Here is a 72,089-nt window from a genome sequence, read left to right on the forward strand (position 1 = left end):
ATGTTACCATGACTAGAACCAAGACCATTAATCCAAACGTCACACATGCTATTAGGCCCCATTCAACCATTTGCACCCAGACACATTAATTTGGTCAAGTTGTTTAATATGTAATTATTAATTTATTTTTATATGTAGTTAACAATTTTAAGTAAACTTTTAACTAACATTTCTTCTGCTATGTTAAAGTATTTTTTTTTCATTTCTCATAGTTACATAAGGGGCTAATTCAAACCACTCAAAGCTTTGGTTTAAGAAATATGTTTGCATTTCGATTATAATATTGTTGCAATTTATATCGTTCTATAAGTTTCTTGTTGATTCAAACGGTGTAATAAGTTATGACTTAATTAAAACACTTCTGAAACTTGATTAATATTCTATGAAATTGCTCCTAATTTAAACTAAAAAGTTAATCACCACATCATGAACATTTATAATTTAAGGGTGATAATGGTTTGGTTCAATTCGGTTATGCACTTAAACATAACATATATCCGAAATTTCAGATTTTAATTTTTTATAACTTGGTTATGCTTCGGTTAATTCAGTTATTGAAAAAAATAGTCTAAAAAATACTCTGGTTAATTAAGTGTTTTGAAGTGATCCAATTAACTGTGTATTTGGTAAAATTAAAACTTAGCAATCATTTTAATTCACAAAAGAGATTAAGTTGCCACTTATATATTACTTATTATTATAACTGTTTTATAAACTGGTTCGTACCGGCCGGTTGATCCGGTAATACCGGGTTTCGCATATTAGACCAGTATTTTGTGTCCGGTATTTTTGAACGGTTTGCTAGAACATCAAACTGGCGGTTTTTTCCGAAATATCGGTTTTAGGTCCAAGAGATTTTTGATATTTTGTGGCCCATGTTTTCTAAAAATTACTTTTAACCTGGCGATTAACATTGAAATGAGTAAACTTTTGGCTTTTTTTTTTTTTGAAAATCAAGTGTTTTGTATTAATTTTTATTATGAATTAACTTCTAGATTACCTTTTTAATAGAATCATATACTTTTGGTATATTTTTGAGTGAAAGTTATATTTATATGAAATTACAAGGTAAACTATTTAATCCGGTTAAACCTTTTGGTACAAACCGGTTCAACCGGTTGTACCATTTTTTTAGCCTAATCCGGTATGAGTAAAATACCGGTTTTTAAAACGTTGATTATTATAATTCGTTGCCATCAGGTTATATCGGGTAATTATTTCTGACTAAATGAAAAATCATGATAAACATTTAATACAAGTTATTAAGAGATGTGAGGCACACATTAGTTCAATATTATTATGATTTTGGTACTAACGAACCACTAAGGTTGTTAGGGGCGAAAAACTTAGACCATGGGTGTTCCAAAGAGGCACAACTCTAGTGAGTTAAGAGGCTGGCACTGAGCCAACGGGCAACACCCCTAGCCGTGGTCACGTTGACCTAACATGGATTTCTAAAGGTAATTTCTCAAAAACACATCAAATTGTTATGAATGGTTAACAGTTGCATGGAAAATTATCGTCAAAAGTAGATCAGCAGCGAATTATTATTAAGTAGTAGAAATTGATTTACTAATATTCTGTCGATAGCAACTTAAACTATAGTAGCAACTTAGTTCAATGGCAACAACTTTGTTTATTGGTAAGAAATGAAATTAGGTAACAACTAAGTTGTGGTAGCTTCTGGTTCTATTTCGGTAGGAACTTAGAACTTCGATCGCAACATGGCTACCATCAATGAATTTTCTAATGGTTCTTTCCTACTGATGTAATTATAGCGGTTACACCTCAGCCGATATACAATTTTCATGAAAAGGTCACGAAGATTCATCCAAACCATTGTAATGGTTTGCCCTCTATATAAATGAATCATCTGATTCGATATCAAGACATCAAATTCACACTTTGAATTCATAAAAGAACTTATCATATGTTTTGCAGAAACATTTATGTCTTGTCTGGTTACTAATTTCGTATATTCAGTAAAGAACTTCCTCCTCCTCCTCATCCTCCTCCTCCTCCGTATCGGAGTTCCAATCGAAGCAATCTGAGATTGTTGTTGCTTGCTATTCTGATTGAAGAAACCCTAGATTGCTATTCTGATTGTTGATGCTCACTATTATGATTGAAACCCTAGATCGCTAATTGAATTAGTGCGGATACAACTCGCGCACGTCTTGTATGATTAGAGATTATTGTATTGGATTAACACTGTGTTCCCGAGTTTCATTTAAAGGAGGAAAAGGAAGGAAAATAAGGGATGGAAAATATTTGTTGTGTTCCCGAGTTTCATTTAAGGAAGGAAATGGAAAGAAAATATAAAAAGGGTGTTCCCGAGTTTCATTAAAGGAAAGAAAATGAGGGGAAGGAAGAGAAAATAAGGAGTAAAATAAGAAAAATTGTGTCTTTCCAAATTGGAAAGATTAGGAAGGAAAGAAAATTAAAGAGTTAGTTGACGCCAAAAGAAAAGATAAGAAGAGAAAATTTTCTTTTCCTTCCCTTTCTTTTCATAAATGAACTCGAGAACACAGTGTAAAGGTAAGTCGAAAAGTTTTAAAACTTTCAACTTTTGCCATCGAATTTATTTGTTTTTCAAACTTTAGCCACCAAGGTTTTGCGCCTTTACATTTTTGGCATAAGGCTTTTAACATTTCAACCTTGCCAAGAAAACTTTTCTTTTTTAACTGTACCATAATTAACCAAACAACACGACCGAGTTAGTGCTGCGTCCCACCGCAACATGCTAGTTAAAGCGGCTACAAATAGAGGGTTTTGATCCTTTCGGCTTTTCAGGGAGGTAATCAATGTAGGCGTTAAAGTTCCTTTGCAAATCGAGTTAGAGAAACGGGATCTCTAACTTCTTATAACCTAAGTATGAGCTTCTCTGGTTTTTTTTTTATTTGATTTTTTAATTATAGTTCTAAAATAATCGTGTAGCGCTAGCCTTAATAATGGTTGTTGGTACCTCAAGATCTAACATTAAAATGACAACCACTTGAGGTCCACGCTTAAGCCTAGCATTTACTTTTAGAATTTCAAACTTTTCACTTTTATTCTTAGATATCAATTTGGTAAAATATTTATATACTTTTTGGTATAAATTAAAATAGTAACATTTCAAAATTTAATAACATGTTTTATTATATTCTCATATTTTGTAAGGCATCATCTCATTCCGTTCACATGAATTCCATAAAGGAGATATTTTATATCCATTTGGAATACATATTAATACAAAAAAAAACATGTAATTGAAACTCTTGAGTATGCCTTTTACATATCAAATTGAATTGTCTTTTCATTATAAATACATAAAGTTAAGGGTTATTAATAATAATCCGTATATAATATTACATATCAAAAGTTGAGGTTTACAAATCGATAATAGTAATAAACTAGGTTAAATCCCGTGTTACATGCGAACGGAAAATATATAAAACTTCATATATATGTGTGTGTGTGTGTGTGTCGGTGTGTGCGTGTGCGCGTGTGTGTTATATACATTTTAATTAATTGTAAACGTCAGATAACATGGCATGATCATTATTATTATAAGGTATTACATTGTTATTTTAATTAAAGGAACCCAACTTACAAAAATCAAATAGAAAAAAATAACAATTTAAAAACATAACTATAAGTTACCCATATATTTCTAACTTATACCAATAAACAAAAAAAATACTAATTAAAACTTTATCATCTACTGAATTCATATGTTGTAAACTATGAAACGTAAACATGTAGATGTTGTAACATAAGTTGTGTGTTACAAAACTATTTTTATTATAAAACATTTAAGTACACAACATATAAAATGCTAAAAATATGAATATAACAATGAGATATGATTATAATTTTTATTAAACCGCACGTTTAATAAAGTAAGAATATAATTCAAACCTCGTGACTTAAACTATCATTTCAATCCAAACATCCATGCATCTAGTCCAAACGTTTATAAATAATTTTCCAAAACCTAAAAAAATAAAATAACAAAGTCTCAAAATTTTAAAAAATAACAATGAAAACAATTAATTGTCTTTATCAACCAATAAATGATCATTATAACAATTTATTTTGAAAATTTCTTCAACTTAGAAGTTAATGTTTAAAATTAATTTTTCAAATTAACATGTGGAAATTATTTAAAAGGAAAATTGATGAGTTGGAAGCCTATATAGACATGCTAGTTGAATGCCATGTTAAAACCTTGTATTGCTTTAATAGTATAGTAAGATTAGCTTTATATACGTTACAGTAACACATTAACTTTTGAAGTGTTTAATTAATTATAAAAATCAATAATCGCTAGTTTTTAAGTTCTCTAATTACTAATGTTAAAAGTGATTTAAATTTTACAATATGACTATTAAATTTAAAATAAAAACAAAAATGGTCAACTGACTCAACTTGACTTGACCCACTTTAACAGGAGCCCATAGACAACATTAAAAATCCCAAGTTGACTGTTGACCCACTTTTCTTTTCTTTTTCTTTTGAGTTTTGTTCACAAACTCACTCTAAACAATACAGTATGGTTAAATAAATATAGTCTCCGCTAAACAAGTAATAACTATATAATCTCACTTTTATCAGCCTTTAAATTCTAAAAATTAACTCTTTTTCTGCTAAAAAGTAATTATTTATTTAAGTTCTAAAAAATAACTAAATGTTCTGAAAGTTATTTACTATTTATTAAATTCAGCTAACAGATTGACATGTTTGAACTAAAACCGTGCATATGAGATTTCCCTTAAACATTGACTTATCATGCAATATCACTTACAAAAAAATGTATGTTGGCATACCTAGACTTACAAGCCATCTTCGTTGAACTTAAGCACTTTCCTGCCTTGAGCATGCTCAGGAAGATCCCTCCTATGATTAGCCCCACGAGCCGATGGAGTTTGTTGTGGTTGTGTTGTGTGTTACACGGTGTGTGACTACCATCATCAAGTTGAATATTAATCTAGATTGGCATGTCATTATCTAATGGGTCGGCACCTCTTGCAAAGCTACTACTATATATTGTCGACATACCCCTAGTCCAACAACGAACGAGGGAGTCATCTTGATCACCAGTGCCACCCATGCTACTATCATTCTCCTCGTGTCACCATGTCTAAATATAATTAAAGAGTCAAATATATCATAATCAAACCAACGCCTAATTATATTTATAACCAAAACCCATAGATACTCAATTAAATTTGAATCTCATAAACTTCCTTTCCAAGTTAAACAACTTTTAACAAACGTGTTACTTCACATTTTAAAATTAATAGATTTTTTAATCACCTTATATATACTATTCACTTAAAATGACGGGTAACACAACAAGACATAATATAAATATATAGATCGTGTTCGGATTGAAAAATACAGCCGGGTTAATCAACAATCTATCAACCTGATATTAATTACATGCTAAAATTTACAATCATATTGTTATTGCTTAATCTCAAACTCATGATATATTATTAATTTAATAAGACCATGAAGGACTAATAAATCATGTAACATCTTTTTATTGCTTGCATAGGTGTTCATGAAGAAACCAAAAGGGATATACCAAAAAAGCTATAAAACTTTTTATAGAATTTAATAAAATATATGCTTCCACCCTCTCCATCACCTTCTTATTCTATTAGCCTTCTCTTATCCCATCCACCATTAAAGGATCCAAAAAACCTTCAACAAGCATCTCTCTCTCTCTCTAAAAAACATCAAAGGTTTTCCTTTAATGGCACTTCTCACTTTACCATTTTCTTCAGAGACACAAAAGGTACAACCCACAAAACGCAGAAAACAACACCAACCAAAACCAAAACCTAAACCTAAACCTAAAACCAAACAACTAAACCAACCATCACCACCACCATCTTCTTCATGGGATCAGTTCAAGAACTTGTTGACTTGCAAACAAATGGATGCTGTCGGGCCCAATGATGAGGCTAAAAACCCTAATGGGTATTCCAAACTGAAATCTTGTAGCTCTATATGCAGTTTCAGGGATGTTGTGCATGGGAATACAAGGGTGGTTCATAGGGCTGATAACTCGCCGGAAAGTAGCACTGTCGGCGTCAATTCCGACCTTATTCGCCGGAAAAAGCAGGTGACTGACGGCGGGTCATCTTCTTCTTCCAAGAGTTTAGCAGGTTCGGTGAGAACCAATGGTCATGGAAGTCATACGTCGTCTTCAAGAGGCATGCAGTTTAGAAAGCTTTCTGGATGCTATGAGTGTCATTCCATTGTTGATCCTTCAAGGTTAATCTCAATCTTATATAATTTTGTTTTACTATATTTATTAAGTCTTGGTGTTTAGTAGAAATTTTTGATTTTTCAACTTTCATGTATTTGGTTAGATTTTTGTTTTTGAATAGCGTTACTGAAATATTCGAACCCAGTCATATTTGTGAGGGCAAACACCATACCATTAAATTCAGAATTTTGTTTTTGAATATTTTTACATGAAAATTTGAACTCAAACACCTTAATTACCGTTAGAACAATAGGTTAGAGGTATTTGTATTAATTATGTTCTATTTTTGTGTGTTTATTCGAATTAAGTTACGAATCAACCCGTATTTGAATTCACTTAAAAAAATTTCAATTCGAGAAAACCAATTTGAATAAACTGAATAATAAATTCAAACACTGATTCGATAAACGCTTATTCTAATTTTAATGATACGCAGGTATACAATACCAAGAAGCACCGTTTGCGTGTGTTCAAAATGTGGAGAGGTCTTCCCCAAAATGGAGAGCTTGGAACACCATCAAGCTGTGAGACATGCCGGTAATTAATCTTTTTGTTTTTCATAAAAATAAATTTATATTACCTTTCTATTTAAAAGTTTAAAGTTAATCATTTAATACTATATATAGTTTTAAAAAATAAACTATTTCTATGCATAGACATAATTTGTAGTCTTACCATTAAGTGTCTTTTTCTTGTCATAGCTCAATAAATGTTACTATTTATGTTCATCTGGCATCTACTCATGTTCCTCCTTAAAAACACATGTTACTATTTATGTCATTGGCATCTACCACCTCATAAACACGAAAACTACTTTTTTTTCCTAGCATTGCATTGTCAATATCGCATTAACCTACTCGGCTACTCATGTTCCTCATTAAATAATTTTAATATATTAATATATAACAAAAATTAAATTACCCTTCGACGTACCATCAAATTGGTTCACAAGATAAAGTAAAAAATAAATGATTCGAATTCAATTTCTGACATAAAGAGGTCCGAAAAACCCTTACATATTACTAGACCAATTTGATCGAATAAATATTTGAATTGATAACTACGTAAACATGATTTATCTGTCACATGATGAATCTGATATAATGTAACATGGGCTAGTTAGGGTCAGTGAGAGTTGACTGTTGAGATTTTAAAAATCATATATGAGAAAAGATAAATAATTTTTGAATTATTATTTTGAAAAATACGTGCAAGTAAAATTTGTATTTAAAACCTTCACCTTTTATTAATGTAAACGTACGTGTAAGTAATTGTTAAGAGAAAACCAATAAATAGAATAATTCATCCACCGACACTATTACTTAAATATTATAGCCTGTTAATTGCACTTAGTACGAAGGGCAATTTCGTAACTTCCTTTCATAAACTTTTACTACAGTGTCGGAGCTGGGTCCGGATGATTCGGGTCGAAACATAGTCGAGATAATATTCAAATCCAGCTGGCTCAAACGTGACCATCCGATCTTCACAATCGAACGGATATTAAAAGTCCACAACTCACGTCGAACCATCCAGCGTTTCGAGGACTGCCGTGACGCCGTCAAGACACGCGCCACTGCCACTGCTTCCCGGTGCGCAGCCGACGGTAATGAGCTTCTCCGCTTCCACTGCACTACCGTCGGTTGCGCTCTGAGAGCCCGCAGCTCCTCTAGTCTCTGCACCACTGTACCAGGGTGCGGTGTTTGCACAATAATCCGTCACGGGTTCCAAAGCCCAAAAGCTGTTGGAACTACTGGCGGTGGGGACAGTGGTGCTGGAAAGGGAGGGGTGCGGACGACGGCTAGCAGTGGCAGAGCACATGACTGCCTTGGGGTTGATCCCCAGGGGCGTAGGGCGATGCTTGTGTGTCGGGTTATTGCAGGGAAAGTGAAGCGCGTGGCGGAAGACGATGGGCCGTACGACTCGGTGGCAGGCTATGCCGGGTTGTACTCTAATCTTGAGGAGTTGTACGTTTTTAATCCTAGGGCCATTCTTCCTTGCTTCGTTGTCATATACAAGGCCCTTCAAAGTTGACCTATTCAAATGAGTGTGATTTTGTTTTTATTTTTTAATCTATGATGTGAATTTATTTATATTTTTACTTTGAAAATCATAACATGTTGAATGATCATTCTAGTATATGTTAAAATGCAAATGTTAGTTATCTCATATAATTTATTTTTTATAAGAGAAGTTAATTAGCTTTTTTATATATATTTAAAGTAGTTGGTTACAATTTAATTCATTTTTAACTTTGATTTAGTGTTATTTTACGTCTCTTCATAGACATATTGTTTGATTTTGTATTATTTCTTTCTATAATTAGTATTTGACATACTTCATTCATAAATTATTTTGTTTCTTAAACTTCGCATAGCCATTACGATGCGTTTATTTATATTTACATTTCAGTACAAGTTTTGTGTGACACCATGGTCAATATAATATTTTTTAATTTTTTTTACAAGTAACATGTCTCTAAATTTCAAATACAAACACACGTCAATATTTTTACTTACGCTGCAATATAAATTTTAATTAATACCTCAACCAATGAGGCAAATGGGTCAATTTATAATATATTTTTTTCTTCATAACAACTTAAGTTTGTATATATACATCCTTATTTCTATATAACATTTCGATATAAATTTTATTAAAACCAGACCAATCATAAATGTGCGTACAAATTTTAGTAACTTTATGTTTTATCAACGTCCCATCACGACGCACAGGTTAACGTGTATCAACGCTCCTACCGCAACGCGTGGGCCGTTTACTAGTTAACTCTTAAAATAGATAATTAACTAAGTAACTGAGGATTAAGAAAAACTATATACATCTTTGGGTGTTTGATTATATATTTACCGATCAGATCACTTCAATTAACCGAAATTCTTAAAGTAGTAAAGATATACTCAAAGATAGTTAATAGTTATATAGACAATATATAAGTTTAAAAGTTGTCGTTAAGAAAAAAAAAACTAAGCATAAAAGAGTTACTTCTATTTCTGTTAGGTTATCGTTTTACGTTTGGAAGCTTAGTGTCATGGCCCAATAAAATACATCGTCATTTGACTATATGATGTAAATATTACACATGATTTGTTCTATTGATGCCATGTGACACCGATCTTTACGGGTATGTTTGACAAAACTAGCTGGTGTCTGATGGTTGGAAGCTGGAAACTGGTAGTTGGTAGCTGTTGCGTTTTAGATATATTTAGGTGTTTGACAGAGTAGCCGGAGCTTTAATAAATGTATAAAATAATCAAAATGGACATAACTAAGAAAACATAATATTAAATGTTGATATATCTTGGAGGTTTTTTAAGTAATTTTAAATACTAAAAGCTTGTAGCATTTCTAAACGCTACTAGTAGGAGCTTCAAGAGCATGTTTGGCAGAGAGCTTTTAGGAGCTTCTAGCTTTAAGCTTCTAAAAAAAAGCTTCTACTCAATTAAAAGTCTTGTTTGATAGAAAGAACTTGAAGCTTTTAGGTCATGAGAAAAAACTTAAAGCTTGAAGCTCCTCCTAATAGCATTTAGAAAAAACTACAAGCTTTAGCATTTTAAATTACTTAAATAACCTTCTAAAATAGATACATTTACTATTATATTTTTTAGTTATGCCCATTTTGATCATTTTATACATTTTATTAAAAGCTCCAGGAACTCTGTCAAACATCTAAATATATCTAAAAAGCTACAGCTACCAGCTATCAGCTTCAAGCCACTAGCCACCAGCTTTCAATTACAGCTACCAGCTAGTTTTGTTAAACATACCTCAAATTTTTTCTCCAAACTTAAAAACTTCTAGTTCCTTCAATTAAACAAAACTTTTTATTATATAGGATTTTTTTCTTAAAAGTTTGAAGCTAGAAACTCTTAAAAATTTCTAAAAACCACCTACCAAACATACCTACGTAGCTGCATTGCTTTGCACATGACAATAAACTTTTATTTGTAATATAAAAACCGGTGTTGATTATTTTGAAACTTTATAAAAACTTTTGTGATAATATAAATATAATATATACATTGGCAAGTTTGATATCTATTATAAACTAATGATTAAGATATCTAGGTGGGATCTTGGAAATTAAGCTACACATTAGTCCTTGCTTCTAGTGCAATATATTAATTATTGGGAACACATGCATCTAGAGTTGTGTTTCTAGTGTTTGGGAGTTTGAGCTAAGTATTTCAGTGACAGATTATTATAAGTTGGAGTAGTTACGGGAATCTTTTTATTATAAAATCACTAAATTTAATCATTTCCAGGGAAGAACTTGCTTGCATGTGACAGAAAATGGGTCAAAAGTAAGGGTTTGGGGTTACACAAATCAATCTGTCTAACTTACGTTGTTGCTAGGCTATGTGTTATGGGGGAGTTAGGCCTGTAAATGAACCGAACGTTCGATAAACTATCGTAAACCATTCGGCGGGAAGTTTGTTTATGTTCGTTTATTTAATAAATGAACGAACACGAACAAAAAATTTGTATTCGTTTAATTAAACGAATGAACATGAACACATGCTCCGTTCGTTGATTTATGTTCATGAGCGTTCGTTTATGTCTGTTTATTTATGTTTGTTTATGTATTAATAAAAAATAATTAAATATTATCTTGATAGGTTGTCTGTTTAAAAGTTTTATATTATTAATTTGTGTTCATTTAAATGTTTTCATTTAAGTTCGTTTATATTTGTGTTCATTTACATTTGTTCATATATGTTCATTTATCTTTGTTCAGTTATGCTCGTTTAGATTTTAAACAAACGAACACAAATGTCCATTTTTAACTAAACGAACATGAACATAAATATTTATTCCATTAAATGTCCGTGTTCTTTTAAAGTTAAATGAACGAGCATGAACACGCCCTTCTTCGTGTTCATTTAATTTGTTTACAGGCTTTCATTATTCACATTAATGTATAAGTCGGTCTCAATCTATACGTCGGTCTCAATCTCTAGGCTCTGTCGATTTTATTTGTGTTCGCTTGTGTTCGTGAACACATTAATTTCCTTAATGAACGAACACGAACATAAAACCTCGTTTGGTAAGTATTCGTGAACCATTCGTGAACACATTATTTTCTTAACGAACGAACATGAACAATGCGTTGTTCGTGTTCGTTCGGTTCATTTACAGCCCTAGGGGGAGTGATTAGGGGTTTAGTTTGAGAAAAAAAATGTTGCAACATAAACATACTTTTTTGTCACCCACAAATACTCAAAAATGGTGTAATGGTAAGAGTTTGGAGGGGGCTTGGTTAGTTAAAAAAATTATATTTTTTAATTTTTTTTGTTTGAACGACTAATTTGGATCACTCACGGACCACTGGAGTATCATCGTGCCGCCAGTGGTACCACGTGATCATATCCACCACCAAGCCACCAATTCAGGAGGAACTCAATATTTGAGAAAAACCCTCTCTTGTGAGATTCGAATCCATGACCTTATAGTCACTAAGTCTTATCTCACCACCAAAATACCATTAAACTAGAAGTCATTTTTAATTACTTCAAATGTTCATCACCTTTATAAATACAATTTAATTAATATATTTAAATATATGAGATTGTAGGGGTGAGTAGTAACCGAATCGATTAACCAAAAACCGAAAATAAGTTATTCTTCTCGATTAACCGAAACAAACCTAACCACTATTATCATATATTTTCAATCTATTTTCATATATTAGTATTTTTTTTATGACTATATAAAAATCCAACAATACATGTTTATTACCAAAAACATATAGATAAGTTAATTATAACATACAAAATCCCACAAACAAAAACCCAACAATTAAAAACAATAAGTTAAGTGTCCAACTTTTAACTTACGAAATTCCAATAACCAGAAATAGCCCAAACAGTTTTTTTTTAACCAGCAGCTCAAACAGTTAAATAATATGATATATGTTTAGGTTGTTTTTATATAAAATTAACCTAGCCGCTACTATGGTTTCCATGAAGAAGAAGAAAGCAACCATGGATTTTGCAGGTTAATCGTTTGTTACTGCTGCCTCGTCTTTGATGGTATGTGTGAGAGATGGCCCACCCAAGTTATCCTCATCTCCCCTCCATGCTGTGGCCAAATATCCGGGCACTGCCCCTGCGTTGTTTCCGCGCCCCTTTCGTGACTGTGTGTCACGATGGTTGGGGCGCAGTTGGCTGATGTGGCGAGCTATCCATGCCATGGGCCCCATGGTAACGCACGGTCTTATATCAACTGATACCTCATTGTAATAAGAGTTGAATATTGGTTTCTAATAAGTGAGATGCTTGCGAAAGTACCAAAGTGGCATGGTTTAGAAATGGATCAAAAGCCTTGGTTTGGGTCACACTCATATAGCCCAAAAACTTGCCTTGTGGCCCAGTTCTTTCCCCGAATCGAATGGTCAAGTCTTAAACTCGTCAGGAATCAACCTACTATAGTGCTATCCCCGCAAAGGGTTAGCGTCAAAGGACGCAATGCGAGAGAGTTTTTAAGCATAAAGGATGTTTTCTATCATTTCTTTTGCCAAACGACGTCCAATGTAGGGATGAGCAAATTCGGTACCGGTACTAAATTCGGTACCGGTTGCTACCGTCGATACCGAATCAGTACCAAAGTTTTAAGTTTCAGGATTGGTACGCCGTACCCCGTACCGGTATTTCCCAAATTTTTATCTTCAATACCGGTACCGAACCGAATATTTGGTACCGGTACCGCTACCAGTATCAATAATTTGTGATTTTCGAGATCGGTATTTTCGGTACTGGTGCCGATCGGTACTGGTATGATGCCGGTCGGTACCGGTATGGTACCGAGCTCATCCCTAGTCCAATGTTAAAAAGCGTGCAAACATAAAGGACTAGTTTTGTTATTTTGTCCATATAATTTGATTATTATATTATATATAGAGAGACATTTGGTTTTGGTCCCTATAGTTTCTTAAAATTATCAGTTTTTGTCCAATAGTTTATTTTAAGCTTTTATGGTATAATTGTTTCAATTAACTATCAGTTTTCGACCAACCCGCTAACATCATCCACCAACCGTTAGTTAATAAAACTTTGAGGGGCTTTTTTTATATTTTTCACAAACTTTTAATTCATATGAATATTTTTTTTTCTACTAAATATAAGTTTTATACTTTTTGTTATTTTCTAACTAATATGGTTTATTATATTTTTATATATAACTATAAATACTTTTTTATTTTTAACATATTTTTTTTGAAACCGGAGCTTTTATGCAACTGTATATTTATTTATTTATATTTGAATACTTTTATTTTTACTTTTTAAAGCTGTAATGGTATTTAGGCTTTAAAAAGCAGAATGTTTATTTTTTAAGTTCTATTTTAATTATACACTTCTATTAACTATAAATGATTTAGAAAAATTAACCTTTCTTCTTTTATTTCTCTATGGTAAAAAGAGCATATACTGTTTTGTATTGTTTCTTTTTTTAACTTTTCAATTAACGAAGGATTGCTGAAAATCTGTTTATTAATTTTAATTCTTGGTTTGTATATTTTTTTTCAAACAACTAAATTTTTGTACTTTATATTTCATATCTTAATCACTTTACCAGCCCATCAAAATGAGAATGACTTCTTGGTTTGTATTTAATGGTACATAATTTACTTAAAATCGTACTTCAAAATAAAACTAAATACGATGTTTTTAAAATCGACATACTATTACAGCTATAAAAGGTTAAAAAAATTAATGTATTTAAATATAAATAAATAACACTTGCATAAAAGCGTAAGTTTTGAAAAAAAATATTTTTTTAAATAAAAAGTGTGTAGATATTTATATATAAACAAATATAAGAAATCATAATACTAAAAAATAACAAAAAAAATATAAACTTACTAGTTCTTATCCCCAGCATTACTGGGGTTGATTAAAATTTTCGCTTATAATATTTTCGTTTGTAATATTGTGAATGAATTTTTTTGGATCTTAGTTTATTTATTGTAAGAAGTTAATAATATACTTGAACCTATTTTGATTAATTTATGTTGGGAAACGTTCATTTTTTGATGAAACGTTGAATGAATTATCTACTTAATTTTTATAATTATTCGTTTATGTTCATTTGTTATAATTTGGATATTATTTTGTGAAACTTTTCATTTAAGTTAAACTTAAAAGAAAAAAGAATCGCTAAAGTAACTAAATCTATATTGAGAAATTAATTAGGGCTTGATTACGTGGTTTGTTTTACATTTTACGTTTCTAATATTTATATATTTTTTTATTTTTAATTTTATTTATTGTAAGAAAATTAATAATATACTAGAGTTTGATAATGAAAGGGCTTTACATATAAATGAGATGTTATAACCCGTTTAAAATTTATTTGGGTTTGAAGAGACCCATGACCCGCTTATTTTTTTACTATAAAATTGTCTCATAATTATAAATAATATCTTTTTTTTAAAAGTCGGATATTAATTTTTAGTATATCCCTATTTTTTAGGATTTTCATATCAAATATTTGGTGAGATTAATTTTTAATACAATGAGATGTTATAACCCGTTTAATGGCTATCTTGGTTTGGTGAGACTCATACCCGTGAATTCGAGTCAAATGCATGGGAAACCACTATTTACAAATAAAGCAATCTGGTGGCTTGAGAGAAAATAAAGATGTTTTGTTTATAAACATTTAAGATATTTAGTAGAAAACCCAAAAATTCTTATGATTAAAAGTTTATGAATAATACAAAAAAGCCCCCAAAGTTGTATTAACAAATGGTTGGTGGATGACGTTAATGGATTTGACTAAAACAGATAATTAATTGAAACTATTGTATCATAAAAGTCTAAAGTAAATTATTGGACCAAAATTAATAATTTTAAAAAACCAAAAAGACAAAGATTGAAGTTCTCAAATAAGTGTGAATACATGTTTATTACATATCATTTTCTTTTGACTACACATAAACCACGCCTATTAAATTTACCTAATTCCCCATTGAACGGATCGAACCCCCATCACTTATTAGGATAGAGGGGACGTCAAACTGCCAGACTAAAATGATTTGATACTTCACATTCCTTGTTGAACTTCTAAACTGTGTTGTTTTGGTTAATTTATTATACCTTTTACCATACATAATAAATTTCTATATGTAGACTTGATTTAGGGATGGCAATGAAATTCAGACACGATGAGAGTCCAAAACCCAACATAATTGGTACGGGTATGGGATTTTATGTTTAATACTCGATTACCCGATAGCAGTGGCGGATTCAGGAATTTTTCTCTGTGGGTTCACTGTTTTTAGATGGTCCAGGTTTATACGACCGGAGAAAAATTTTAGGCTCAATACGATAGTTCAAGTCGGTTTTATGGTTCGAGTAGGGTAAGGTACATCACATAATAAAAATACGATACAATAACAAAAAACAAACATCATCATTTGCTAATTTTCTATTTCAAATTAACAATTTTAACATAACCATTCATACATTCTAGTTAAGGCTGACTGTCTGACTCAACTATTTAGAATGCTAAAGCAAAATAAAAATTTGAAGCCTTTATCCAAATTTCATTAGTTTAAATCTTCCATTATTTGGCTTTGTTCTAAGACTTTAAAGTATTGACTAAAACATTCAGTTTAATTCCATATAGATTAAGACCAGAATTTTAAAAACTTTATAAAAAAGAGCATGTAAAGAAACATCAATAAAGAAGGATTAAGCTAAGGGTTAATGAATCTTACCTTAACATCCTATCCAGGGTAAGTGTGTGTGACCTTTGTAGCAATTTTCAAAACATCATACTCATGTGTAATTGAAAGCATCCCAATGCATAATGTATTTAATTAGCTGGAGCATAAATGCATTCAAGTAAACGTAATATTGTATTTGAAATAAAAACCAAAACATTTGAAAATTGAAATCCTAGGTTGCAGGGTTCGTGCAGTGCTTATGGAACATAGAAAAAAATAAAAAAAAAATTATGCACAAGAGGAGACTTGAACCCAGGTTGACATTGTGGGAAAGAGAAATCCTTTCCACTAGACCAAGATTCACTTTGTGTATAGGTTCACTCAGCATTTTATGTGTGGGTTCACTCCCATATTTTACATAGGCATTTTATAAAAAATCCAAAACTCAATGGATTCCCATGAACCCGCACCTTACATGCTAGGTCCGCCCCTGCGGCCGATAGCATAAACTCATTTACCCAAGAAACCCGACATAATTTTGTGTGTGTGCTAGTATATTAAAAAATATTGTATTTCTAAATATAATATCAAGAGCAAGACTTTTCAGTTTCCATATTGCAATTCTCAAATCCGTCCCGGCTCGCGCCTAATATGCACTTGGCATTCCAATTTTCAATTTCCATGGTCGAGGTCACCGACCTACTAATCTGCTTCTTTCTTCTAATGATTGATCTTCTCCTACACCTAATAAAAACCTCATGGGTTTTGTTCAGGTATATCTGATGAGTATTTTTTATAAACTAACGAGTATACCCGAAACCTACAGGTATGTCCGATGCCCGATGGATAATCATTCGACAAATACCCGACGGATCTGGGACATGTTTTTATAATCATGTATGAGTTTAGAATTACCTAAACCCGTCTCAAACCCGACCTATTGTCATCCTTCACTTGATTAGTTGTACTCATCAATACACAACCATGAGGTGTGAACCGTGTGATAAAAGGGGAACATTTATAACAAAATAAATATTGATATATTTTGTAGAACTATGAATAAAAATAGTTTGGGTGCTTTAACTAAAATAAATATAGTTTTGTTGTAACTAACGATTAAAGATATGCTTGTATATTTATGTTTATGCATGTGACAACACCATATTCAAAGGTGCGTGTTTTATATGATTAGTTATATCCTTATAAATTTGTAAACAAAATGTCTACACAATTTGTAAATCGATCTATAAATTGATTCTTGCACATTAATATATCTAATTTCAGTGAATCTCAAAAGCAAATTAGGGATAAAAGTCAACTAACATTGAGATTAGATTCCATAAGTAAAGGAAAACAAAAGGCAAGTGTTTGATTGAAACTGAAACAAAATTATTAGGCGAATGTTTAAGAAGATCAGACCCCACTTATGTCCTTGGCTTTTGATTGGCCAAGAAGTGTTTTCTTGAATAGTATATTAACTTGATCGCCAGACAGAGAGAAAAGTTTAAATATCAATAAACCAACACTTTGGACAAGGAAAAGGGAATTTGCATCTTGTACTTGTATCTTACCTTTGCCTTTTCTTTAATCATTTGTTAAATACATAAAATAATTCAGTTATTAATTTATTCAAAAGGATTAAACATAATAATAATTAATTCTTCTATTAGATGATGTATATCATATTTACTTAAGACTGTTTGGTAGCCTCTTACCGATTTTATTAATCAGGGGCAGAGTATGCTTGATTGCACATCTTAATAGCTCTTGGAGCCTCTTAATGGTTAAGTTTCAAAGACATGTTGCATGATTCAAATGTTAACTTTTTATCAGTTGGACAAATTTGTATGCTTAGCCTTTTAGTAGTGAACTAGTGATATGCTGCCACTTTTACCCGAAACCCAACCCGAGAAACCTGTACCCGAACTAACCAGACCCGAAAAACCCGAACCCGAGAAAAGAGTAACCAGAACCGAAGTAATTCGGGTAGGTTCTTGGTCTGATTTATGGGTTTCGAGTCAACCCGAAAAGCCCGAATAAAGTTTTAGTTTTAAAAGCAAATATATTTTAGGTATATAAGCTAAGTTTTAGCCACTAAAGTTATCAAAATTTGGCCTTATTGATAATTTATTTTCCGTTTATGAGTAATAGCAACAATAATCAAACAACCGACTCATACCTGATTGAAGACAATGTGTGGACGTAAAACGAAAAAGATATACATACCACACGTAAAACGAGCATAACGTGAGCTAAGTGGAGTTATAGGCAAAATAAGCAGTAAACCGAAAAAGATATAAAATTATTTGAATTTGTTATTTGGAAAAATATATATATTCAATAATGTTGTCATATGTTTGAAAAGATAAAGTATGGATTGTTTAGGAAGAACAGGCCAAGAAGCATGATTTGGGCACATGTTTAGAGACAAGAAAGCACTTGATTACATGCTTTTATTGATATTCTCATGATGTAATCTCAAACAATAAGACCAAGATATCATGCTTTTTTATATAAATCCCTTGTGACACCCATAATAACATGCCATTTCCCGGAGACAGTTACAGCCACCTAAGACATGTTTACTTCTCAAGCGGACAACTTCGTCATACATATACGAGGTCATCCTCATCATCATCAACAACCACCTCAATCTCTTCACAAACCAAACTTCTCAGCCATGAAGATCTTCAGTCGCTTTCGTCGCATTTTTATGAGGTTTATGTTTGTAACCCCGTCTTCCAAGCCGACCTCGAGAATGTGTGATAGGCCGGATCCTCCAAGGGTTTCGTGCAACTCTTATTATTCTTCGAGTACCCATTATGATGAAGCCATTTCTGACTGTATTGAGTTCTTTAATAAGTCCTCGTCTGCGTCTTCACCTTCGTTTTCGCAACTTGGAGGTCGCAAGTCGGACGTTATGGTGTGAAGAGCATGGTGAACCGAAGTTTCATGTTTTATTGTTGTGATTATGAGTTGTTAAAAATGTAAAGGTATCAAGGTTATTGTCTTGGTCGGTGAGTTAGGGGATATGTTTGACAATGTGTCAATAAGTGGTGAAACTCTAATCACTATATAATAAATTATTGTATCATATATTGTTTATAAGTTATTTTCATTTTATAGATTTTGAAAGCATTTGGATATAGGGAGAGAATCCAAAAATATATACAGTAATTTTTGGTCTTGTATATAACTCTTGATGAAGAATAGATCGAAACACAAACTCGCAATTTAAACATGATTAAAGAGAAATTAATTATCTGAATTTCAAACATTATTGCAATCATCAAGCAATCTTTTGTGTATTAAACGTCTAGATTTGAAGGCTGCATAAAATCTTGAAAATAAATGACTTAATGCAATTAAATTAGATAACTAATTAAAGTCTTAAACAATCTATAAAATCCATGATTATCTTGCTTTATAATTGAAAATTGATTTAAATGAAAGTAGACAGGATGAGAAAAACTAAGCAAGTCACAATCGAGACGTTGGATAAAATAATTTGGGCTTGAGAGTTGGCCAGACGGTTTATGGTTGTTTGTTCAAGCGTCTGACTTGTTGCAACAGTTCGTCTGCATTCTATATATGGATCCCTCAATGCTAAACATAACTTATAATCACTATAAGCTAGACCGTGTACCATACTTATCAAATAGCTATATATTTAATTTGTATCTTAGACCATCTTTATCGCTAGTGAGGTGAAAGAGGCTTGTACGTGGCCGGTCTGGAAGATAAAGGAGGGGAGGCAGAGGAGAGTAAAAATGCATGGAGAAAGAAGCACCTAAATCCGTCTATAATGGTAAGGGAGAGAAATATGAGAGAGGAGGAGAGATGAAGGGCACCCGTGGTGGAGGACCTGACTAAATCACGCATTACGTCCAACTCTATTTTTGTTACGGTATTTGTTTTGAGTTATGATACCTAGTGGTCATAGAATGTCTATATATGTTATTTATCACCTACGTGTTTGACCAACTCATCTTCAATTATTGGTTCTAGTCCACTGTCCACATCATAGAATAATCTTCTTAAACAAGGGTGAAATGAAATCATAAACACTACAAGATTTACCCCATGAATCTATGGAAAACATCAATTATAGTATAAAAACACACTAGATCTCATATATCTATTCGAAGAGCTGAGATTATATAAATACACCATCATAGTGGATGAGTCAATGAGTGAATCGAATGATAGAATGGTGCATCCCGCCGACTTTTCCTTGATGGAAATCGCTAACTAGTTGCTCTTCGTAATCCTAACGCAAGAAGTTGGGAGAAGATGAATAAAAATATGATTTAATGGGATTTTGTTGGTATCATAAGTTATGAAGGAAGATGAATAAAAATTTTAATGAGAATTTTGGGTCGCACGAATGCATAGAAAGACGCGATCAAGTTATGATAAACGAAATAAGCATGTGGCGTATATGAATAAAAATCCAATTTATTGGGATCTTTTATTGCATGAGATATCGGAGAAGATGAATCAAAATCCAACTTAATTGGATTTTTTTTGCTATAAAAAGATACGATCCAATGATGATTGATAAAAGTGAAACGCGCGTGATATGTAACACGCCAAATTTTTTTTTTATGTATATTTGGATTATTATTGAAGTAAATGGAATTACCCATTTGTGTTAGGTTATTTGGTTAGTGTTGTGAATAGGGTGTCTAATTGTCTAAAGTCAAATAAATTAAAAATAAGTTGCTGATAATGATAAAGCCAAGTTTTGACCCAAGTGGAAATGAAGGTGATAGGGTTAAAACCTTTGGAAAAGAAGAAAACCCCTGACTCAAATATTCTTTCATATTCATTTCATACGCAACAACTCCATATATAACTAAACAAATTGCATTAAGCACCCCCCCCCCCCCCCCCCTAATATTATAAATAAACCTACTCCTCCTTTAACTTAATTGTCTAAATAACAATAATAATTATTACGTAACAAAAGGAAAGGATACGTTCATAGGGGTTAAGCCTCCATGCATAGGGGAGGTGTTGGCAAGAAAGTTTATTTTTGCAAGCTTGTATTTCTTAAACTAAAGTTAGGGTTATGAACATAGAAGAATAAGATTTTTGAGTTAATGATGTTAAAATAAATATTACATTTAACGGGGTAGAATGTAGAAATGATGGTTATTGGTTAACAACCTAAATGCATTTGCACATGACAAGGTTAGAAACAAAAACCGGTATTCGCATGGAAGCTAAACAACACGTAAAATATAGTATTAGTAAGCTACTAGTAACAGAAAAAAGTGGGAAAGTAAACGAGTATCGATGAAACATCAAAGAAGTACGGAGACAAGCCAAGCCAAACAATAAAGTGACATGCAAAGGCCACTTAATAAGCCCCCTAAGATAAATAATAAAAGCACACCAGAGTACCAGACTATCATCCATACACATCTCATAAGTACACTGGATTTGATTTCGGTTTGAAACTACAATCGTAAGAAAACCAATTCACCGTCATCTCTAAATACACGCGTGTTATTATAAAAACATCAAAAATGGATACTTTATTACAAAAATACACAAATCCAACTCCCTATCCAAGAGTCATCAGCCATTACTATATATTGTTCCATACATTCATCCAACAATGGTATTCTACAACATATATATGTATGAGTTCTTAATAACTTGAATACAACAACAACATTAACCAACCAAGCTACTTTATTTATCCCCAAAATTCCTAAATAAGCAATTTTGGGCCAAACAATTACCTCCTCTCAATATATCAATGTTCATAAATAGAATTTGTAGCAGCCAATAGAGCAGCTCCAATACCCGACCCGTCTTTCGAGTGCTCGATAACTACATGGCTCGATAACTCAGGCCCTAAGAGTTCAGCCACTGCATTTTTAAGGTATTTCTTGTATTGAGGGTAGTGTTCGTATAAACCGCCGTCCATAGCAACTACCATGCGTTTTCCAAAAACAACGCCTTTGGAATCCTCCTCCATCTTTTGGAGTATTCCAACTATTCCTGCTCCGGCCAAGCGCCCCCCACGCTTTGCGATTGTGTCACAAACCTCCACTACCATCTTTCTCGCGTCCAAATTTGAGTCCACCTGATATTGAGGTTAATATAATTAAATAAGAAGTATTAATAAGGTTATAAGGGTAAATCTAGTTATCATTGTTCTTGGAACCGGACTGGCTAGCAAGAGCGGAACTGCCTACATAACTGGCCCGGTTTATGGTGCTGACTGGTTGAATTGGAGTACTGGATTGGTGGTTGGACTGCATCTTTAGAAACTATTTTCCAAAATTCATTTACTACTTCAGGCTCTGTTATTGCTTATTTAAGGATTAATATTTTGTTAGCAAATCCACATGAAAATACAAAGTATTCTATATATTCTGTTTTAAATTATTTACATAGTTTTATAATATTTTAATTATTAATGACATCGTCCGGATTTTGTAACTGGTTAGACTGGTAAAATAACCAATAAGGCCGCCGGTTTGATGACCGGTCCGACTATGAAACTTTACTACCTTTTAAATTACCAACGACACTCATCAACAATTTTATCTTTTACTTTTCTTTTATATTTTATTCAAAGAATAAATTATTTTTGTGTTTTTATAAGTTTTAATATAATTAAAAAATGTTTTATGTAAATTTGAATGCATGTTATGATGTGTTTAATATTCAATATAAATAAAAATATTAAATACGACATAGATTCCAATAAATTGTAATCAAAATAAAGATAAAATAACCACATTGTAACGATATATTTTAATTTATACATCACATTATATATTAAAAGTTAAAAAGAAAAAAATAAAACAAAATGATCACATTCAGTAGTTGGTAATTTAAAGGGTGGACAGAAAAACAAGTTTCTTTTAACTTTTGGTGGTGACATGGATAAAAAGTTTGAACTTCTACAGTTCTATCGTCAAGTTATCTATCAGCCTAGCAGGTATTCAAAATGCAACCACAACACAATAAAAATATGAATCAGAGGCTGAAATGACAAATTTACCCCTGTTGCTTCATAGAGGATTGATCCAACTGCTTCAAGATCTTCAGAAGTATCCTGCTGCATAGAACTTATATTTGGGGTCCTATAATATAACATTTATGATTTGAGACCGTATTTCCAAGAAACAAATAAATTTATGATATTAGTTAGATATATTTCGTTTACCCAAGAGCGAACGGAGTTTGTAGCTTTTCAGGAACATATTTTCCAAATAATGAACCGGTTTCAGCCATCCTCACAAGCACTCGTCTCACAATCTCACCAAGATACATACCCGAGATCGTCTTTTCAAATAGCTGTTTCCATGATCAAGGATGTAGCAAGGACAACATAGTCATTTTGGCTTATACTTAAAAAATAAAAATTGACAGTGAATACAAAACATACCTGTTCTCCGGGGTTTATACTCTCTGCATCCATCTCTTTGTCATACTCGGTCAAAGGAAGCCCGTTTGAGAACGCTCCCCACTCAGTATTTATAATCTGAAAAAAAGAATCCAGCATGTAATAGATTAAAACGCGCATAACTGAAAAAAACTATATCTAGGGGCAAAACGGGTAGGTTTGACACCTGGATGCATTGAGTAGCATGTCAAACGGGTAATTGTGTATTAGATATAATGCATTTCTGTAATTTATACATTGGACCAACTATTTTGTTTAATTTTGATTTTCATAATTGTGAACCCATCACTAGAAAACTCACCAGGCCCACTAATACCCTACAAAATCTTGCGTTGGTCAGGTGGCCTTCAAGGGGTTAAAGGCAGAAACCAACGGCCACTGGACCAACTATAGATCTTACATAACTTGAATCGACCCATTCAAAATAGCAATATGAAGTTTAAATAAAATAATATACGAAGTACAAACCGTCTTCCCGGAACTAGATTTATGGCCTTGTAGTTTAGGAATAGCATCCACCGATTCCACATAGCAAGCATTGGTTCCAGTGCCAAGAATTACAGCAACCATGACATCATCATCCCAGTATCTTGCTCCGGCTAGTGTTGCAACCGTATCATTAACCTATATTAACAAACACACATATTTTAATAATACATTTGCTACTATTTGCATTTGAAAGATGATAGCAATCATCTAAATGATTGTACCAAAGCGGACACCCGCATATCGAGCCCTTGTCTTCTCATAGCTTCATTTAAACACGCCACAATATCCTTCCCTGGCTGCAGCACAAGTCACATTTTCATTATCCTTTTCATATGTATTTTTTTGAACGGATTTATACTCATGAATATTAATAAATACTAACCGTTCCTGACACTGAAAACCCCTTCGTCCACTTGATTAATATCCCAGAATCAATGGAGGTTTGCTTCACGGGAAAAGAAAAGGTAAACCCTGTCTCTCTACTTCTACCATTTGGCAACACGAATTTTCCACCCTCTTTTTTCACAAATCTTGCTAACGCGGAGGCGATAAAATCAAAAAGTTCCTACAAGTTCATTAAACAATGATTACATATTAACTTTAAAGGTATTTATATATGATAGAAACTTGCATACCTCAGAGGTACCAGACATTAAGTCTTGTGGTATAGAAACTTGCTCAAATTCGGTGGCGATCACACGGTCATCCCTTCCTCCTAATTGAGTTCTGAGAACTCTGAAATTCGTACCACCGAGGTCCAATGCATAAAACAACCCTTTTTCGTGCCTATATATAAACAATATTCTTTTTAATTTTATATTGAATCTATCTATCTACTTATACTATTGAAACAATACATCTTTCTATAAATAACATACATTCTCATAATTTCTTACTAATAAAATAACTCAAAATTAAATTAAATTACATTCAACTTCTAACATTTCTCCTTAATATAATAAATCAAAATTGAATTAAAATAATCAACCTTATCGATTCGATCGGTTCAGCATATACTTCACACAATTGTTTATATCTTATTATTTGTGTTATTAAACTGTTTTTATTAGTTGTAATTGTTTATATCGCGACAGATTTATGTAAAATAATCCATTAAATTGGTGATTATAATATAAATTTATAAGGTATGTTATTAAAATATTATTAAGTTCATTTTTTTTGTTGTATTTTTTTAACCACCAGTGTATCACACGGGTTATAACCTAGTGATACAAATATAGCTAAATACCAGTTAATTGCTTCCAAGAACAGAAACAGAGGTCAAGTTTGACTATATAGTATATAGAGTCAAATATAGCACTTTTATTATTCAAATTCTACATAGCTTTTGTTCGTTTCTTGCATATATAAACACGGTTTGTTAATATTTTCCAAAGAAGTAAACAAATTTTGCTAACTTTGAATTTCAAAATTAGTAACTTTGACTTTTAGAGTCAAACATGAACTGTTTATGGGTTTTAATATTTTAAAGTAGTAACTACTTTTTAACTGTAAGAATAAAGGATAATTATTAAATAAATGAATATATGTGTACACTAAATCATCTGAATAATGATCAAATCAAAGCAATATAATTTAATAACTTGTATAAAATATATATACTAATAATATAAGTCAAAAAAAGTCAACAATACTCAACAGATCATGTTCCAGAAACTAATACACGTGTACATTAAATCATCTGAAATGATCAAATACAAATACTAAACCAAAGTCAAAGAAAGTCAACAACAGTGGACAGATCTTACCCGGTTGGTAAAGAGTCCACATAGCTAAGGATCATCTTAAGCTCACCGCCGCCGTCAACGGCGAGTCCGGCGCGCATGTCGGCGGCCATAGCGCCGGCAATATTTCGGAGGAGTGGGAGAGGGGTGGCGCAGTCGTGCTGTAACTTGGTGAGAATAGGAAGTGCAGCTGCGGTGGAGACAGTGGATCGGAGGACCATGGTGACACGTGGGGTGCGGGTGGTGGGTGATCGGAAGGATCGGACGGGCGGCTGTGGGTTAACGGCGATGGACATTGTGGATTGACGGTGGTTCCGAAGTGGATGTGTGATCGGGTGGAAAGCGGAGACAGGTACATGTTTTGAAACAGGACTTCTGTTGGTTTCTTTTATGTTTTCTTTTTTCAGTGTGTACAAACTACATTGTACAGTTCTTAGTTTTTTTATTATTTTAATCAAGTGTTTTTTTATAGTAAGTTACTATGTTTTATTATTTTTTTAATAAAAATTTAACAAACTTACTAGTAGACCCAAAAGGCAAAAACTTTTAAAATGAAAAATGAATCGAGTGTGATAGGTAACTTAATTTGTAATTAGTTTATAACCAGCTCAAATATTAAAAAGTTTTCACTAAATGAACTAGAATTAAAACAACCTTAGCGTTCATTCAAGAATTAGTTCATTTTTTATGTCAAATTTGATTAAAAAGAAAGACTTGTCTAATGTTATGAGTAAAAGCTACTAAATGTACTCTTTTTCATATTTTTATTAAATATACTCTCTTTTTGAGCTTATCTAACTAATTACCATTTTCCCTTAGCATTATTTAAATACGTATTAGTCCCTTCAACATTTTTTTATCATTTAATATTCTTCACTTAATATATCAAAATTAAAACTATTAAATTGCTATTGTTAATTTATATTTATTATTAATATTGTAAATATTATTAATTTTTTAATATAGTATCAATATTAGTATTAGTTACACACAAAATATAATAATACATCAACACTGATAATAATAAATATTATTATATTCAAGAACCATAAACACACACAAAAGAGATAGAGATAGAGAGAGAATAAATAAAAATCGAACTTTATATTTTGATTTAGTTTTAAATGGTGACCATAAGATGAAAAATATGTTAGAATGAGTAATATGTCAGATAAATTGTTAAAGGAATTAAAAGTATAGGGAAGGTGGTATGGCAAGTAAGGAAAGATGTACGTTTAGCCTAACCCGTTACAAAATGATAAAATTATCCTTGTGTATATATTTTTTCTATCTGTGTTTAATTTTAATCCGTATACAGGTGATTCAGTTTACTAGATTTTCGAAACATCGTTATCATTTTACAACTCTAATTGTGAGATAAGCTTTTAAATCAGAGGGATTTTTGATTTTATAACCTTTTGACAAGTATTTTGTTACAATCAATATAAATAAAATCAAACATATACTTAGGTGATACTTATATCGACGCTAATCATGATATCAGTTGCATGAGCATTTCATGTGTCTTATACATCAGGCATTGTAACAACTGGTTATTGTAACGATGGTATCATCGTGTCACGTTGTTTTTAGATGGCCAATATGTTAAAGATTAATAGAATTTTATCATTTTACCACTATAGTAAGGTAAGAACTTTGTTGAGTATAACACACCAACTTGCAACAAGCAAAGAACAAACACAAACTATATAAATCATTTGCCTTCACTTTGGCCTTAGATGTACTTTTTGTTGCTTTGTCCTTCAACAAGCATGTACCAACGAACGAATACAAACTACATAATCAATTTTAGTATATCAATATATTTAAATGCTAGACACAACTAAAAATATAAAAATAATTGTATATATATAAATTAGTGCATGAGTTTACATTGAAACTAAAATAAGGTGAAAATACGTTGCAACCATTAAATCAATTACACTTACAATACATTACTAACTGTAATTACATAGTTAAATTTGATAGCCAATAATCAAAATAGAAATGGGCTTTGAATTTGGGTTGGGAAATTTAATGGAGACAGGCTGTGAGGAACAAAAGGGGGACGGACAAAACCATGTCGGTTAGAGATCCCCACAACCTATCAAATGTGGTTTGTTGTTTATGATGAAATCTAAAACCAAATCTTCTGACGCATATTCTCCATTATCCGATTACACCAACTTATTAAGTTGCTGTTATTATTATTATTATTATTATTATTATTATTTGTCAAATTTATTTAATTACACAATCTTATTCCTTTTCAAATGAGCTTAGTATGTTTGTACAATATGCAACCTAATTTGTATCCCCTATATTTCATTTTTATTTCCTTAAACTTTACTAAACCTTTTTTTCCTCACCTTTGAACTATTATTAACAATACAATATAACCCTTAAGCCCCTTATGGTTTAGTTTGTTTTGCTGGTAAACCAAAAGAATTTTGGTATTTTGTTTGTTTCAACATCTTGCTGAATTTATCATGCTGTTGTTATAAGTAACGGTAGTTCGTTCTGATGATAAAAAAAGGAAGACAATAGTATATTAGTATTTAGTAACTAAAAGATAGGTCTATAACTATAACTAAGGAGATGCAGTTGATATGTCCCCTCAAATGATAACTACTATTTAACATGTGATGGGTTCACTTTACTTCTTTCTTCGTAAGTTCATGAACAATTGCATATAGTTATCTTACTTTGATATTATTATTGGTTTGGTCAAAAATTACTGAAATAATTAAGTGATCAAACTTAAAATACGAGGTTATGTGTCATTCACAAAAACGACAAATAATTGCAGTAACGTAAATGGTTGACACAAGATATAGCAAAGGAAAACCCTTGATAATGGTGAGCATCTCTGGCAAAAAGACCTTAGAAAAAGAAAATTATCCATCTGCCTTATATTTATTAATGATAAAAATGATTATAGATCGAGTGTTGGTTGCAGTGGCGTCTAACTTAAAGTGGTGATAGTGTTATGAGTGCAAAAGTGTTGTGTTTCTAAGTCATGCATCAGTCTCATTATATAGTGAAGGAAAATAATTGATATCCCGAAAATCTAGCCTAGTTACTAGGTCTTCAACTTGGGCGGCACTCATATAGCCGTTATAGACCTATTCCTTTTATCTTCATGAGTTAATCAACTAGAGCTCAAACTTCCAAGCGTGACTGAGTCTACTAGCCGTTTGGTTATCAATCTGCTAGTGTCTGCAAGCATAATAATTAGTATACACAAATCAGGATTTCATTCAAGATCCTAAGTAAAAAATTGACCCACAATGATTATATAGTTATTAGGAGCGTTAGAAGTCTAAAAAGGGCCGTAACGATGCTAAATCGGGCATTGAATGAAATTATTTATTAGTAGTGTCACACCCCGGCCTAGAAGTGTGACTATCAATTGGTATCTATTTTGAAAATATATCAGAGTTACGGGTTAAATTTAGCGAAAGATCCTTTAAGTTATTATAATATTATTTTACATTGAAATTTACTTGGGAATTAAATACCCGAGTATTCGTTTTACAAAATATTGTTTATTATATTACAAGGATTTTATGATTAAAACTTGAGCCATCTTGTAATGCGAGTTTCTATCACCATGATGACTTTAATTCTTGCTATCACTACTGAATTTAGTTATCTGCAATGTAGGAATAAACTACGTCAGTTATATGCTGGTGAAACGTTTGACTCTAAAAGCATTTAAACTACAATCATAATACAAATATAGTTTTCTTGACAAGCTTAGCGAAAATATTTCTATTCCCGGTATCTGTACCACTGCCCTACACACAAAAGTTTCTCCAACCCAAGTAGCCCTTACTGGAGAACTAGTTATGTTTGTTAACCCACAGTCACGTCACGTAGCCTTTGAATGTTTAGGCTAAATAGTTATGTTTGGATCCATACACATGTGTAATCGGTTTGAGTTGCTTTTATTCTCTATTTTGTATTATAACGTTTTAGAGATCACGTAATCTCACATAAATGTTTGACTGAATCTTTAAGGCAAACAACTCGTTTATCTTATAAAGTATAAATATGTTTTGACTGTTTGTAAAGGTTTAGCGTATTCACCTGTACCGTCGGTGTTTGTTTGTAACCTTCTTGATATGAATGAGAATGATGCTAACCTATAAATAAATAGGTTTGTATAAATACCTTGATGATGCCTCTTGATTAGACTGCAGACCTTAAGTTTGGTTTTAACGTTGATAAGTGTTAGGATTAAACGCACGCACACACGAAACTGAACACGACACGAAAGCAGTAAACGACACGAGGATTTAACGTGGTTCGGTCTAAACTGACCTACGTCCACGGGTGGCAACTAGGTATATCTTTATTGAGTGACCAAATATTACAAGTACATAATGTTGTTTATATAGAGACTGAACTAGGGTTAGTAAATTATTATGCAAGAAATCTAAACCGGGCGGGGCTTGGGCCCGACCTCCCACACCCGTCTCCTCTTTAAACTTCATATAATAAACCGGGCCAACAAGGCCTACGAACCCAACAATCTCCCACTCGGAGGCCTTGAATACTCTCGTCTGCACTCCTGATTGTACTTCTGTAATCTGAACATTAAACTTCTTTTAGTTGCCACCGCCTTCTCATCAATTAACCTGAAGGCCCGTTGAAGCTCCCCGGAGCTCCAACACGTCAGTCACGGCTGAAACTGCCCCTGACCCATTCTCTGTCCCTACCGGCTCCCACTGTAACGAACTACCGGATCCTGAGATAACCTGAGAACAAACACTCTCCATATTCAGCAAGTAATTCATTGGAGAGACTTTTACAGCTGGAATACTGGTTTTCTTAATCCACTGTCGACCTGGAACTGTAACTGAAACACGACCTGTGCTCCCACTGTCACGATGTCCCCCAACTGATTTAACCTTCCTAGCTCGTTCATCCTGAATCTTCACTTTGGCTCTGGGTTTGTTACTTGCAAAACGAACCTTCTTATGCCCACGAGATTCTGTGAACCGGATTTTGTCTTTCACCAAAACTGGATCCACTCCTTTCGATGACATATCGACCATATACAACGAACCCATTTTCTTGCCACGAGCAACAACGAGATTCCCTTTGACTACTTTCCACTGCCCATTCCCGAACTTAACATCGTGCCCTTGGTCATCCAACTGCCCAACTGAAATCAAACGTTTCTTCAAACTTGGAATAACCCTCACGTCTTTCAAAGTCCAAGAAGTACCGGCTGAAGTTATCAAATCAACGTCTCCCATACCCGTAACCTCTAAAATATCATCATTCGCTAGTCGAACCTTTCCAAAATCCCAAAATTTAAGATTCTTCATCGTTTCACTACAGTGAGTGGCATGAAACGATGCACCAGAATCCATCACCCAAGCATCAACGCTACTCTCAGCACTACAAACCCAAGCCTCATCACTACTGACCCCGTCATCTGTGTCGTCTTCTGTAACGTTCACCTCTTTCTTACCATTCGGACACTGATTCCTGAAGTGTCCTTTCTCTTTACAACCCCAACATTCAATATCCTTACGAGTCTTAGACTGACTCCTCTTCCTGCTCCCACTGCCTCGCTGTTTTCCCCTACCTCTACCTTCTGTGACTAGCATATTGCCTAATGATTCACCTGAACTTCTGCGTCTTGAATCTTCTCCCAGAATCAGATCTCGAATCCCATCGAAAGTAATATTTGTAGACGAACTACAAACTGCAGTAACTGTTTGCGACCAACTGTCGGGCAAAGAGGATAATAACAAGAGGCCTTGAACTTCATCATCAAACTTAATGTCAACTGACACTAAGCGGGACAAGATCGAATTAAGATTATTGATATGAGTTGTAACTGACCCACCCTCTTTCATTCGAGTTGTCACTAGCTCTATGATAAGATAGACCTTATTCGCTGCCGAAGGCTTCTCATACATGTTGGATAGTGCGTCCATCATACCACGGGCTGTGGTTTCTTTCATGACGTTAAACGCCACATCTTCCGACAACGACAATGTAATACAAGCCCTAGCTTTCTTGTCTAACTTCTTCCAATCTGCTTCTGACAACTTTTCTGGTTTTTCATCCTCGAACACTACATCCAAGTCTTTCTGACAAAGTAGTGCCTCAATCTGCATCTTCCACCAACCGAACTTCTGTCCGTCAAACTTCTGTATCGAAAACTTTCCGTCTTCTGCCATGGCAATGACTAAAACGAAAAACTGGATAAAACAGAGACAGACACAGCAACACGAGCCTGAACTTAACGATTGTTCTACTGAACTCTGTTAAAAAATCAACCTATTTATACGCAGCGGAATATCGAACTGAAAATCAGAAACAGAAACTTTAAACTGAAACGATAAACCTGACAAACGCGGTTGGCACTGGTTATAAGTTTCTTTAAATTTCTTCTGACTTGAAACTGTTCTTCAACGAAAATAGGATCTTGATTCGCTGTTATTGACTCGTACTTTGCAAAGTAGGATCTCGACTCGCAAAACTTCTGCCTTCTTTTCAACCTTCCGGTCGATCGCTGGATACGTCGGCTAGCTGCCAACACCGAAAACCTAGATCGACAACCTGAATCTGACCTGTGGCAACTGGTGGCAGCGAAACCCTAGCAGCAGTTAGCGGTAACGCGGCGGAACCCTAGCCCCGATCACTGGTGCGGCGGCGACACGCGGAACTGGTTCACCGTGTTCTTCGTGTGATCCGAACCTAAGCTCTAGATACCATTTGTTAGGATTAAACGCACGCACACACGAAACTGAACACGACACGAAAGCAGTAAACGACACGAGGATTTAACGTGGTTCGGTCTAAACTGACCTACGTCCACGGGTGGCAACTAGGTATATCTTTATTAAGTGACCAAATATTACAAGTACATAATGTTGTTTATATAGAGACTGAACTAGGGTTAGTAAATTATTATGCAAGAAATCTAAACTGGGCCGGGCTTGGGCCCGACCTCCCACACCCGTCTCCTCTTTTGACTTCATATAATAAACCGGGCCAACAAGGCCTATGAACCCAACAATAAGGTTTTGAATCACTTGTGAAATTATACTTGTATTTATGTGACGTTCGATATAACATGCTTTGCCTTAATAGGTTCTAACACGTTTGTGAGTTTCTCCAGTTAAGTAAACGGGTCCCGCGGTTGATTGAGATTCGTACGAATTACTTTCCTTTGGCAAGAAACCCACTATTAGTGATATCTCCCTTCCAGTTTCTACATGCCCGTCAAAATATAATTTTATTACTTCTTCAAGAAGTAACGTTTATTTAAAATCTTTATGAATGCTTTAATAATATTTTCAAGGTTAAAGGCCATAGCCTTGACCGAGTCTAAGCTATTCATAATATAATTGAAATAACTTAAACGTAGATCCTACCTTAACGGACACTCGGGAATTATAATAATAAGAAAAGAGTGACAACTTGATTGGCAAGGTTTCAGTACTAGCACACTTAGATGATTAACAGAGCGTCGAGACTTCGATACTTGCACTAACTCCAAGAATAGGGTGCAGCACATCGCAACGATCGGGCACGCTTTTCTAGGCTATGTGTGTGTTTTTAGAGGTGTGTTTTGGGATGAAAATGGCTTAAGCCCGCCACTCCCCTTTTATAGCAAAAATCTGGCTCCCGTCGTGATACGCGATGGAGCGTAGCCCATAGCCTTCGCGTATCGCGACGCCGCAATTAATCTGGGCCTGCAACGTGTTGACACATGTACCTGGTTACTTAACAAGGTCATCGCGTAACGCGATGAACCAGTGTGTTTGGCCATCACGTAGCGCGCCGCCGCCCAAGTATTGATTTGTGTGAACTTCCATGGCGTAACACGATGGATCTATGATTATTTCGTCGCGCAGCGCAATGGGTCAGAAAGTTCAGAATTTTCATTTTATGCCCTAAACTTTTGAAAATTGACATTTTTGACTAAATCTTAAGTTGGAAATTTTCGAGGTGTTACAAGTAGTTTTACAAATTTCATCCTTGATACTAAAAGAGTCTTGATGTGGTAGATGTTGTTCCCCCCCCCCCTTTTTTTTGAACGGCTAGCGATTCCTTCAAATAAGTTACTGGCTAAATTCACCACATCGGTATACTCGTCTTTCGATCCTGAAAAAACCCTTACCCAAGGCCAACATCCGTGAACACTTGCCCGAATTCACAAACATTTATTGTGTGAGCTTGTGAATTTCGGACTAAAATGAACATCTTTGGACCTCTCTACATTGTATTTCAAGTATGCACACCACCTGCTCGATAAAACGTCTAAATGAGAATTGCATGATATAAATTGCTAAACAAATTGCAACAATAGTTGTGCTATCTAAAGTAGATCACATTTCACAATCTTTTCTTCAAAAAAGTTGAAATTAATTGCAAAAATGATGGTGAAGAAGTCAAGAATGTTGATAATTTGGGCAGAAATGGCATATTGAACTTCTGCACATAAGCTTTATAAATCCGTTGGTGCAAAACACTTGATATGAATTGGAGGGAGACATTGAGATAATCAGTCAATAGACAATAAATTTACTACACAATCAGCATAATATGAATAATTGAGGGCGAGCACTCACAAATATTATAATTTTATTCTTTCAACCCACAACCAAAACCTAAGAGGGGCCAATAGAGTACCAAAAATTTATAAAGCTTCAGTCATAACTTGGGTTGGGTTTCAGTTTCTTTTGAATCATAACTCGGTTTGGTTTACAATACTAAAAAAATGTTTTTATTTTAAACAAAACACTGTTTTTTATAAATTTTTATCAGAATGTCTAGTGTTTGAACGATTAATTTGTCAACATATGAACAACAAAGCAAACATACCACGAGTTTAATATTCAAACAATTGACTTACCCACACCCAAAGATCAAATTTGGTCAACTGTCGACAATCAATCTACCAAAACATTGCAAAAGGATTTGAAGCCAATGGTCCAGAGATTAAATATTCGCCCTGACAATTAAATTTTTTGTTTATGTAAAAAATTGAACCAAAATAATGAACTTGGATCTAAAGCTTTTGACAAAGGTTTTTGCTAACCACTTGTTAGTGAAACGTTTGACTGAAAATTATGAAATTGGGTTATAAGTCCAATAACAAGCACTCAAACACAAGTTTGGTGATGTTTAATTCCATTCGATGTGATTCAGTGCAATTCTGTTTATTTTATTTCGAGCTCGAGACAAACTTGCCCTGACTTGACTCGTGAAGAACCCTAGTGTGAGGTTAACAACGTTTAATCCGAGTGTTGGTTGTAAAATAAAACGATGATCTAAAATAATGTAATACACGAAGGAATTGAGGTTCAAATGTCATAAAATAAGTGAAGGTTAAATAATATTTTATTAAAATTCTAAGTTTAAAGAGCCAAATATTAGATTAAAGCCTCCCCTTTGGCGTCTCTCCTCTTGTAAACCCTAAAATCAATTCAAAATGTCAGCCCGCATACCAGTTGAAATCCAAGTGGAAATCATGAAGCGGCTTCCGGTGAAATCGTTGATTCAGTTCCGATCGGTCTCCAAAACATGGAAGTCTCTCATCAACAGCTCTGATTTTATTATTAAGCAGTACCGCAGCCACCACACACAGGTACAACATTTACTTGTAAAGTATGTAGATCTACTTGAAAGGTTTAGTGGCCGAGTTGATTTCAAGGATAAATATGTTTCGGTTTGGTGGGTTTGTATAGTGGTAGTTCTCGCAATGGCTGTAGAGCGGATGTGGTTGTTATTTGGAATATTTCAATTAGAAAAGCGGTTGCTGTTGTTGTGCCTAATGTAGTAGAAGGGATATATGGAACTACTCTAGGTTTTGGGGTTTGTCGTGAGACGAATGACCCTAAGATTGTCAAGATTACACATGTTACTCAACGCAGGAGAATCGACGCGGAGAGTGTAACTTGCATCCCTCACCAGGTTGAGGTTTTTACATTAAGCACAAGGGCTTGGAGAAGTTCAAATAGCAATCTCCCTCGTAAATCAATTTGGTTTAATGACTATAATAAGGTATAGATGGGGTTTTTTATTGGCTTGCTAGTTGAAGAGGTATGTACCCGCCTCAACACCGAGCAAGGCGGGTCAACCCACAAGATAAAGACATTATGAAGGCACAAAGCCAAAACCTATGCGCATGGCGCATACAAAACATGCTCAGGCATCATATGCCCAGGCACACATATGCTCGCGCATCACATATGCGCGCGGCGCATCAGCGCGCGGCGCATATCACATGCTCGTTCATATCACATCTGCCCAGGCACACATATGCTCGCGCATCACATATGCGCGCGGCGCATCAGCGCGCGGCGCATATCACATGCTCGTGCATATCACATCTGCGCATGAAATATCTGCGCGTGAGAATAAAGAGAAGACCTCGCGCATCCTCAGGATTGGCGCATATCACAAATGCACATAATCGACCTCGTCCTCATCCAAATCAGGATTAGGGCAACCTTGATTGTGCACGTCAGACAACCTTCCAGAAGGCATCTTTTTAAGGAGTAAGAATATGCTGATATTGACAGCTGCCAAATGAAAGGTCGACAACTCAGCATGACACATGTGTTACCACGTGATTACAACCAACGAGAAAGCGCCAGGTGTCCTAGAGGACACGTGGCGCAGTGCGATTGGAGGAGGCCAACGAGGTTGAGCCCAACCAGTGGAAACCCTAGCACTATAAATACAGCATCAACTTCACTTTGATGGACACATTCATACTCAATCATTGACAGTTACAGGCAGTGATATCACATTCAATCATATTGAATTACATTCACTCACAGTCAGTTACATACAAACACACAGTCACACAATCATAGGGTATTCAGCTATTAAGCAATACTCTTGAGATCCCCTTACTCACACATTATCATCTTCTCCACCATATACTTATTCTCACGCCGGAGGGTTACCCCAAAGAGGACCCCTATGTCCCTTTCTGAGGGGTAAGTTAATGGCGTTGTTCATTTTGTAGGTGGAAGAACACGGATCCAGAAGAGCCATCGGTGAAATAGTACAATCAAAACCCGAGGAAAGTAGATCTGCTACCAGTGAGGAGATCCACGTTTCTTCATTGGCGCCATCCGTGGGACTACATCGGCAATCAGATCTCATCAGATCTACATAAAAAAAAATGAATCACCATGGTTTCTGGCGTTCGTAACGTTGATCAAGCTCTGGAGGATATTGAACGTGAGGGTGTTAACGACGGACAGCAGGTTCTGAGGGTTCCGCGTGATTCTACGCGTACCACCAGCAACCGTCCCTTCGTCACAACCCCTCACGGCCAGACTGAAACTCCTCCAGACGATCTCACGTTACAAAATATGGCCGGCGCGAAACTCAAAAGGACCAATGGGTCCAGAAGAAGAAACAAATGATCCGAATGAATGGCTCATAAACGAGCAGCGGCGTCTGATGGAAAAGTACAATGAAATGGTCAAACAGAAGAAGCTAGCCGACCAAACACAAAGGCAAGCGTTTGATAAGCAGACTACAAAAAGGCCGCGCGCGCCGGAAGAAGGACATTCTGTTCACACTGCACACACTGAGTTCAGTGATGAAGAAGTGCATAGCATGAGGAAGACGCGGGATACTCATGCAGGAGGCTCACAGCTCCGCGCGCCTGTGAACATGGCGCCTGGAGCCAGAGCCGATCTGGATCTGCACATGCCGTACAGCCCACCAGTCAGAGGGCAAGTGGACGTAACCACACCCTACAGACCAGCCATCTTGGTGAAGCACTCAAAGTTCACTGCGCGCATCGCGCAGGCTCCCATCCAGCACAAGACCAAGATGCCAAGTGGTTTGGGTAAATATGACGGCACGACAGATCCAGACGATTTCTTGCAAGGTTTTTACAACACGGGAAACCTAGAGAGCTGGACGATGCCAACATGGTGTCATATGTTTGCTCGCTGCCTAACGGGCGCGGCGCGGGTATGGTTCGAGAGCTTGCCGACTGGGCAAATTGATGGGTTCGAGGAACTATTAGAAAAGTTCCAAGCCCACTTCGTACAGCAGCGCAGGCACACGCGCGATCCTGATGACATCATGCACTGCGTACGCAGGAATGATGAAACGATTGAAGATTACATCACTCGGTTCAATCAGGAGTCTCTGGCAATCGGAGGTATAACCGAGCAACTCCTGCGCGTGGCCTTTATACAAGGCGCGCGCAGTGATCAATTACGTCGAGCTCTCGTAAGCAAAGATGGCATGCCCACCACGTGGGCCAAGTTAATGGAGGCATCGCGAGTTTTCGCGAGAAATGAAAAACAGATTGCCCAAGATAGGGCAAGAGAAAGAGCGCATCAGGCTGAATCACCGCGCAGCAAAGAGAAGAGGGCCAAACAGAACTCTGTATGGTCCAGGTTGCAGCCAACAAGTTTTTCTTCCGCAGAAAAGCAAGCGCAACCAAGCTCACCCCAGCCCCAAAAAGATGTTCGTAATCGCGGGGAGGGTGACAAGAGGGAGGGCGGCAGAGATCCTAGCAGACCTCTGCCAAGAATATGGACTCCCCTCACTAAAACACCTTCACAGGTGTTAAGTACTGAGAATGTTCAATTCAAGCCCCCCAAGCAACTACACTACAAGGGACCGCAAAACAGTGGCAAATATTGTGAATTTCACAGGTCCCCGGGCCACAACACCGACGCATGCCATCATTTAAAGGATGCGATCGAGAAGGATGTAAAATCAGGCAGGCTGGCTCACTTGGTGAAAAACCAAAGAATAGAAGATGAGCAACCGGAAGGAGCCTCTGCCAGCAAGAAATACAAAAGAATCTGTGTGGCTGAGGGGGGACGACAAGGGCAGACGTCAAAAAAGAGAAGCGCGCAAATCCACGGAGATTGGCGCGAGCAGCAAGTCATCTTCCCAAGAATCAGGGGAGGCCCTTCAATAAGCAGTCCTCTCGTCATCACCACACACATTGCTCATTACGAAGTGTCAAAGGTCCTGGTGGACACTGGAAGCGAATCTGACATTATGTATGAGCAATGTTTCAGAAAGTTAGACCCGGCAGACCAAGCGCGGCTCGAAATTGTGAACGCACCAATCTGTGGTGTTTCAAATGAAATCATCCATCCCCTAGGCCAGATTCAGTTTGAACTAACTATGGGGGATGATGAGCACAAGCGAGCCGAAGTTGTCAACTTCTTGGTCTTGCCCACCACGTCATGCCACAATATGATCCTGGGTAGGGGAACGATTGCCCAATTTAATGCTGTACCGTGGCCAGCGCACGGCGCATTGGGGTTCCCTACACCAACAGGCGTAACATTTGTTTACCGCGATCATTTGTGCGCAGTGACAAGTACGCCGCGGGAAGGGAGAATGAAACTTCCAATGGCGGACAATGCGCCAGAGAAGTGGATTTTAAACCCAAAATTCCCAGAGCAAACGGTCACAATTGGCGCTACCATTTCAGACGAAACGAGATTGAGAATGAAAAGGTTGCTCACAAAATACACGTCGGTTTTCGCGTGGCAACACTCCGATATGACGGGGGTCCCGCGAGACTTGGCGCAACATTCTCTTAACACGTTCAAGTCGGTGGAGCCAATTGCTCAGAAAAAGAGAATCATGGGGGATGAAAAGGCGAAGGCCATGAATGAGCAAGTGGAGGACCTGTTGCGCGCAAACATCATCCGCCCGATCCGATACCAGACGTGGGTAGCCAATCCTGTGATGGTAAAGAAAAGCAACGGGTCATGGAGGATGTGTATTGACTTCAAGGACCTCAACAAAGCATGTCCGAAAGACTGTTACCCCCTCCCAAACATCGACGCAAAGGTGGACTCCGTGGCGCCATTCAAGCTCAAATGTTTCCTGGATGCCTACAAAGGCTATCACCAGATTCAAATGGCACCACAGGACGAAGACAAGACTGCCTTCAGAACCGACAAGGGTGTTTTTTGTTACACGAAAATGCCCTTTGGTTTAAAGAATGCGGGCGCCACCTATCAGAGACTTATGGATTCGGTTTTCAGTGAACAAATCGGAAGAAATCTAGAAGTCTACGTTGATGATTTGGTGATCAAGAGCAGGGAGGAGAGACAAATGCTCAAAGACATCGAGGAAACTCTTCAGCGCCTAACGGAAGTTAACATGAAGCTCAACCCGAGCAAATGTACTTTCGGCGCGGAAGAGGGGAAATTTCTTGGTGTAATGGTCACTAAGGATGGTTTCAAGGTGAACCCTGAAAAGGTGGAAGCCATCCTTGACATGCCTTCACCATCCACCATGAAAGAGGTTCAGAAGCTGAATGGTAGATTGGTGTCAATCAACAGGTTCCTAGCGAACCACGCCAGCAAATCTACTCCATTCGTTAACACTTTGAGGAACTGCTTGAAGAAGAGCCAATTCAAGTGGACGCCTGAGGCTGAGCAAGCTTTCAGTGAGATAAAAGAATGTCTCATAAAGCTGCCCGCGCTAACAGCTCCACTTCCTGGCGAAACCCTTACATTGTACCTGTCAGCTGGAGACCGCGCCATCGGCGCAGTATTATTGGTGGATCGCAAGGGGATCCAAACGCCAATATACTATGTGAGTCGGGTGCTGACAGACCCTGAGACGCGCTATTCCGTCATGGAAAAGTTAGTTTTGTCACTAACACACGCGTCGCGCAAGCTCCATAGATACTTCAATGGTCATCCTATTGAAGTTCTGACTGGTTACAACATCCAGCAAGTCTTGCGACGCCCCGCGCTCTCCGAAAGGCTGACAAAGTGGGCGCTGGAATTAGGTGAACACACGATCACCTATAAGCCCCGTCCAGCAATAAAGGGTCAAGTTTTAGCGGATTTCATCACGGAAATCCCAGAGGGAAATATTGAAGAAGCTCAGCGCGAGGTAGACCCTCCGCGAGCAAATGATGAAGAAGATGTTTGGAGGCTATTCACTGATGGAGCCTCCAACAGCGAAGGGTCCGGCGCAGGCCTCAAACTGGTGGACCCTGATAATCATGAATATACTTATGCTATTAGATTGGACTTCAAGAGTACCAACAATGAGGCTGAGTATGAAGCCCTGCTGGCTGGTCTGCGCATTGCGCGCAAGTTTGGAGTTAAAAGGCTAGAGGCCCATGTTGATTCTTACTTGGTAGCTGCTCAAGTCAACGGCCTTTATGACGCCAAGGAGAACACAATGCCTCTATATCTAGAGCAGGCAAAAAAGCTCGTTGAGCAGTTTGACTTCTTCAGAATCATACACATCTCGCGCAGCGAAAATAAGTCTGCTGACGCGTTGAGTAAGATGGCTTCAACTAATTTTGATCACTTTGGCAAAGATGTCAGGGTGGAAGTGATGAGAAACCCGTCAGTGCAAACGCAATCTGTCCTTGTAATTCATACAACCCCTTCATCCTGGATAACTCCAATAATGGAATTCCTGAAGGAGGGGAAGTTACCGGACGATCGCGCACAGGCGAGAAAGATAAGACACAAGGCGCAGAACTATGAACTACTTGATGGTACATTATATCGACGCTCTTTCCTTGGACCGCTCATGAAATGCCTGGATGCTGAAGAAGCAAGCTATGTGATTAGGGAGATTCACGAAGGAATCTGCGGAATACACGCTGGCCCGCGCATGGTGGTTGCCAAGGCAATGAGCTCAGGCTACTATTGGCCAGGCATGTACTTGGATGCGCTAAAAGAAATCCAAAAATGCAAGGCATGTCAGAGCTACGCGCCAAACACCATGCGGCCAAAGAACAACTTGATTCCGGTGACCTCTGCATGGCCTTTCCACAAATGGGCCATTGATATTGTGGGGCCCCTGCCGCAAGCGCAAGGGCGAGTGAAATTTTTGGTAGTGGCGATAGACTATTTCACAAAATGGGTTGAGGCCAAGCCACTAGCAAAAATCACAGCTGAGGCGATGAAGCAATTTATCTGGAGCCACATCATTTGCCGTTTTGGCCTTCCTATGGAAATTGTGAGCGACAATGGCAAACAATTCACTGACAGGAAGATATCCAGCTGGCTCAAAGAATTGCACATCAACCAAATCTTCACTTCGGTCTACCACCCTCAAGGGAATGGCCAAGTGGAGCGCGCGAATCAAAGTTTGTTAAATGGGCTGAAGAAAAGGTTGGAGGGAGAATCCCATTCTTGGGTCGAAGAGTTACCTAATGTCCTGTGGGCGCACAGGACATTAAGCAAAACTAGCAATGGCGAATCCCCGTTCAGCCTAACCTATGGGACAGAGGCTATGATCCCAGCAGAAATTGGATGCCCATCCCATAGGGTACTCATGATGAGCAAGACTGATAACGAGCGCGAAAGAAGATTGGACCTCAACTTGCTTGAAGGACGCAGAGAAGCGGCTATCATCAATGAAGCCAAATACAAGAAAAAGCTGGAAAAATATTATAATCAGCGCGTTAAAGAATGCCACTTCAAGAAAAATGATTTTGTCCTTCGAAACAATGAAGCTAGCCGCGCGATACCCCCAGGAAAAATGTCCCCCAATTGGGAGGGACCTTATCAAATTTCAGAAGATTTGGGGAAAGGCGCGTACACTTTAAAAGATTTGAATGGAAAAAAGATACCGCGCGCGTGGAACGCGGCACAGCTTAGAAAATGCTTCATGTAAAAGTTCAAATATGTAATCAAGGCTTTTAAGCCATCATGAATGATGATTCGCGCTATCTTTCAATATTTGTTCTATTACCTTTGCATACATGTTTCACACTTCCTTTATTAATTTGGAGCAATATGACAACACTATATTGACTTCAAAACAAAATAAAACGAAGTAAAACATACATGCGCGAGCCTTAGCTCAAACGCGTTAACGAGTCTTAACTCTAAAACGTCAGGGCCTTAGCCCAAACCTACGAGCCTTAGCTCAAACACGTTAATGAGTCTTAACTCTAAAAACGTCAGGGCCTTAGCCCAAAACAAAGAGCCTTAGCTCAAAACACTCACAAACATCCATCTTACATCCCGCGCAGCCTGATCATAAAAATCCTTAAACACAACTAAGGCAAAGTACATGCCATATCATAGTTGTTAAGGTCTCAGGTCGAGGTCGCGCGCGGAATCATAGTGGATATCTGAGTAACACATGCTGACATGTAATGGCTAAAACTCATACTTCCATATAAAAACCGCGCGACAACGACGCGCAAAAAAGGAATTGAGAAAAGATATCGCGCATGTCAGCATAAACAAGATACTGCGAAACCACTTACAAAATAGGACTATGGTTAAGTGAATAATTTCCTTACAACCTTGTTCTTATTTTAACGTGCAAGCATATCTTATATCTATACAAGCAAACATGAAGAGATGAATGGAAATGCGCAAGATGTGAAAAAGAGAAAACAAGTTTCATTCCATACAATTGAAATTTACAAGTATGATGAGTTACAAATTACAAGTATAAAAAAAAAAAATATAAAATTTGATGAAGGGCTTCTCAAGTCTCCACGTCGACGTCAGCCGCTTCATCACCCTCATCATCTCCCTCAGCATCTGGCGCGGCACGCTCCTCATCTCCGAACTGACCATAGTCAAGTTCATCCTCCTCAATGGAGTCTTCTATCACGACGGTGTCAGGAGCAGATTCTTTCGCCGCGCCAGAGCCGCTGGCAGGGGCAACATCCCCCGCGCCACCATCATCGCCACCAGCCTTCTCGCATTCATCGAGCAACTTCTTTAGCGCGCCGAGGTCGGGCTGGTCAGCAAGCGCAGCTATCTGCAAATCATTAGAAAAGTATTGAGTACAAAACACTTGGAAAATTAATCAAGAAAAACTCATTAAGGTAAAGGTACCTGCATAAGGATGGGGATGGGAGTATTCATATACTTCTCCCCCACCGCGGCCATGTCCGCGCAGGCCGCGTCGCTCTTGTAAGGGTACTCGGATGGGTTCTTCTTCAACATGCCATATTCATACCCATCCGTAAACCCTTCAGCTCGACCCACCAAGCGCGCGGCAGCATTGCAGTCCATCACAAGGGCCTGAAACTCGGCGGAATATTTCATCGCCAAAGCGCAACGAGTCATGCCCTGTGACACCAGCCATTGGCGATCCTGCGCGAGGCCAGCAACAGACGTCTCGAGGGCAGGAACCTGGGAGTTTAATAACTCAACAGTTTCCTTGGTCTTTTTTAGCTCCTCTTTATCAGACGCTGCTGCCGCCAAAATTTTTTCTTTCTCCGCCTGCGCAGCATCAAGTGCTTCCTGGCTGGACGCTGCCGTCGCCAAGGCCTCATCTCTATCGGCCTGCGCGGCCGCCAACTCCTTCTTCAGGCGTGCAACCTCGCTCTCCAGTGATGATTTCTCAGTGATACTCTGGACGATAGCTTGGTCACGCGCCTCCGCCTGCTGTTCCAAGACATGCACTCTCCGCGCGTACTTGGCAACTTCGGCCTCCGCCACCTGCTGCTTCTCCCGCGCAGCTTGGAGCTCATGCCCGCGCTTAATAAAGGCGGTGTTGGCACTTGCTCGGTTTTCGCTGAGCTCCGCCTGGAGTTTCTCAGCTCGTGCGCGAGCATCGGAAAGGTTCCAGGCGGCCACCTTAGCCTCTCGCTGGGCTTCCACAAGAGCATCGCATACTTTAATATAATCACGACGAAGCTCCTGGGAGGCAGCAAAGAAAGCCGACCCAGCGAAAATATGGTCATTCAGCAAGTCCGCGCGGGTGCGCTCCTCCTGATACCTCCTTTCAGTAGGAGGCACGGCATGAGCCCAGAAGTCCTCGCATACGCCCATGGATTGGAAGGAACTGTCTTCATTAATATTCCATCTCGGGCGGTAAACGTGGTCACCTCCCTGCAAAACACAAGAAATGTTCTAAGTCATAAAACATACTTATATGGAGGTACGCGCAGCGGAGCAACAAATTAAAACATACCTGCGGGGATGAAGCAGAAAAGTCAGCGCCAGCCCCACCTGAAGTCTGCGCTGCGAAGTCTTGTGGCATCGCAGGGCTGGCGCGGTCTCCCAAGGAGTCCTCAGCTTGAGCCCCCTCATCCTCCTCATCTTCTTCAATAGGCCTCTTCTCCTGCGACCTGGAGGGCTCCAAACCAGTTTCGCGGGGAGGGCTGCGTGTAGGAGGAGGCGAGGGAGGTCTCGGCGTCGCCATTTCGGCGCGCAATACGGCTTCCTGCTCCTTTGTAATCCCAATAAGGGGAGACTCAGCACTAGCAGGAGCAGGAGCAGAACCAGCGGCGCCGGCAACGGCGCCAGGAGTGTCACCAGCAACTTGTACGCCAGCTACAACTCCTATGAACAAATCAACAAGGAAAATTGGTTTATGACTGGATCCAAAAGAAAAAATTCAGAAGACAAATGTGCAAAACATACCTTGGCGCAATTCTGTTCGCGCGGCGAACATCGCCATAAAGTTCATTCTACCCTTTTCAGAGGGTAGAACAGGGGACTTCGAAGCAGCCCCCGGCGCAGCCTCAGCACCTTGTGGCGCCTGCGGCTGATCTGCGACCGTCGCCGGTCCTGCAAACATTCAAAGGAGCAAAGGTTTAATAATAATTCAATCAGATGAAGATAAGCAAAGTATACCTGTCGCAGGCGCGGCACTGCTTCTCTCTTCAGCCGCGCGAACGGAGGAGGTGACGCCACCATACCTCAAGTGGACAGGAGGTCTGCCCACTTTCACAGGCAGGGAAGCTAAAGAAACCTTGGTGGTAAACACTTGGGTTTCCTTAGGTCCCTTCGTTTGAGCATGGGGATGAGCGACAGGGGTGTCATCTTTCTTCTGTTTCTTACTGCCCCCTGCGCCAGATTTCCCCTTAGCTTTGCGCTTTAGTAGGGGCGCCTCCTCTTCCTCCTCCTCCTCTTCCGCGAGCTCCAGCTCGTAGTTTTCGAGCGCATCTGCAAATACAAGCAACAGAACTGTTAATAAACTTTGGTATTCTAAAGGAATAAGCATAAGTGCGAAGGCTTACCAGGCGCGTCACTATCGAAGTCAAATTCCAGATCCACTGGGATGAACATGTCATCGAAGCGATCTGGGACACCAACCTCTCCAGCGCCAAGCGCGACGGAGCCACCCTCCACTTGATCATCATAAGCGGCGTGGATATAATCCTTGGTGACTGCGCAAAAAACAAGTCAAGTGATATCAGCAAAAGAATTATGTTCGCGCAGAAAAAGAAATAAAGCAATGAAATAAACTTACACAACCCGTCGACTTGGATAACGGGCTCAAGCGCGCTGTCGGCCCACAGCCTACTCATGCCGACCCCCACCAGCGCCTCCTCGCGAATTTTCTTGGCGGGGGATGGTTCGGCGGTCAGTTTCTTAACCCAGGCGCCGGTTGGGTTCTTAATAACATCCGCATCCGCGGGCGCAGAATCGATCGCGCGCATCGTCATGCGGATGGGGATTACACCAGCCATGATGTAGAAGAACCTCTCAGACCAGTCATGAAGGCTCTTGAATGATACGGTGCTGCATTTAACCTTCTGACTGCGAGGAATAAAGGAGATCCAAGAATCTTGGATCTTGGGCTTGTAAAAAAATTGAAAGCGCCGAGGGGTGGGCTCCTCGCGCTGTGATTTGCACATGAACTTGAAATGAGTCATGCGCACAAGTCCAAACGGATGGACTTGGGATATATGAATCCCGAAAAACCGTAACACCGCGCCTACAAACCTTGTCATCGGAAGACGAAGGTTGCAGTAGGTGAAAAAATGGGTGTACAGTGAAATATAGCCGGGAGGCGGGTCCGCCGCCGTTTGCCCGGCCACAGGCAACATGCAGCCAAACACAGGGGGGAAACCCTGTGACGAGATGAGGCTGTCGAGATCGACCTGCCTCAATTTGCAGGGGATTTCATTCCACCTTTTCGTGGCCTTGGTCCTCCCTACTTCCTCCGATGTGGTCTCAACAACCCTCTTCCCCTTGCCCTTTTGCTTCAATGTCGACATCACCACAGATTTCACACGGCGTCTTCGAGAAGCAATAGAGGTGATTGAGGGGTTAGAGGAGTCTGAACTATCAGACATACAACTGCAGCAGCAGATAATCGAAGATTCGAAACAATGAATACACTCAAATCAGAATATGAAAGGCAGAAATTCGAAAATTAGCAACAATGAAGATGAAGATAAAAAATTTCCTAAGGGCCTGCTTTTATAGGCCCAGGAGAGAGAAATGTGGCAACTGATCGGATTTCACGCGCCCCCACTCGCAGGTGCAAGCCAACGAGGGCGCGGCACGTGTCCCTAACACTGTTGAGGGGACATAAAAATGTAACCGACCTGCCACGGAGCAGAGACGCGCCCCCACTCGCAGGTGCAAACCAATGCGAGCGCGACACGTGTTCCAGACAGCTGTGCGAGGGGACATGAAAGGCAACTGTAGCACCTCGAGCACACGAAACGTCTGACACGTTTACGGCGCACGTCACCACCAACCAACCACGTGTTTGGACCCTTCGTTTCAACCAAATGGATAGAACTTCGCGCAACGATGGAAACAACCAAGAAAACAACAACACCACATTAAAAAGACCAAATCAGTAAGTCTAAAATCTATCTTACCGCGCTAGCGCGAGATAAGATACACATTAGACTGGGGGGGCTTGAAGAGGTATGTACCCGCCTCAACACCGAGCAAGGCGGGTCAACCCACAAGATAAAGACATTATGAAGGCACAAAGCCAAAACCTATGCGCATGGCGCATACAAAACATGCTCAGGCATCATATGCCCAGGCACACATATGCTCGCGCATCACATATGCGCGCGGCGCATCAGCGCGCGGCGCATATCACATGCTCGTGCATATCACATCTGCCCAGGCACACATATGCTCGCGCATCACATATGCGCGCGGCGCATCAGCGCGCGGCGCATATCACATGCTCGTGCATATCACATCTGCGCATGAAATATCTGCGCGTGAGAATAAAGAGAAGACCTCGCGCATCCTCAGGATTGACGCATATCACACATGCATATAATCGACCTCGTCCTCATCCAAATCAGGATTAGGGCAACCTTGATTGTGCACGTCAGACAACCTTCCAGAAGGCATCTTTTTAAGGAGTAAGAATATGCTGATATTGACAGCTGCCAAATGAAAGGTCGACAACTCAGCATGACACATGTGTTACCACGTGATTACAACCAACGAGAAAGCGCCAGGTGTCCTAGAGGACACGTGGCGCAGTGCGATTGGAGGAGGCCAACGAGGTTGAGCCCAACCAGTGGAAACCCTAGCACTATAAATACAGCATCAACTCCACTTTGATGGACACATTCATACTCAATCATTGACAGTTACAGGCAGTGATATCACATTCAATCATATTGAATTACATTCACTCACAGTCAGTTACATACAAACACACAGTCACACAATCATAGGGTATTCAGCTATTAAGCATTACTCTTGAGATCCCCTTACTCACACATTATCATCTTCTCCACCATATACTTATTCTCACGCCGGAGGGTTACCCCAAAGAGGACCCCTCTGTCCCTTTCTGAGGGGTAAGTTAACGGCGTTGTTCATTTTGTAGGTGGAAGAACACGGATCCAGAAGAGCCATCGGTGAAATAGTACAATCAAAACCCGAGGAAAGTAGATCTGCTACCAGTGAGTAGATCCACGTTTCTTCACTAGTGATGATAGCATTAACATAGACGGTGATTTTAGGTATATGATTATTTCATTTGATATGACAAATGAAGAATTTGGAGAAGTAACCCTTCCGGATAATATAGCACAAATGAGTTATGTTTTGTCTATAGCTAAGCTCAGGGGCTCTCTTGTTGTGGTTGGAGAAGACCAAAATGCTGTTAATCCAGATTACGATGTTTGGATGATGGCAGATGGTACTCCAAAATCATTTACAAAGCTCTTTACTTTTACACCAGAAGAAGATTTTAAATTTATGGGATTTCGGACGAGTGGTGAACCCATAATTGAAATTCCAAAACAAGGAGATGATCGTGTACACCTTGCTGTTTATGAGCCCTCTTCAAAACGCATCGATAATCTTGGTATTGATGGACTAATAGGATCATTTTCTGTGTGTCACTACTTCTACTTTATCAGCCAGATCTTAAGGTTTATAATGCCATTTAAAAGTGGAGAGATAAGATCTAAAGGCTTTTGAAGCATTCAGGCAAGGAATAAAGATTAAGGTTCTGTACAAGATGATCTGGTTTCATAACGGACCTAATTTTATATTTTTGGTATGCCCTTCATTGCCTCATGTTTTAGGAAATGAATGTAAGTTTTACTAGGTTTAATTTTAAATTTAATTCAACGGCATGCTTGTTGTGTATAGCTAGAATGTCTTTCTCAAAAAAAACTTGCCATGAATTTGATTTTAAATTTGTTAACTACTATTTAGAAGTCTGATTATTATTACTATTACTAAGACCATGTCTAGTCATAACCCCCCATGTCAGCCCTTGTGGGGGGGGGGGGGGGGGATGACAAAAAATGGTGTAGTGGTATAACCCCTCTTGCAATCAACAAATTTAATACTTTGATGGAAAGCATTCACAATGAATTATCAGTCTCCATAAGTCTGAAATGGTTGGTTAAGGAGATAAGACACACCAAGCTGCTAAGAGACAAGGATTTTAAATGAAACAGGCAACAATAATACATAAGTTATAATTTGCTTAGCTATTGTTTTTGACTTGATATCTATAATTTATAACTACCTTATTCTAAACCATCAAAGTAGTTAACCTATGAATGAACCAAAACGAAATACCTTTCTTTCTTCTCAGTTTGTCCATGTTTTACAAAGACATGGAGTACTTCACATTCTTAACTTCAATCTATGAGAACTAAGCGTCGTAAAACGGACATGTATGGTAATGTCATACTGGGTTCAAAACATTGCAATCTTTGAGAAACAAGCATGACAAAATGTGCAGGGTGGGTATGGTAGCGGGTCACCGAATTTTGGTTGACCTTATCCAGCTTTTGTCTTTTGAATATAACTTCCACCGAATTTTGTAGCTAGCAGATTTAAGAGTTAAGACCATCATAACCCATGTACCGACTTTTAACAATAGTTTTTAATTTCAGCAGCCATTTATGTGATCTTTCCACTTTCAACAGATCTTATAACCTTCAATATATAGCATTATTGTGTGAACTTGTGATTTTGGGGCTGAATTGAAAAAATTTGTCAGTGGCGGAGCTACACCTAAGGTGTAGGTGTCGGCCGACCCCTGTGAAAAAATAATTTTAAAGGTATATATATGTTAAAATCCTGATCGACCCTATGAAATTTGGACACCGACCCTCTTCCGACCCCTGTGAATTTTTTTCCTGGATCCGCCACTGTTCTACCTTGTATTGCAGGTATGCATACCGCCTGTTCGATATAATGAATTAAGTGGGAATTGCATGATATAATTGCTGAACAAACTGCAACAGTTGTTAGTGAATGGGAATCATAATGCATCGATCCATGAATGTTACAGAGGACAAGAAAAGAAGATAAACATCATTTGGTGGCCACTATTTAATCAGAAGAATATGAATAATTGGGGATTTAAAATAAGGGTAAGCAACCATCCACCGATTTCTATTCGGGTCTGTTCGGGCTTTGTTTAGTTTTTCGATCCACAACAGAAGCCTAAAAAGCTCTGAAAGAGGGACGGAGTACCAACCAATTCATGAAGTTTCGGTCCGGTTTCACGGACATAACTCGGGCCAGGTTTCAGTTTCTTTTGGGTCAGAACTCGGTATAGTTTGCATTACTAAAAAATCTGTTTTATTTCAAATACAACAACATTTTTTTAAAAAAAATATGTTAGGACGTTGAGAACTAAAAAGTAATCAATCGCAGATTTAGTTTTTATTTATTTTTAGTTAACGCACACATGACGCTAGAAGAAAATAGAATTACCATAAAAGTTAAAAGGAAAGATTTTTGATTCTTTCTTTGATTTGAATCCAGAAAATCCGCATGGGTTTTAGTCATCAAGATTCAAGATTGCCACTTATGTTAGGCTTGTTATTTTGGCATTCACCAAGTTCATTAAAGTTTGATATTGTTATGAAGTATTCTCTTCCTTTAGTCAAGATGATGGGTAATTTAGTTGTAGAATCCATTTCATTTTGAACCGATTTACATAATTGATTATGCAGAACTTTGTCATCGAACACCAACCCAATAACCGAACAACCCGACCCGATCTATCTGACAATCGAATTTGTACCCTCGACCAAGCTCAACTCAGAGCTCAGCTCGTGAACAGCTCTAGTGCGAGATTAACAATGTTTAATCTGAGTGTTGGTTGTCAGATAGATGATCTAGATGAAGGAATTAAGGTTCAAATTTCTAGAACAAGTTAAGGTTTAAATAAAACATTAATTAAATTCTAAGTCCAAAGTGTGTTTGAAAACTATATTCAGAATTTTTTACAAGCTGTGTTATAAATCTCACTAGGAACGGACCACCACAGACTGATTCTTTCTTCATTCCAATTTTTTTGTTTTTGTTTTTGACAATCTGAAATTCTGAATATATATATGATTTCGTTCATATCAGCTGTGTTAAACAAAATATCTTATGACATGTGTTTTTTTTTCTCGGTTAAACTTTTCCTAGCAAAATTAATATATATATGCATCCAGACAACACTAACACATGTTTGAGTTTTCAAGTTCTTCAAACAAGTACTAAAAATGGGCTATTATACACAGTGTTTTTTCAAAGATCAACAATGATAATTGTAATAACAATAAACATAAAAAAATTAAATGATTTGAGGAATTTTTTAAGCATTCTTCAAAACAAGGTGGTTGATCAATTTCGTATAATTAATTGCTATTTTTTAATATATCGTTCTTGATAGCTATCATTGTAAATTGCTTAGCTTTTATTGAGACATTGTTTTCTTCATAATTGAATGTTTGTGGACTTTATAAATTTATTCGTTAGCTAGATTAACAATTAATACTCTTTTTATTACTTGATTATTTAAGATAGATTTCATTTTTTTCTTTAATCCCGTAATCCTATAAAAAGACATGTTTATTACTGTTCTTTTTTTTTCCTAATAATATATGATTTTTAAAAGTTGTATAAAGTTTGTTATTTTTATTTTTGAAACAATAAATGTTTTGGCAAATTGATCACCCTTCTACTTAAAGAACATATCATGATAAACCGGCCTGCCCACTTAAGATAAAAGGAAGGTGAGGATGACGTCTAGTCATCATGCCCCTTATGCCCTGGGCGACACACGTGCTACAATGGCCGGGACAAAGGGTCGCGATCCCGCGAGGGTGAGTTAACTCCAAAAACCCGTCCTCAGTTCAGATTGCAGGCTGCAACACGCCCGCATGAAGCCGAAATCGCTAGTAATCGCCGGTCAGCCATACGGCGGTGAATCCTTTCCCGGGCCTTGTACACACCACCCGTCACACTATGGGAGCTAGCCATGCCCGAAGTCATTACCTTAAAATCCACAACTGAAAAAACCATCTTGCTTAACCTGGAAACATACTGCTCAAGGCAAGACTTCAACCCACAAACTTCCATAAAAAAAACTTATGAAACTATTGTTGGACCAATTGAACTTCGATAAAATAAAAAATATTATACAAAGTGAACATCCTAAAGCAATTTAAATTAAATACATAAAGGTATGTGATAACGTAATCAAATAAATCTAAAATTAACATTCATGTCTTTATTTTAGTTTTAAGTTAAAAACAAAAGATACAACCATCTCCCCTTCGTTAGATTATCTGCCATGGGGCGCAAAAGAGGGAGGAAGGGGGCGCAGAAGGGGGAGGAACACCGTCGGAAGCGTCGTCAGTGAGGGTGCGGGGGGGGGGGGGGGGGTGGAGGGGGCGCTTTCTGGACGGTTGATGCGGAAGATGTGTGGGTGTACCCTTTCTTTCTTCATCTCTCTCTCACACATATATATACATGTGTGTGTATGTGTGTATATATATATAGGGTTAGGTTCAAATAAAAACCCACTTGAGTTGTGAAAACTCTAGAAATCCATTCTCAACCACATGTTTTTAATTAAAGTTTGAATCATGTGGTCCATAATTAAAGTTAATAAAAAATGTAAACATAAATATAACATTTTCTCTCTCCTGAAAACATATAAAAAAATTAGTAAAAAATTGTTAAAAGTTAGCAAAACAATTTTTTTTATGTTTCGATGTTTTGTGTTACAACATATATTACGTGTGCAAAAAAAAAACGATGTTACATAGGGTTTTCACAACTCAAATGGGTTTTCATTATATACTTCCCCTATATATATATATAGGGAGATGATCAAGAGAAAACTCACCTTTAGAGAGAAAACTTAAAAACTCCTAAAGAATTATTTTTAATTAAAAATAAAAAAATATTTTCAAAATTCTGTTTTAGCCATTATTCTTATATTTTCTTATATTTCACTCGAAAAAAATAAAAAAAAAAACAAAAAAAAACCGCTGTAATGAACATACGTATTACTGTGCGATACCGTTGTATTACACATGTGTATTACCATGTATTTTTGAGTTTAATAGTGTTTTATTGCATATATTCAATATTTGTGTATTGTATATGTGTAGTAGTGTTGTATTATATGGAAAAGAAATAATAATAAAATAAAAGTCGATGTGGTGCACATGTGCGTTAAAGTTGTATTACACATACGTACTAATGTGTATTCGATGTGTGTATTAGTCTTATATTGCATATATACAATATTGTGTATCAAATATGTGTAATAGTGTTGTATTCTATGCAATACAAACACTTTTGCATATATGCAATGCACACTATTACACATGCGCACTATACCGACGAGGTTACCGACAAGTTTTTTTTTCTTTTTTTTGAACCAATAATAACATATAAGAATAATGGAAAAAAAAGAAACTTAAAAAAAAAGTTAAAAATAGTTTTTTAGAAGTTTTTAGGAGTTTTAAAGTTTTCTTTTTAAAAGCAGTTTTCACTAGAACCCGCCTATATATATATATATATTATATTGGGACGCCCAAGGGGCTTTAAACCATAGTGGGGCGGGCTTCGAAGTCCCGTGACGATAACGTGGCACTGCGGAGGGGCTTCGAAGCCCCCCACCATAAAGACCAGTCCACGTATTCGATTTGATTCCAACTTATTAGGTTCATCTAATAAGTTTTTTTGTTTGATGTTACTAATTCGATTCCAACCTATCATATATTCGGGTTTAAACCAAGGTAAAATGCCATTGTCCACAGAGTGAATTAGGTCTAAGTGGAAGATTAAAACATAAATCTCATGGGTAACATTAAAATTTAATTTTTTGTACTGTATTTCATACAATATAAACGAAACAAAGATAGAAACACAAAAATAAATATATTTAACCACATGGGGTGCAATTTTTTTCTCTTCGGTTTTTGAAAGCTTGATATCAAGCCATTACACCATCTTCTTTTACTTTATCAAACGTTTCTTTTTCGAGCACACAAATTAACGCATTCTTTAAATACTCATCACCCATTCGCTTGCACAAATTCGTATTGATAAGCTTCATTTTAGAAAAACATATTTCAACGATTGCAGTTGCAATCGATAAAATCAACAATAGCTTCAACATTTGATAAATCAAATGAAAGTGGTGTTCTTTTCGGTTTCCACCATTATACGAGCGAGGTCACATATTCCACCCAATTTTTCAAATTTATCATCTTCCTTTAAAGTGTGATAAAAGGTCGTACAATCACCCAAAATACACCATCTTTCTTTATTGCTAAGATCATTCACATACATCTCCGAAAATGCCACTACTATATTACATATGTTAAACTTGAAAAACGAATCTCATAGATTTAAACAAGACATATTTTCTAACAAGCTAGTTGAGACCTCACTAAATTTAGCTATTCCTAAGTTCTTGAATTTATATAAAAGGGATTTTTACATATTTCCCATTTCTAAACTTTGAAATTACATATTTTCTCAAAATACAAGTTTTTAATACAAAATGTACAATGCTCTTTAAGCATGGTTTGAGGAAATATGTAATTTCAAAGTTTAGGAAGGGAAAATATGTAAATGCCCCCAAAACCGTATTAAAAACTGCAACCTCAAAATGATGATTTTATTAAATCTGTTTCTATTTGATGTTTCTTGTTCAAACAAAAGAAAAAAAAAGTTAATGAATTTTATTTACTTTGGGCTATAAACTTTGTTTGAGATTTATTTTATTTGAACATTTAAAAGATAATGATTACAATGAGATTGTTTCTATTTGATGTTTCTCGTTCAAACAAAAGAGAAAAAAGTTAATGGTTTTTATTTGTTTTTGGCTATAAACTTTGTATGGGCTTTATATGATTTGAACTTTTAAATTAGTTAAGCTTTAAACAAATAGGGATAATGTGATATTTTTAAAGGGTAGCGAAATATAAAAATCACGAAATGAGAAAAAAATTACAATGAAAAGTTGAGAGGTAGATGGTTGTGGACTACATCCGTCCTTAACATCGAAATCCCTTTAAGAGCATCCACACCCATAAACCAATTCAAACCAATTCAAACCTCTACCTCGCCACAACATGCTCTAAACATTTCTTTAAAAAACCCACACATTTTACTTCACCCATAAACCAATAAAAACCTCCACTTCATCTTCCACATTATTACCTACTTTTACTATTATTTAATATTTAATAAATTACTTTTACAATACATTAATTTTATAATATTATTATTTAAAATTACTTTAAAAATATTTAATATTATCAGAAAAAAATAATAAAATTAATGTTTAAAATATTATAAGACGTTTAAAATATTTAATAAAAAAAATTATATAAATTAAAAACATAATACTAAAATATAAACATATTATAATGAAACATATCATTTAACAATTGATATATATATAAAAAAACAATTGATATAAAATGAGTTAATTGTTTTTTTTCAGCCAACAAAAATCAAAGGTTCCTCCAAAGTTTCCCCACCGTCTTGTTTGCCTTCTTTCCCCATCGCCTCGTCTTCCTCCGTTTTCCTCCGAAAAACCGCTGCTCCTCCTTCTTCCTCCGTCTTCCCCAAAAACCCACCTACCCATCACCTCCGACGTCCCCACCGCCTCCGTCTTCCTCCGTGGAGCGAGGTTTTGATTGCCGCCGGCTGGGCGACCCCAACAACGCCGGGGCGGTGATTGCCGCCGGCACTGCCCGCCCTCCATATCATCAATTTATTGTATTTTATTTGATGGTGGGCCCATTTCAAACTCCATCACAAACTTTGCATTCTCAAACAACCACCCATCCCTTCGTTTTCTTCCATCGGCAAAAACCGCCGCTCGTCCGTTTGCTCCGGTTCACTTCAACACAAACCTCACCATTTTATCCCGGTGGAGACACTCTAAAGTATCCAGAGAATTTTGACAGCCTAAAAAAAATAAAAAGAAGTAAATAAATAAAGTTGAGTTGTGTTTTGAAATAGTGGTACGAATGGAATGACGAGATGCCGTTGAACAAAAATCCCTCTTGTAAACCCTAGAAATCCTTACAGATCAAAATCGAAATGTCAGATCACATACCTGCTGAAATCCAATTGGAAATCATGGGGCGGCTTCCTGTGAAATCATTGATTCGGTTCCGATCGGTGTCCAAAACTTGGAAGTCTCTCATCGACAGCTCTGCTTTTATTATTAAGCATTACAGCCGCCACCACACACAGGTACACCATCTACTTGTAAAGTATGGAATGATGATGAATTTGATGATTGTGAGGAAAAATACGTTTCAATTGTTGATGATCATACTTTTCCCAAACAGAAAGTTTTTCTGACTCTTCCTCTGTTGGTTAAGAAGCTTAAATGTCCTAGAATAATTGGCGGCTCTCACGGTTTGGTGGGTTTCTATAGCATTAGTTCTCGTGATACCATAGAACGGATGTGTTTGTTCTTTGGAATATTTCAATTAGAAAATTAGTAGATGTTTTTGTGCCTAATGTTAGAGGAGGGATATATGGAACTGCTATAGGTTTTGGGGTTTGTCGTGAGACCAATGGCCTTAAGATTGTCAAGATTACATATCTTGATTACCACCAGACGAAGAGTATAGGAAGTTTCATTTCTGTGGTTGAGGTTTTCACATTAAGCACGGGGGCTTGGAGAAGGTCATATGGCAATCTTCCTCACAAATCTATTCATTTTTGCCTCTATGATGAGGTAGCTATAGATGGATTTCTCTATTGGATTGCTAAGGACATGATTACTATGTATCGTGTCAAAAGGAATATGATTATTTCGTTTGATATAACAAGTGAAGAATTTAAAGAAGTAATCCTTCCCGATAGTTTAGTACACATGGGCTTGAACATGTCTAAGCTAGGGGAGTCTTTTGTTGTGGTTGGTCAAGATAAACATGCCATTAGCTCAGGTTATGAGGTATGGATGATGGGGGATGGTGTTCCGAAATTGTTTATGAAGCTACTTACTTTTACACCCACAGAAGATAGCATGTTTATTGCATTTCGAAAGAGTGGTGATCCTATACTTGATGTTTTGGATGGAGGAGAAGATGACCATGGACAACTAGTTGTTTACAAGCCCTATACAAAATGCATCGATAGTCTTGGGATTGATGGATTTTTAGGTCTATTTGAAGTGTATAACTACATGTAGACACTGTTTCTGTATGATCAGCCAAATCTTATGGTTTATAATGACAAGCAAGCGGAGAGCTAAGATAAAAAGGCTTTTGATTGATACAAGCAAGGTAGGAAGATTGAGATTCAGTTCAAGATGACCCTTGTTTCGAGATGATTTTGTTTCATAAGTACATCATTTTATATTTGGTATATACACTTCCTCACCCCACATTTTAGGAACTAAATTTAAGTTTTTCTCTGTTTAATTTTAAATTTCAATACAAGCCCATGCATGCTGCTTATAACTTTATCTATTTGATGCTTGTAAGTATGTGACTAGAATGTTTATAAGAAGCTTTCTATGAATTTAATTTTAAATGTGTCAACTGCTTTGCCACCATTTGGAAGTTTGAATGGCTTCTTGAAGATGATTATTATTATTATTATTATTATTATTATTAATATTATTTTTGTTATTTATTACTTTCGATGGATAGCCGTTACAATGAATGATCAATTTTCATAGATCTGAATTGGTTGGTTAAGGAGGTAGACACGTAAGATTGTCAAAACCAAATACCTTACTTTCTTCTCTTTTTTGTTTGATTATGCTGATCTTGTTATTCAAACACATGGACTAATTCAAATTCTTGACTTCAATCTATGAGAAGTAAGCAGACAGGTGCAGTAACATGCCATACTAGGTTCAAAAAAGTTTCAATTTAGTTTGGGTCAAAACGTGTTTAGGTACATGTGGTATCATCAACTTTGAAGACATTGCAATCTATGAGAAACATTCATGGCAACATGAGCAGGACGGGCAGGGTAACGGGTCATACAAATTATTTATAAACCATTTACCGACTTTGACTGCCCATTAGATTTGAATTTGACCATATGGTACACAGTACAAAATTATTTTACTTTTGACGATGGTTTTCAATTTCAACAATCATTTCTGTGATCCTTCCAATTTCAACAGATTTTATAACTTCCAATTATCCAATATATAACAATTCAAACGTAATATCTTTATGTTTGACCAAATTGTTATTAGAGAAATGTTGACTTTTTGCATCCATCTGTTTACTAAGATCTGCATTTGATTTATGCTGTCATGTTGATGCCCTTGATTTTGACTTTTTTAATTCTGCATTTAGAAATGACAGTTGACCTTCCATTCTCTACTCCCATTTGCCTTTGCCAACAATAAACAAGGCATTGATCCTAAATAAATATAAGTTATAGGACTTGGCACTTTGTGGATGAAAAAGTTTATAATTTGTGACAAGCTAATTAACTGGGCATTGTGGAAGCTTTTTGATGCTAGAAGAAAATAGAATTACCATAAAATTAAAAGGAAAGCTTTTTGATGCTTTCTTTGATTTGAATCCAGAATATACAATTTTAGTCATCAAGATTGCCACTTATGGAACTTGTTATGATAGGCTTGTTATTTTGCCATTCACCAAGTTCATTAAAGTTTGATATTGTTATGAAGTATTCTCTCCCTTTAGTCAAGATGATGGGTAATTTAGTTGTAGAATCCATTTGATTTTGTACCAATTTACATAATTGATTATGCAGAATTTTATCATCGAACACCAACCCAATAATTGAACAACCCGACTCAATCTATCTGACAATCGAATTTGTTTGGAGTTCCCAAGCCGGCTCGTCTAAGTTCGAGTTCGCTCCGGCTCGGCTCGTGAGCAACCCTAGTGTGAGGTTAACAATGTTTAATCTGAGTGTTGGTTGTCAGATAAACTGATGATTTAGATGAAGGAATTAAGCTTAAAATTTCTTAACACAAGTTAAGGTTTAAATAAAACTTTAATTTAATTATAAGTCCAAAGTTTGAAATTGGATCCAAATTGCAATTTTGCCCACCCTTGTGTTTGAAAACTATATTTAAAACTTTTTACAAGCAACGATGTATAACTTATAAATCTCACTAGAAACGGCCCAACACAAACTTATTCTTTCTTTTTCCCAAAATTTTTTGTTTTTGACAATCTGAATATTTATATGATTTCGTTCATGTCAACTACGTGAAACAAAATATTTGATGACATGTTTTTTTTCTTCTTGGTTAATTTTTTCTTAACAAGACTAGTACATATATGCGTCCAGACAACAATAACACAATAAGGCTACATCAACAACTGTATAGAAAAAGCAGGGCCGTCTATTATTTATAGTTTTTTTTCAAAGATAACAAGTTTAAGTACATAAAGGCATGTGATAATGCAATCAAATAAGTTTAATACTAAACTTCATGTATACATTTTTAGTTTAGGTTAAAAACAAAAGATACAACACTCTCCACTTTGTGAGGGTAGTGTGGATTTTAAATTACTTTTACATATACTGAGAAAAACTTAATAAAGCCCAAGCTAAGCTCAAGCTCGTGCAGTACCTTAAACGAGTTGAAGCTCAATTGGCTTGAGCTCAATTATGTGGTGTAAAGTTGTTACATATAACTTAAAAAAAAAGGAAAACACAAGGCTCATAAAGACTCGACGAGCCTAAAAGCTTTCCATACAAAACTCGAACTCAAGCTCAATAACTAAACGAGCATTATTTGAGAAAGTGACTCTGCTCGAGCTCGAGAAGACTAGACTCATTTCAAGCCTTTTATCGATTCGAATAACTCGCGAGTAGCTCGGCTAGTTTTCACTCTCTCCTTCACCCTCACATATTATACCAAATAACAAAAATGAGCCGACTAGGTAATTCTGGCGGATGGGTTTATAACTTTATATCAGGGCTGAGCACAGTTCGGTTCGGTTCGGTTATTAGGCGAAACCCAAATCGAAACCGAAGTAATCAGTTATTTGAATATGCAAACCGTTTGGTTTTCGGTTTTTCGATTAATTTCGGTTTCGGTTTGGTTATTTTCGGTTTTTTTCAATTATGTGTTGACATTGCAAAAAAAATTAAAAAATAAAAATGCATATTTTATGATTGTAAAAGAACGTATTAGAGTACCACAGTCCACATATATATTGAATTCAATAAAACAAAAATAGGCATGTGTTACGGTGAACCATACGAATACAAAGTTATGAAATAGAATTTAAAAATTAAAAAAAGCATTAAAAATTTAGTCTCGATCTTCATTCATCATCTTATTTATTTATCTTAAAAGCTTAGTCAATTCCTCATCATCTTGATAATCTTTATCATCATCAATCGGTTCGGTTTGGTTTTTTTCGGTTTTTTAAAAATGGATAACCGAATCGAAACCGAAATTTCGGTTTTTCAAGAAAACAAAAAATTAACCGTCAGTTAATGCTTCGGTTCGGTTTTTTCGGTGCGTTTTTTCGGTTAATTTGATTTCGATTCGGTTAATTCGGTTTTATGCTCACCCCTACTTTATATGGATCATATTTAATTATTTATTGTTATAAATCCCCGGAGATTGACATCAAAACCCTAATAAACAAACAAACAATTTGCGCGCCGCTTTGGTGTTCAAAGATGCACTGTTTTCATTCCCTCGTTTCTTTAAAATTGCAGTTCTGGTAAATAAAATATAGGCATTATTAAATGCTTGCTTTTCTTTTAAAGATTTCGAGAAAATTTATTCTAGTAATATATAATTTGAAACAACAATATGTTCGTTTCTTTTTTCAAAATAGGTTCTAGGGGGACAAACGAGCCGGTTCGTTTAACTTACATTCGTTTCGATCTTTATTTCTAAAGCTTGAGCTCGGGCTCGTTTAAGCTCGGCTCGATCGAGTTTTTTTACGAGCCGATCTCGAGTCGCTAGCGAGCAGCTCGACTCGTTTGCACCCCTGAAGGCTGCATTCAAAGAATTCGCTTTTGAGAAACTTAAAAATGCAACATCAGGTTATGGTGAGAAAGCCCCAAATGTTGTATACAAAAGGAAACTTGTGAATCAACTGAGGATTGCGGCCTGATTCCCGACAATTTTTGGTATTAAAACTCAGTTTTTTTTATACAATTTTGTTATATTTTCATGTAATTTTGAAAACTTAAAAGAACCATGATTTTCTTTATTATTTATTTACATCTGCGTACCCATATTTTGTTCATAATCAGTCATTATTGCAAGCCGTAATGTTCTTATTTATTTATTGGTTGAAATTTTCTATTACAATTAATCAGTTTGATAAATACAATCAAAGTAGCAATTGTAAACCACTGTGCTCATGAAACTTTCATGATGAAAGTAAAAGGATTGATAACCACTCTACTGCTTAGTTTTGGAGACTTCTATTTAGCTTTAGCATGGTGAATACCTTTTACTGTTTTTTCTCTAAGGATGAAAATGAAATAAAGAATCATATTTTGGGTTTTGGGTGTAGCACGTTATAATCGTTATAATGTATCAAGTTATTTCATGATTACAATTCCGCAAACCAAATCACACCATGTCATGCATGTTATTCTTTTCTTTCATATTGTTTGTAAATTACGTTAAATATGTGCAATGTGTTTATTGTTTTATGGTGATGGGTACGTAAACACAAACTCAAAGTGGGAGGGTCTGACGGGACGTACATGTGCCTCCTGGTAAGTCGACTTTATGTCGAACCAACAACTAATTAGGTTGACCTTGTGTCAACGCCAGCGTGGGTTCCTTAGTAGATTTAGCTTATGCCAAGCAAGCGGGAATATCATGTTCATTTTTTTTTTACTTTATGACTATGATTGAGACGCTACATCATGACACGTAAATTTATATTTTTATATTTATATGCAAAACTTTATGAAGTCTCACCAACATTATTGTTGACAAAAATATATTATTTTAAACGTATTGCAGTTGCATGTTAAGGATCACTGAAGATTAGAAGAAAATTTAGTTCGACTTTTAGATTATAATAAACGAATACATCTCTATTTCGATGTAATGTTATTTTATTAAAACAAATTGTGTCTTGTGTTGTAATAATAATGAATTAAATAATATTATCACTTTAATAGTGTTATGAACTTATGTCCAATTAAACGGTATCTCGGCGTATTCCGCCCACACCCGAGGAATTTATGCCGGATTCTTTTGTGTTTTTATTTGGGTTCAAGGTTAAAAATAAACATATTTAAAAAAGTGTCGACTAACCGGAATAAATTGGAACCTTTAAAAATGGAAAACATGGCTGCTCTTCTTCACTATAAGGTTGGATCAATTCCATTTCAACACTTGGGGCTTCAAATAGGTGGAAATATGAACTTGAGCGACTCTTGGCTCGGTGAACTATTTAGAAAAAGACTCTTGGTGGAAAGCTATAAACTTGCCGTTCGATGGTCGTGTCATGGTTCTTAAGTTAGTTTTAAACTTTCTCCCTACTTATTATTTTTCGTTCTTTCAAGCCCCTTTGGGGGTGTTGGATAAGTTTGATCGGCTTCGAAGTATTTGTTTTGGTGGAGGGGGGGGGGGGTGTCGTATCAGAAGGCCAAGATGAGTTGGGTAGCTTGGGAAAAAGTAGCGGCTCTGATTGAGTATGGGTATTGGTTTGGGTTGCTTGCGAGACGCAAATGTTTTGTTACTTGACAAATGGTGGTGGGGTGGCGATTTAAAGACAAAAGAGGGAAACTTTGGTGAAAAGTAATATGGGCTACACGTCATTCCCCTCGGTCATGGTCCTTTATTTCGGTGAAACTATCAAATGTGGGTCCATGGTAACTAATAACAAATATTTCTCCTATACTTGAATCTTCGAAATTGAGTTGAGTAGGCTAATTCGAACAACGGTAAAAAATTAGGGAAAAACGTTGTTTTGGTTGGACAATTGGATAAGTGATAGCCCCTTTGTGAACAATTTATGTCTCTTTTTTCAAATGAAAATTCAAACTCGTGTTCGATGGCTGATCGACTTTTTATATTGGATGATATTATATGTGAGAGATGGAATTAGTTTAGAGATCCGGTTGGGCCGGTACTTTTAGAGGGGTTCAGGGGTTACCGATAGCTTGCCAACAGGTGATGACAAGGATAGCTTGCCAACAAGTGATGGCAAGGTAATCTGGTGTGAAGACTCCTCAATGAAATTTCGGTTAGGTGTCTAAAAAGTTTGTTGGTGGAGAACTCATTGGTAGCTTTAGATTATGTTTTTGTTTGGAATAATTGAATCGCTAGGAAAGTGAGTTTGTGCTTGTAGGACGGTGTTAAATAGACTACCAGTCTTGATGCGTTAGCAAGAAAAAATATTCTAGTTAGCTTAGCTGGACTACTTGTTTGATCTATGGATGTGTTGAGGATTCGGTTAACCATGTCTTTATCTCTTACAGGTTAGCTCAAATGGTTTGGAGTTGTATTGGTCAATGTTGTAAGGTCCCCCTATTTATGCCTTTTGTGTTTGGGATTTGGTCTCTTTGCACAAATTTTTTTGTTTCGTAAAGATAAGGCGTGTTCAATGTGGTTTGTCTAGTGACATTGTGGTGTATTTGAAATAAGTGAAATGACATGGTCCATTAAGGGATTCCTATCCAACTAAATAACTTGTTGGAAGAGATGAAAGTGAAATGACTTGTTGAACTAGCTTGGGTTGCAATTGAGCATAAAAAGTTGGCTTAAGTTGGTTTTAGAGGTGGCAATATCAATGGGTTGGGTTGGATTTTGGTGATGGGTTAGAATGAGTTTGGGTTAAGATGGTATGGTGATGTTCAGTTTATTTGTACATATATTAGCTTGTTAACTTAGTCGTTTTATTCGTTTAGCTTAGGAACTTTGGTACTTCATACGTGCTTTTGTATTTCAGGTCATTGATTGTTAAAGATGCTAAATTAGAGACTTGTACGAGCATGGAATGAAGTCTCAGGAAGATCGGAGCCATTACACAAGTGTTGGAAACAAAGAGAAACAAATTGGTTGAAATTCAGCTCCCAGAGTAAGCTACTCTAGGATCAGAGTAGCCTACTCCGATGCCAATTTAGGTCAGAGTAAGGCAGCCAGATTTCAGAGTAAGGCGGTCAGATTTCAGAGTAAGGGATTTTCACCCAGAGTAAGCTACGCCAGGGGTCAGAGTAGCTTACGCTGGGTCGCGAAATTCAGTTTTAAAGCATGGGCCCAGCTGCTATATAAAAGAAAAAACCCTAGATCGTAAATAATATCATTCCAACCGTTTTGGGGACGAACTTTGGCGATTTTGGGAGCTCCATAACACCTCCAATCGCTATAAAATCCATGTTTCATCATCCCGAATCAAGAACTGAAGATCATATGATGACCATGAGTTCGAGTCATACCCGGGATGTATAGTTTGTAATCTTTCAGTTTATTTCTCATGTACTAGAACAACTAATTGTAATTATCTTGATGTTAATCTACGAGTATTGATGTTTAGTATGTCCGTACATTCAGTTGGTTTAGGTTTTTGTCGATCAGAACGATTAGTTTGTCGGTTGCTATAATAATTGCTCGTAGGATTGTTTTGACCTGCTAATTACTAGAAAGCATACGTTTGCCCTTAGTTGAGTCACACTGGTAGGGACTGTTTGATAACCAGTGCCGTGTGTTAGCGAGCGTGGATGCCTAAGGTTTAACCGGTTACCCAGTCTGTAGTTGACACAAGATAGTTTATCTGTTATGTGCATGAGTTTGCTGTTAGTTTGCTTACTTGAATTCCCGGGTGTGATTTGCTTTGTTAGGGACTGTTTGATTGAATACTTGATTAATTGTTCGTTTATTATAAAACACAAACTGTTTGCTAGTGTGATCAGCACTTTGATAGAATTCACTTCATAATGTTAGGAGTCGATTTCACTGCACACTGACCACATACTCCTTGTGGTTCGACACCAACTTACCTTAGCTTGCTTAGGTGATTAGGACATTGATTTAATAGTTTTTGACTAGATAGTTTTTGACTAGATAGCGACAATCCAGTATCAAAATGGCGCCGTTGCCGTGGAGTTAGTGCGCTTAGTGTTTTTATGTTAATTGATTTCTTTGTTTAGTTTAGTTTAATTTAGTTGTTAATTTTAATTTTAGTGTAGTTTATTTTCCCATTTTACTCGGGGTGTGTTATTGTGCAGGTAACAGGTTTATGCACACCCGCCATTCAGGAAGAGGTTCTCCACTGATTTACGAGCCAGAAATCGAACGTATAGCTCGGCAGAACCGAACTCAGATCAGAAATTCAGAAATGGAAGGTCAGAACCAGAATCAAAACAAAAATCCACCACCTGAAGTTTTCCAACCCGAACCTAACCCACAAAATAACCAAAATCCACCAAATAATGACCAACCACCACCGATAAACACCAATTCACAACCACAAAACTCAGTCCGACAATCCAGAAACCGAAACCGAAACATTGACAGACCCGGGCCATCAGCCCCGAATAATACCCCTCGTCACCGACAGCTGATTATACGGGATTTTGATCATGTCAGTATTCATACCGAAGACGAATAAAAGGGAGATGAGGAGGAACGAGCACCTAGGAACGATGGTAGTAACGGGGATGAATGACGAGCTAGAAGGAATGATGGGTTTGAGCCGAGAAACGCAGATGACGAGGTTAAGGAACTGGTTAGGGTGAGAGGTGTGTCACACCCCGACTTAGGGCCTTGGTGCGACGTCCCGGGTTGGTATCCAGTTTTGAAAATATATCAGAGTTGCGGGTTTGCTTAGCGGAAGTCTTAAAATATAATATTCACTATAAAAATGTCGGGTCAGAATACCCATTGAATATTGTATAATAAAATATATGCGAAAGTCTTTTCAGAAAAATATTATTATTATATTGAAAACACAGAAGTTGTATACTTGTTTGATAATCTTAAATACCTGTCATTTTAGAATATTATTCTTTACAATATTTTAAATAAAATATCTGAGCCATCAGATCACCTCTAATAACTATGTCTCCAATCTTCTATCAGTCTTGCCTGTCAGTTCTATTCTTTACAGTTCCCTGGAATGTGGGGAAAAATACGTCAGCACACAGCCGGTGAATGATGCTGACTCAATAATACCAGTGTGTAAGCAATAATAATACCTTTGTGACAATACTCATTAGGCACCCAACTCAATTGGGTTAAAATTACCCTAAGTACATGTACAATTAATCATATACACAATATCATTTCTCTGATCAATCCCGTAGACTACCAGAGGCATGTTTGATGATATGCATGGCCTCGGGGAACTTCGAGTCACCATGTATGTATGGATCCAGACACATGTATACTCTTAATCTGAGTATGCCCGTTTCTTATTATTGTAACACAAAGTTTTAAGGATTCGTAAATCCTATGCAGACTCTAAAAGAGTTGTAAAAGTTTAGGGCGCATTCACCTTTTATGATTGTAATCAGTTTCTGACACTGATTCCTGTATATTGATCAGTTTTGGTTACTGACCCTTGTCTGTAAATCAGTTTATGTTACTGATTCCTGTTTCTATTTTCAGCTTTCTGATTGATTGATTGACTGTTATCTCGGACCTATAGTACGAGAATAATATTTGTATAAATATCTAGATCTGCGATCTAGCTTCAGACCCTGTAGTCTGTTTTGTATAGCTGTAACCTTGATAAATCATTTGTTTGTACAGAACATGTGGACCTTTAGTCCATTTATTTGTTTATTAATTATATGTCAGGTTTTTTCTTCAAGAAGAAAAATTACTTTAACTATAACCTGTGTGAATGAATAGTATATTTCTTAATTATTAAGAAACAATAATTTAACTATAACCTTTGCTTATAAAAAGTTATATTATACTTAACAGTGATCAAGGTTCGGGCTATACTCCCGACTATGGTCTAAGCTATTATTATAATGATAAAATAATAATTTAATCAGAACCCATACCTCTTACAGGTCTTTGGAGTTAGTTAGCTAAGACTGATCGAGCGACACTTCTACTTTATAACGCGTACTACTGCTTAAACCGTCAGAGCTTCGGAGCTTGGCACGTTCCACGAGACCGGCACGCAAACCGAGTGTGTGTGAAAAAGTGTGTGTTTGAGGTGTGAGATGGAATGTGCCGTACCCCTCCCTTTTATAGCTGAAATTGGGTACTATCGCGTAGTGTGATGGTCCCTTCTCTTAGGGCATCGCGTAGCGCGACGCCGCAATTGTTGAGATGCTGTCACGTATTGACACGTGGTTGGACACGTGGAACTGGTTGCTTAATGGGGTCATCGCGTAGCGCGATGTCCCTTAACCCCTGGTCATTGCGTAGTGCGGCGTCCCTTTTTTCTGATTTTTGGGGAAGAGCATCGCGTAGCGCGATGATGCTGTTCCTGGGCTCATCACGTAGCGCGATGGGTCCTGGAATCAGATTTTTCACTTTTGGTCCTTCGTCTTTGATAACTTGCCACTTCTTGGTCATACTTCCATTTTCCAAAAATACTAAAGCAGCTCATATGCGGCTCGCGGCGATGCGAGCGTGCGAAGTGCAAAGTGTGCCATCAAAACGCCACATTATGCCCATCGCCCGAGTCCGAGTCTGTGTCCCTACGCGTCGGGTGCTTCGCACCCTCCACTAGGACTATGGAGAGTGGTTAGCCACATTAAAACATTTCTATGGAAACTTGCTTCCTTATAAAAAGCTTCCATTTCTTCCATCTTTCCATTTGGATGAAATTTTCTCACTTTCTTGACATGAGATGTTTTCTTTTTCTTATTTTATTTTTCCATCACTTGTCTTTGAGATTATTTTAATCCTTCAAGTTTCAAAGTTTACAACTATAGCCCAAAATAAATATGGATTTTTCCTAGATGTTACAAGGTGATAGGTGGAGGAACAAAAACCGAGACAGAGAGGGTGTTGGAAGATATCAGGAGGAACGAAGACAGCCGATTCAGGTTAACCGGGGAGGTTTTGAGGAACCGAGGGCCAGACGAAGGAATTATGGGCTTCCGGTTCAGGGTGTTAATAGTCGATTTAGATAGGCTATTTCAAATGGTGCCTCACCGATTGTCCCACAGGTTCACATACAGGGACAACCGACATTCAAATCCCGTCCGTCCTATATTAACATTGTACCTCACTTTCACGGACTGGGATCTGAAGACCCGTATTCACACTTGTCAGATTTTTCAGCTATTTGAGGGTCTATCGGTGATGGTACATACGATCAGGATAAGGTTCGGTTGCGGTTGTTCCAGTTTTCATTAAAAGACAAAGCCAAACAATGGTTCAATTCGTTACCGATGCACAGTGTTGAGAACTGGGGTGAGATGCAGCATGTTTTTCTTAACGAGTATTATTTACAGTCGAAGACCATCGAGGCCCGAATGGAGATTAGACACTTTTCACAGTTACCGGGTGAGTTGTTTCACGAGGCCTTTACTCGTTACAAGGAAATGATTAGGAAGTGCCCGCACCATCAGATCGAGTTGCGGGAATTGGTTAAGTGTTTCGTAGACGAGTTGACATATGAAGACAGAAAACATCTTAAAGCCTCTTGTAATAGTCAGTTGTTGAATCAACCCGAGGAAGATGACTGGGATTTTTTGGAGTTTATGTGTGAAGATTCCAAGTCAGAGGCAGCTGCAGCATGAAGACGAAAACATGGGGTCACCCGATCGGTTAAATCTGCATCGAGTGAGTCAGACAGAATTGCTGAGTTAGAACGAGAACTCGCGGGTTATCGAAAAGAGAAAAAGAAAGAGGTTGGTAAAGTCGGGGTGAAGTTCCCGGTTTGTGTAGAGTGTGGTGAGTTGGGGCATAAGACAGAAAATTGCCCCGGGTTTGATGAGGACGAGTATCCTAATGAGGACGAGGTTAGTTATGCGTACGGGGATTCCAAAGGCCAGGGGTTTAATTCAAACACCTATCACCCGGGCATGAGGAACCACCTGAACTTCAGTTACGGGAACGCCGCGGGTCAGTCAAACACGAACTTTCAGGGGTCCAGTCAGAACCGACAGCAGAACAGCTACCGCTAGGGAGGTTATCAGCAGGGTTCATACAATCAGAATGGCAGTCGGGAGTATAACATAGACGGTTATCAGGGTAACAGTTCATCGGTTAATCAGAATCAGGACCAACAGAAGGGTAATTCAGGTAATTTAGATGAGTTGGTACACTCGAAGTTAGATGCGTTGTTGAAGCTTGTGTCAGATAATGAAGAAACAGTTCGAGTTGAGGGATAAGTCTTCAGAGGCGATGTCGAAGCAGATTGGTTAGCTCGCAGCAGATGTAGCGGGATTTCAGAAAAACACGGGTCAGTTACCGAGCGATACCACAGTAAACCTGCATCATGCCAGTTCAAGCTCTAAGAAAGGTAATAGTGTGCACATCAACGCGGTAAGTCTTTTACCTCATTTTGAAATTACTTGTGTTGAAGTTGAGTCACTGCCACAGTATGTTGAGGCGGTGATAGAAGATGTTAATGACGATGACGATTGTGTTGGTCAAAAGGAAACGATTTTCCAAAATGAATTGAAATTAAAAACAGATGAATTGTCTTTTTGTGAAAATTGCACTTGTGAAACATGTTTAAATAGAAAATTGACCAACACGGAGATGAGGAGGTGGAAGATAATACCACCTCGATTAAACTCCAAGACCCAGGAGTGCCATTTTTATCGATTCAAATTGGGAAGTTTAAAACTGATCGGGCACTTCTAGATCTTGGAGCATGTGTTAGTATCATGCCCGGCAGTTTATATGATCAGTATGAGTTGGCCCGTTAGAAAGTGTAAACACCACTATGGTGTTGGCGAATCAAATTCATACACTCCCTCGGGGCATGGTTACTAATGTAATGGTTCAGGTGGATGAATTTAGCTACCCAGTTGACTTCCTTGTACTTGATTATGCTAAAGGAAATATTACACAATCTGAAGTCATACTGGGTAGGCCATTCCTTACCACAGCACATGCGGTAATTGATTGTGCTAAGGGAGTTTTGGGAATTAAGTGTGGGAACCGTGATAAGCGGTTATTATTGTTTGAAAATGCTACTAACCCTCTTGTTGACAAGTGTGTATCTTTAAGCACGAATCATACAAGAGAGGAATGTTTTGTGACTGATAGGAACGAGCTGAAAAGTAGCATGAAGAGAAAAGGGTGGAATGAGAGAGTCATTAATATGAAAGATGGTGAGAAACCGACATCAAGTAAAGGAAGGAGAGAAAAGGAATTGACGAGTTCCATGGTGACCTCATCGGTTTATGAAAATACTTGAAGCATTCGAGGCATTGTCGAGCTATAGACACGCAATTCAGCGCTGACCGGGAGGCAACCCGTGGTTTGTAAGTGTGTTCTAGTTTGTTTTCTTTTTTTTGAGTCGTTGTTTGACTTTTTTCTCGAGTTTTGTGCAGCAAATCCCAAGTGTGGGGAGGTTTTGGTGAAGTGCAAGTCATGTAAGTTCGGCAAGCATTTGGTTAATTTCACGTCCATCCAGGTACATGTATATTTTGTTGTTGGAACTTTGTGGGTGTAGTTCACATAAACCCTCACGAGACCTCACTCGTCCACCCGGGCTACCGGGGGGTTTAAAGGGCTTGTTGCATACGCTAAATGCAACCGTGATTTCTACGGAAGTGAGTTAGGTCTTTTATCATTTTTAATTTGTTAACAAAATTTTTTATGAAACTAACCAATTTGGTTCGGTAATGATTTTTCTAAATTAATGATAACTCTTAAAAGACTTATGTCTTACACTTGTGAGTGGTTTGCTTACACATGTCTCGAGATTTGTGCAGATTTGGTTAGTCGTTATTGGTCAGGGGTGGAGACGTGTGTCACGAGTGTGTTGAGAGTTGCGGGCCGAATATAGTATTGCATTGTCATTATTATCAGGTGATTTTAGTTTCATAAACTATTTTGTTATTTTTACTTTAGTTGTTAGAAGTGTAATTGTATAATTTGCTTAAACCCATTACATTAGTGCCCCGAGTTTTAAATTGTTAAAAAGTCAAATTCAACCCCCTCCCTCAAACATTCGTTAATTGTTTTATTATTTTAACGTTGAGGAAAATGTCAACCTCAAGTGTGGGGATGGGGGAAAATTAAAATTTTTAGCACAATAGTACCTCGAACAGTATTTAGAAACCTAAGTTATTAACTGTCACTTATTGCTATTAATGCCAAGTTTGAGGCTTTTGGTCATGGCTGGTTTTTCAGCTTCTCGATAGTTTTTCCGACAAATGTTTTTAAAATGAGAAGTTGAAAATGGAATCGTTTAGGCAGGGATAACGAGTTAAGGGGATGGGTATACATGTTTCATATCGGCAGCATTTATTTCCAGACATTTTGTGAGATTAGCCCGTATACTTAATACACATATAATATAATAGATATAAAACATGTCTTGGCATTGATTGAGGGAAACCGGTATGTTTTACAGAATTAGAACTTGCTTGTCACATGCTTATCGAGTTCTTAATACTACCACCTGTATAGAGATTAGGACTTTAGAAAACTCGTTTCGTACCTAATTCCCTACTAAATAAATTCCTTACCCGACATTATCACTTAGGAGCCCGTTTGGACCATATTCCCTTTTCATTTGCTAAACTGAACGTTACATACCATTGCAGCCGTGGCCTTTATTTTATTTTAACCCGTGTGATGAAATCCAGTTCGTTATCGAGTCGTATATATATCGAGTTGTACTTAGTCAGACGAGTTGTAAAGTTTTAAAATTCAGAGTTGTAATTATCAATTATTGATGTTTAGTAAAAAAAAAATCTGAAAAAACAGCACAAAAACAAAAAGAAATTATCAGTCTAGTATTTCAGTTGTAATTAGCAGTTGAGTATGTAATTAGTTCGTTTGTATTCGTGAGTCTGTATATTGGTTTGTTTAACTGGGTTTCATCTACCTGAGTCACTAAATATGCCTAATCCACAACCAAACCTAAGCCTCAGCAAAACCGTTAGTCTGAGTCTTTATGCAACCGGTGGTTAATGGGTGGAGATAAGA

The 72,089-nt window shown here is 37.1% G+C and overlaps 2 protein-coding genes and 1 pseudogene across 2 annotated transcripts; 2 read left to right on the top strand and 1 right to left on the bottom strand.

Moving 5' to 3' along the window:
* Positions 1 to 5,626: 5,626 nt before the first annotated feature.
* Positions 5,627 to 8,358, top strand: LOC143621827 (uncharacterized). Its single transcript, XM_077093133.1, has 3 exons — positions 5,627 to 6,270; positions 6,702 to 6,802; positions 7,665 to 8,358. Exons 1-3 carry the CDS (start codon positions 5,747 to 5,749, stop codon positions 8,297 to 8,299), a joined length of 1,260 nt encoding a protein of 419 aa, XP_076949248.1. The 5' UTR covers positions 5,627 to 5,746; the 3' UTR covers positions 8,300 to 8,358.
* Positions 8,359 to 21,450: 13,092 nt separating this feature from the next.
* Positions 21,451 to 25,966, bottom strand: LOC143621828 (hexokinase-2, chloroplastic-like). Its single transcript, XM_077093135.1, has 9 exons — positions 25,644 to 25,966; positions 24,510 to 24,660; positions 24,257 to 24,439; positions 24,096 to 24,170; positions 23,854 to 24,009; positions 23,368 to 23,463; positions 23,146 to 23,276; positions 22,981 to 23,062; positions 21,451 to 22,053 (listed from the first exon to the last, which is right to left on the bottom strand). Exons 1-9 carry the CDS (start codon positions 25,913 to 25,915, stop codon positions 21,721 to 21,723), a joined length of 1,479 nt encoding a protein of 492 aa, XP_076949250.1. The 5' UTR covers positions 25,916 to 25,966; the 3' UTR covers positions 21,451 to 21,720.
* A 30,183-nt stretch (positions 25,967 to 56,149) lies between these two features.
* LOC143621829 (putative F-box protein At3g23960) lies at positions 56,150 to 57,348 on the top strand (annotated as a pseudogene).
* The last annotated feature ends 14,741 nt before the right edge of the window (positions 57,349 to 72,089 follow it).

The sequence above is a fragment of the Bidens hawaiensis genome, unplaced genomic scaffold (genome assembly GCF_021521415.1).
Source record: "Bidens hawaiensis isolate Kalapana, Puna unplaced genomic scaffold, B.hawaiensis_p1.1 tig00002977_1, whole genome shotgun sequence".
Classification (NCBI taxonomy): Eukaryota; Viridiplantae; Streptophyta; class Magnoliopsida; order Asterales; family Asteraceae; genus Bidens; species Bidens hawaiensis.

Bases quoted from the DNA above. Each gene is read 5' to 3' on its own strand.
- LOC143621827 (XM_077093133.1), top strand. From the start codon at position 5,747: ATGGCACTTCTCACTTTACCATTTTCTTCAGAGACACAAAAGGTACAA. The intron at 6,271-6,701 runs GTTAATCTCAAT...AATGATACGCAG, and splicing joins TCCATTGTTGATCCTTCAAG to GTATACAATACCAAGAAGCA. The intron at 6,803-7,664 runs GTAATTAATCTT...CTTTTACTACAG, and splicing joins TCAAGCTGTGAGACATGCCG to TGTCGGAGCTGGGTCCGGAT.
- LOC143621828 (XM_077093135.1), bottom strand. From the start codon at position 25,915: ATGTCCATCGCCGTTAACCCACAGCCGCCCGTCCGATCCTTCCGATCA. The intron at 23,277-23,367 runs GTATGTTTTGTA...TCATGGAAACAG, and splicing joins GTATAAACCCCGGAGAACAG to CTATTTGAAAAGACGATCTC. The intron at 22,054-22,980 runs GTAAATTTGTCA...CCTCAATATCAG, and splicing joins TCCTCTATGAAGCAACAGGG to GTGGACTCAAATTTGGACGC.